Source organism: Oncorhynchus gorbuscha, linkage group LG15 (assembly GCF_021184085.1).
Source record: "Oncorhynchus gorbuscha isolate QuinsamMale2020 ecotype Even-year linkage group LG15, OgorEven_v1.0, whole genome shotgun sequence".
NCBI classification, from domain to species: Eukaryota; Metazoa; Chordata; class Actinopteri; order Salmoniformes; family Salmonidae; genus Oncorhynchus; species Oncorhynchus gorbuscha.
In genome coordinates this window covers 66,391,428-66,460,982 of record NC_060187.1, presented here as the reverse complement: position 1 = coordinate 66,460,982, position 69,555 = coordinate 66,391,428, and the positions used below count along the sequence as shown (strand labels likewise).

Sequence of the window (69,555 nt, the reverse complement as noted above, 5' to 3'; positions counted from 1 at the left end):
CCAATCAAATCAGTGCTGTGTCTCACCGTGGCTTTAATAACAGTCTCACAGAGCCTGGATGTCATTTCACAGTGCCTCAATAAGGGAGAAGACTAAAGACTGTGATAATGATGATGATAATAACTAGATGCATCTTTTAGCCAGCTGCTTTCCAGGAGCAATCCTGCCTCCTGGCCAAATATAATACAGGTACACTGGGAAAGAGGGGAAGGGAGGGGAAGAAGCAAGGCGGGGTGACAAATCACAAAAACAATTCCTGGCCAGGAAATGAGCGTTTAGCCTTGCCAGTCAACCCACTGGAGGAATGGATGCATGTGGATATTCACAGGAGGATGCGATGCGGTTATAGCAGGAGAATATGTGCAAATTTCTCAAACTGTTGTGTTTGTGTAGTTGACTAGATCATTTGATGGATAAGAACTGAGGGATGTTAGTATGACTGATGATTGCAGAATCTCATCTCAAAGAAGAGACACATGGGAACATTTTCCCTGTTTGCATTTCATTTCGAGGACAGTATGCTGTGCATGCCTTTTCAAATGCTTCGCTCAACTCAACATCAATCTAGACAGTGAGTTGGTGGTGACACCAGTGTCAACCAGCCAGACAGTCACCATGGCGCATGCATCTGGTGAACATCACGAGTCACGGCGTCAGCAGCTGGAAATGCCAGGCGCGCATTGGGCAGGGGGTAGATCCCATAGTGGTGGTGTTCAGCAACTGTGTCCCAACCCCTGACACAAGCCTGAGGCAGAACCAACCAACACAGCAGGGATTAGAGGGAGAGAAACGGGTCTCACACGAGTCTCATATGGTTCTGCTCACTGTCGGAATCTATAGCAGAACAACACAAATAGGGCCACAAACCAGGGTTTCCAAACGGCATTGCTGCAGTGTGACACAAATAGTAAAAGCTCCAATACATTTCCTCAATAATTACCCTCAAACAGCCAACAACATCTCCCATCTCCAACATCTGATTGACATGTATTTATTTGCCTGTGTAGTCATGAGGAATGACAGGATGAAAGATGCAGCAAAGCTGTAATTACCGATGATCAGGCATCAGAGGAAAGAGACGCTGGAGTCTCAACTGATCCATCAGGTTTTAGATTTGTGCTTGGCCCTATCTGACGTGATAAATTACCCAACTGGCAAACTCAATCAGAAATCTATTCAATCACAAGCCTGTTACCAGATTCAGATTCACATGAAATTAAAAACGATTGATGTCAGCACACAAAGAATAGCCCGCAATTACAAACATCATTCATTTTTTATAAAATGTTATGTGACGTAGGAGCTCCAGTCCGCTCACACTAGTCGCCACTCAACTCCATCTTAAACTGTGGAGTTGAGTTTAATCGGCTAGTTATACCGTGCATTTGGCGAATTGTAAAATCTCATTAATCAAATGTTCAGGGCAGAGCAATACGACAGCTGTTGCCTCTGTTATCATTAGTTCAGGAATTAACACAGATGTCCCTCCAAGGACAGAGCCATATAAATATAAATCCTTGGTTTCTCTCCTGTTATCCTGCTCTTCTCTACCCTCAGCTCTTCACTCCTTTATCACCTATATCTTCCTCCTTTTTCTTTCCTCTGTTCTCCTTCTTGCTCTCTCATCTTGTTCTTTCCTCTTATCTCCCCTCTTCTAGACTCTCTCTTCTCATTCTCACTCAGGCAGTTCAGCTAACACTGTCCATGGTGCTGAAATCAACTTTGCCGCCCATCTCAATGCACCGCTCCCTAAGCGCATGTGTGTGTGTGAAAGTGCGTGTGTGCGTGTGTGTATGTGTGTGTACTCTCTGTCCGTGTCTGTACTGACGAAAAAACAAGTCAATGGCCATGTCTTCGTGACTATACAGTACTATATTATGCAACATGGGATAATAACACAATTCAATTAATGATAATGACAGTCCATTGAAAGAACACAGTTTACCCTTGTCATAAGGATAGTAAAGACACGACACACTGTGAGCTAAATGTTCGGATTAGGAAAACATTTCATACACATTTTGGTGGGACATAGAAGGTGCTATGACAGCTCATATGTATAACTCTGTATTGGTTGCACAGTAAGCAAGGTCTCACTAAAGGATATATTCTTATATACTTTTCAGTTTAAAGGGACTTCCTGGATAAAGAATCAAATAAATCCAATCAAATACTGTTTAATACAGCAGGAGGTTGAATACAGTGTACTTCAGCTAAGGGATGTGCCTGTTGTCCCTGTTCTCGGGGTTTATGGAAGGTGAACATCGCCTGACAAACCATCAGGAACTCATTATCATCGAAACCCCAAATACGTTTACATAATGTGTCGCTAAACTAGGGCGATCTCATTTAAAGCTGGATTGCATAATACTACCCATTATACTGTCCACCCTAATCTAATGATCTTGTACCTGGGCCGTCTGGATTAGCTCAAATCAAATCAAAACGCAACATGATGTCCAGAGAGGTATCCTTAAATGTCCCCAGAGGGTCAGACTGTTTACCAACTCAGGCCACATACTGGAATAACCTGTACAAGAAAAAGGTGACTGTCTTTGCGATCATGGCCATGTAATCACTCTTATCTCGAAATTGACTAAACCACTTCTCACCTGACCTCTGTCCTCACTGTTCAAACCAATGTGTAGTGAGCATTTAGTCTAACTTTCTTATGGAGTTCAATCCATTCATTTCAAAATGAGTCCACCATGTCAAACAAATACCACTATTTATTCAAGATAGTTGAATGCTTTATTTAATGATGACAGCCTTGGTAATGACATCAGGCTTGGTAATAGGCAGATGGTTTAGTGGCATTATATGACAAATCGTTCTCATTTATGGTGATTTACCTAAAAATAAGGTATATTTGGTATATTTGGCTGCTGGTGCCAGGACCACAATGGAAATAAGTTGCAAACTTGTATGTGATGATCTTAAACGTTGTGTATCCACTTACACAGCTCAGTTGTGTTTTCAAATGGTCAAATAAATGAAACCAAATCAAAATGTGCTGCCTTAGAGCCACCAGATAGGTTTTAGCTAGCTGAGAGCTAGAACTAAAGTAATAACACTGCCCTGTACTGCCCTGTACTGCCCTGTACTGAGGAAATCCAAAGTTGCTTATCCGTCTACGACTAGTTGACCTCCGCTACGACTAGTTGACCTCCGCTACACCTTTGACACAGAGAGAGATGAAATACCAACTACAGGTACCTTTGGCGGAAGGATTCAATCAAATCCCACATTTCATATAAAATCCTTACCTAAGTTTAGGGTGTCTGTGGGTGTGTTTCAATGCTATCTACTTTCTGATCTTTCAGTCCGCCCTAACCTCCTCTCTTCAAAGTTTTTTATCTTGGCACCTCTAAATGATTATCCTTATTGACAGGTCCTGCTTATCAGGCCAAAATATGTCGGCTGGAAGATTAGACCTGTCTTCAACAGCTGATGGTGAGGAAATGTGAAATGATCTACTGGGTATGTCTTAACATGTCAAGGTAGGCATGACAAGGAAGTGTAGGCGAGCAATCTCCGGCGCCAGCTACCCCAACAAAAAGCCTGGGGGGCCTCTGAAATGAGATGTGTGTGTGAAGTTGTTTCAGCATTTCTGCTGCTGGAAAACAATTGACCCTTTGTTGATCCTTCTAGCTCTGACCACACACACATCTACAGTTCCAAAACATTTCCTCCCCCATTCCGCCAGTGTTTTGCCACTGCCACTGCAAGGCCACTGTTCCTCCTGCAGCTAGCCAGTGGTGCAAGCTAATACGACCCCTTTATGACCCCAGTTCATTTCACACATATGCTCTCTGACACGGACTGAGCTCCAATAGGGGGGTTGAAAATACCCTTAATAACCTCTTAGGGTCTTCTATCACCTCTTTTGAAACTTAAATGTGATTACTATCGATCAGATACTTTTACACAGCACCCCCCCCCCCCCCGAGAACAAAATGACAGTCATATTAGTATGATTGACCATGCATCAAAGCGGGTCAGAAGGTCACACTTTCTTACAGTGTGCCCTAGGGCCATTACCTTCTGGTTACAGCCTAGACTGGATGGTTTGACTCAATTGTACAGTAAGAACAGAGAAAGGTATGTCACCTCTTCTCATGTCTATGTTTACAAATAAAACTCAGAATTCATCACAACTGTATCGGTTTCTCGAGTCCAAAAACACATCAGACATATTTATTGACCTTTGTTAGCTTTAAGGGTACAGAAATGTGCTCTACACACACACACTGAATGAGAGGCTGCCAGTGGTAGGAGAGGAAGTGCTTATGTAACCCCTTCCTGTGTACCCGTCCTGTGAATCAGCTACCCCCGGCAAAATCAGTAGGCTGGGTCAGAGAGGTTAACCAATGGGGCACCAAGCTGCTGAGACAGGCACTTTAAAAACAAGAAACACTTTGACAGGATCGGTGAAAGGGGACAGAGGGGAGGTTATGGTTTTCAGTTACTGCACAGCGGAGATTGGGAGCGATTGATTGTGAAAATCAGTTGGAGCGAGGGAGGAGGAAAGAGAAAAAGGGAGAGAGGAGAGGAGGAAGAGGATGTGGACTACAATGAAAGGACAAAGAGGTGGTGACAGAGACATATTACAGGCATTTGTTTCTTCATTAGAGGCCTGTCTTAAGACTGCTGCCTTGGACAGGAATTAGAACAACATTTGTCCACAGCACGACATGAAGGGGGGAGGGAGTTGTAGTGTATAGGAGAAAGCCTCCGCACACTGCTGAATCCTGGAAGGAACAGTACAGTGCCTCATGAGACTGACCTTGAGAATGATGTTAAAGTCACAGCGAATATCAATACATGATAACATATGACCAATATTAACCATTGTAAGGCCCTAGTCTCTGATACAGTAGAAAAGCAAATTGACCATGTCTTTGCTTTGTTGTTTGACCCCGTATTTTAATATTCAGCAAGAGGATTGCATGATAATTCATATGTCAATCATATTCCACACTATGTTTAATTGTAAGTAGATAGAAAGTGGACATAGATATTTTTGTGGATAAGCGTGATAATTGCATGAATAATGACACTGTCAAAATTGATAATTGAATGTTATACTACAGGCCTGTATGTCTCTTTGGTCAGGTTACAACCTTGAAAATAAAACAAATAGACATGATCGTTTCAACCAGCTTTAGTCTTCATTCCTAGAGACAGTATCATCACATGAGAGAATGAGTGTGATGTCTAACAACACACAGAGGATTTGCACCTTTTCCAGGTCATTCTCTGTACCTCCCCAGAACATAACAAATAAACCTATTTTTGGCTACTGTCCCAGAATGCACCTGGCTGATTGACTGACAGGCTCTTTACTGAGGATGTTAACGGAGAAGGCGCTGGTGCATTTATATACATGTAACCTAGCCCGCTCGCTGAAGCCACGCCAGTAACAAATAATTCCTCACGTTGACAGGTTGCCATCTCTCCTCATTTCCGGCAGACTGTGCCGACATATTTGCATTCGGCTCGGATTAAACTGCTGCAAAAATGAGCTCCCAATCAATTTTCCAAAGAAAAACACTGGGGCCCTGTTCACCCATTTCTCCCCCACAGAAGATACTGCCATCCATCTAAAACAGACAAGAGGGTGCACTGGTCCTAGGTGAGATAACACAGGAAACAACCTGAGCAGGAACAGAAAGCCACAGCAAACCGATACAATCGTGCGCAAGCCCGCACACACACACACACACACACACACGTACACACACCAATGACTGTATATAAACGCACGCATGCATACACACACAATCGTGAGTGCGCACACACACATGCGCGCATACACAATCATGCACATAATAGCACACAAAGATGCCTACACACACTTACTCAAAAGCACAGACTCACACACTTTGTGAAGAAAGTCACCCTAACGCACACGCTAACACAATAAATATATGATCGGCGATATAAAGAAAAGATCTATGGTTGTCAAAACAAATCATTAGCCTTGCGACCAACCCCTCCCTAAAAAATACATGAGTCAGCTGCTACGTTTGCATACCCATTGATGCACATTATTGATGGCAAAATGTTCAAGGCATTTCAATGAGGCAGCATTCATTCTTGAGGTTATCAGTAATAGAGAAGGCCAAGAGAGGAGAGAAGCATTAAAGAAACAGTCAAGACAGAACATATATTATATACCGTCAGTCTCAACCAGACCAGCTGCTCAGGAAAGAGCATACATGTGGTCATGTAGTCCCAAAAACTGTTTGAAGTCTGTTTTGTCTGTATTTTCTCCTGTCTGATTTGGCATCTTAATGCCACAATGGATACCATTGATAAAGCACCAGTTTCATGAATGAATGCACCACGCTTTCTCTCTCTCACGGTGAGGGTGGCTCTGTGGGGGTGGTGATATCAGGGCTAGACAGGTGTTATTCATAGGGCTGGCTTTATCCCTAATGCGATAAAGGAGTTTATTTTTGGAGGTCACTCAGTGTCTGGCGCAGTGAGTGGATTTGGGATACGGCCAGAGCTACCTCTAGTGGAGAGAAATCAGAACTAACTTCATTCATTTGGAGTAGGAAAATGTTTGGTATGGGGTTCTTCTGTGCTATTTTTACTGAATGGTTGGATAAGGCTTTTAATACACAATACATTCACTTTGTGAGTGCAAAATGGTAGAGATCTGTTACAGTAACAGCAAGTTAATAAACTGTTCTCTAAAACAATACAGCCTTGCAAATTAAAAAATGAAATTCATATTGAAGTGTAATAATTACAAATACAAATAATTACTGTCTGGAACTAAATGAGTTTATTGTGAAATTGGCTTGATGCTGTGATGTTTAAAACAGTGATAGAAAATAATCAGATACAGTTATAGCCAATATATTTTCTGCTTCCAAGTCCAAAGACAGTATGAATGTGCCCTTGAATAGGGTAGGTACATAACCTGTTGGCACAGACAAATATGTGGCTGGATAAATTAAAAGTGTGCCTTGGAACAGCAGCAGTTGCCAAACATAGCAATTGAAGTCATTAAACACTATTGCTGTGCCCATAATCCTGTTCTATCCTAGTTCAAAATCTCAAAATCTCCCAATGTACATAAAGAAGATGGGCAAAGACTTCTATGCTGTTCCAGGTTGACATGACAGGGACAGCTAACTGTTCCCTTTGTATCATTCAGGTGTTGCTTGACTGAGTGGTTTTATGACGAAGGTGCAGAGGAGACCCCAGTGGTCACTGGTAAAGCGTTGACAGTCATTCAACCTCTCCAGGCCCACCAGGGTGATGCCATCTGGGCTGACCTTTGACCCCTCGCCGGCCTGCCTCAGGAAGATGCGGTCGAAGCGTAGGCGTGCGGGGAAAGGGAGGTCCTTGTTGTCATTGGTGACACAGTCCCAGGTGTACCGGCAGTCTTCCGGCTGGCCCAGGGACTCCCATACGTCACAGATGTTCTCGGGTAGACCGCCCTGGTTCTTCACCTGGAAACACACACAGACACGTTGCAGACATACACACATGATGTACATGTCAAACACATCACTCCCTCTCTCTGTCTCACCTCCCAGTCCCTGAGGTTGGTGTCTCCCCCAAAGATGACGCTGTGGTCCTGGGGCTGCTCCCTCATTGTCTTCCACACCGTCCTCAGCTGGTTCTGGCGTTCCAGGGATTGGGGCTTCATGCTCTCCATGTGGGACGTCATCACACACAATGGATGGCCAAGGAAAGAAACCTGGTCCACGACAGAGAGAGCAGAGAGACACTGAGTAAGGGCAGAATCGTAACTTGAGATCTGCACGTGTAACTTGAATATCTGTGCACATTTTCTAGTACTTAATGAAATTTGATGGAATGAGAGATGACAGGAAAAGATAACGCAAGGTACAGAGAGTGTTCTTACATGGGCCATAAGCAGGTTTCTCCTCATCTCTGTGGTAGGGTAATTCACAATGCTACTCTCCAGAAGTTGAACTCTGGACTTCCTCAGCAGTATGGCAGTGAAATAGCTTCTGTCACTACCTGGGATGAACCATATCAACATAACACAGGAAGGATAACCATAAACACAGTACATAATTACAGTCATATAATCCACAATAGCATTGATGTCATACTGAGAGATTGATTATTTAAAAAAATATTATTAAAGAAATATAATTTTTATAATGTTATTGCGTTACCCGGCAACACATGATACGGCTTCAGAACCTGCTGTAAAACCTGGTAAATTGGTGAAATAACCTCTTGCAGTAGCACAATGTCGGGGTGGTACCTTCAAGAGAGAAAGATCATGAGAAATCAACACAATGCTATTTCACTGCTTAAGATGTTGTTTAATGACTCGTAAACATATCATTCTGTTCTGTGACTTGACCAGGCAGTTAATGAAAAAAAAAGAACATTGTTTTTGATGGAAAACAGAGTTTCATATCTGCAGTTTTAAAAGGGAGGGTAAAAAGAATTTACTCTGTGACAAAAGTAAATAAGAAAATTGTGCCGAAGATGAACCTAGGACAGACTTCATCTCATTAACTGTGAGGACTGTCTCCCTCCTATTGGTCACAGTTCTCTCCACGCAGTGGGGGGTACGGGAATGACACACAAACTTCTCATCCTAAAAACTATATGATGAAATGTGTTGTGTGTTGATGTGACTCACTTGATCAGGTAGTCCAGTAGCCTTGAGAGACGTTCCTTGATATCGTCCAGGTCCAGGCCATCTATGTTCCAGGTCAGAAGGGAAAGTTTGTTTGGATCTCCCTTTTTCTTAGGTTTGTCCTCGTCTGGAGATGACTGTGATGACTGATCTGGATGTTTAGGTAATAACTGTTGTGGAGATGACTGTTGTGGAGATGACTGATCTGGTGATGACTGGTTTGGAGATGACTGATCTGGTGATGACTGGTGTGGAGATGACGGATCTGGATGATCTGGTGATGACTGTTGTGGAGATGACTGATCTGGTGATGACTGTTGTGGAGATCTGGCTGATCTGGTGATGACTGTTGTGGAAATGACTGATCTGGTGATGACTGTTGTGGAGATGACAGATCTGGATGATCTGGTGAAATGACTGTTGTGGAGATGACTCTGGATGATCTGGTGATGACTGTTGTGGAGATGACTGATCTGGTGATGACTGGTGTGGAAATGACGGATCTGGTGATGACAAATGTGGAGATGACAGATCTGGATGATCTGGTGATGACTGTTGTGGAGATGACTGATCTGGTGATGACTGGTTTGGAGATGACTGATCCGGTGATGACTGGTGTGGAGATGACGGATCTGGCTGATCTGGTGAAGACTGTTGTGGAGATGACTGATCTGTGGATAACCGGGTTGGAGGACCCTGATCTGGATGTGGTTGGGCTTCAGTTGGCTGGTCCTTTGACTGGGTTAGGGAGAGATGGTCTAAAGGTGGTTGGGATAGGTTAGGGTGCACTGGATTGGGTTGCTCTGGTTGGGCTTGATTGGGTAGCGCTGAAGGGGGCGTGGCTGGGTTTTGATGCCCTGTAAGTGGTTGGGCAGGGTTACGTTGTGCTGGTTTGGGTGTCTCTGGTTTGGGTTGCTCCGAGATAGGTTGCTCTGGTGTAGGTTTCTCTCGATTAGATTGCCCTAAGGGTGGGTCAGCTTCCACTGATGGGGATTGGGCTGGGCTAGATTCCTCTGATTGTGATTGAACCAGGACAGACTGCAATGGGGCAAATTTGTCCATCTCTCCCTCCTTGTCCTCCATCTTCTTGGCACTCCTCTTTTTCTTTCCACTCTTCTTTCTCCCCTTGGAATTTCCAGGGGCTGTAACCTGTTGGAGGGAGTCACTCGTCTGGTTCTTATTGCCATCTGCTGGCCTGTTTATGTAGGTATCATAAGAGGATCACAAGAGAGGTATTAATCAATTATGAATGGGAAAATAGACTGACTTTACAAAATGCCAGACACCTTTAATAATATGGCCTCTGATTTAGTAGGTGCTTTCTTTAATCCAAAGTGATCGTGTTGGATCCTGTGTTTTACATTATAGCCATTACCATATATATGATTGAATATTATCTGCTGTTGGCTTGTGTGGATGTATGTATGTGTTATGCAACATAGCTGACTTGAAACATTGTTAAAAGTATCAGGGCCATGGGACTTTCTCATGATGGAAAAATACAGAGAAGCATGAAGACAGGAACTGTTCAAATTAGTTGGGAGGGGGGCACATTCAGAGCGGGGTGTTGCGAGAACAATCAGTCTTTTGTTAGATAACAGGAGCCAGGTGCGACATAACGGTATGGAGCATGAGAGCCTGGATGTTCTTCACAAGCAAGTTACATCTAGCAACAGAAGCGCCAAGAGGCGGGGACCCGCCTGAGCGCCTGCAGTAGGCTGAGCAAGTTTAAACCACGCCCAGTCTCTACTGTGATAGGCCAATAGACGGGTTGGAACTGTCTATCACAGTATAAAGAATACTGTTTACATACATCCTGTCAGTTCTCTGTTCTGGCCTGCGTGGTATTACAGTGAGCCCGTATATACGAAAGTTGCATTTGCCATTTATTACTTAGCTAATAAAAAATACATAGTATAAAATCGGTGACTCATTGTTATATTTATCCTGATACCAGATTTGAATTTACGCAACCCTAACAATCGCTAACATGATTCAGTGCTGTGTGTGGCTCGTGAAGGAATCAAACCCACCACATACCAGGTGTTGTCACACCGTGCCCCCGACAGAGCCTATAACCTATCGTAAACATATCTTGCTTGTCACTTACCTTTCCACTGAGTCTTGTTTCTTGTCCCCCATCTCTGTTCACCTTTTCACTTTTACACAACCATGAGAACAAAAACTGCATTCAGCTCCACTTCCTCCCAACTGACAGAGTAGGCCTACAGGTCCTTTCCAAATAAGGTGACGTGTAAGTTAGGCTGCTTACTTAACACTACATGCTATATAGTAATGCAGATTTTCAAATTCAGACTATAAAATAAATATAACTATTTTCATGACAGACCATGGATTGCAGTAGAAGTTCAGACTGGGAAATGTTGGTTTCGATTCTCCGTAAATACGCCCCTTTTCGGGAGAAACCGTGCAGTCACTGGGTGAAACTGAAAGTGTCCAGACAAGGGCCGCACAATAATAATAATAATAGGTGTTATAATTGTTTGTTGTTGTTTCGCTTGTACTTTTTGTATTTATTTATTCAATGGGGGGGGGGGGGGGTCATTTCTGTACCAACTCTGTTGATAGTCCTGTTTGAACATCGAATAAATATATGGATTAAAACAAGTATCAAATTATATAATAATAATAATAATAATAATTGGTATAATGTTGATAATGGCGTATATGTATAATATGCCTATATCCATAAGGTTAGTTATCGTTCAACATGAAATTATTCAGTATACAGTACGAGTCAAAAGTTTGAACACACCTATTAATTTCAGGGGTTTTGTTTATTTGTACTATTTCATACATTGTAGAACAATAGTGAAGACATCAAAACTATGAAATAACACATATGGAATCATGTGGTAACCAAAAAAGAGTTAAACAAATTATTAGCATGGCTACCACAGCATTCTGCGGCCATACGCCATCCCATCTGGTTTGCGCTTAGTGGGACTATCATTTGTTTTTCAACAGGACAATGACCCAAAACACACCTCCAGGCTGTGTAAGGGCTATTTGAACAAGGAGAGTGATGGAGTGCTGCATCAGATTACCTGGCATCTAAAATCACCTGACCTCAACCCGATTGAGATGGTTTGGGATGAGTTGGACCGCAGAGTGAAAGAAAAGCAGCCAACAAGTGATCAGCATATGTGGGAACTCCTTCAAGACTGTTGGAAAAGCATTCCTCGTGAAGCTGGTTGAGAGAATGCAGAGAGTGTGCAAAGATGTCATTAAAGCAAAGGGTGGCTACTTTGAAGAATCTCAACTGTAAAATATATATTTTGATTTGTTTAACACTTTTTTGGTTACTACATAATTCCATGTGTTATTTCATAGTTTTGAAGTCTTCACTATTATTCTACAATGTTGAAAATAGTAAAAAATAAAGAAAAAACATTGAATGAGTAGGTGTGTACGACCTTGCCTCACACAGGAAGCGGCGCAGGTCCTAATCCAGGCACTTGTCATCTCCCGTCTGGATTACTGCAACTCGCTGTTGGCTGGGCTCCCTGCCTGTGCCATTAAACCCCTTCAACTCATCCAGAACGCCGCAGCCCGTCTGGTGTTCAACCTTCCCAAGTTCTCTCACGTCACCCCGCTCCTCCGTTCTCTCCACTGGCTTCCAGTTGAAGCTCGCATCCGCTACAAGACCATTGTGCTTGCCTACGGAGCTGTGAGGGGAACGGCACCTCAGTACCTCCAGGCTCTGATCAGGCCCTACACCCAAACAAGGGCACTGCGTTCATCCACCTCTGGCCTGTTCGCCTCCCTACCACTGAGGAAGTACAGCTCCCGCTCAGCCCTGTCAAAACTGTTCGCTGCTCTGGCTCCCCAATGGTGGAACAAACTCTCTCACGACGCCAGGACAGCGGAGTCAATCACCACCTTCCGGAGACACCTGAAACCCCACCTCTTTAAGGAATACCTAGGATAGGATAAGTAATCCCTCTAACCCCCCCCTTTAAGATTTAGATGCACTATTGTAAAGTGACTGTTCCACTGGATGTCATAAGGTGAATGCACCAATTTGTAAGTCGCTCTGGATAAGAGCGTCTGCTAAATGACTTAAATGTAAAAATGTTAAATGTGTGCCCAATCTTTTGACTGGTACTGTATATTGAAGATATCTCGTCCCCATCCCCTTGCATGGAAGCCAAGCCACCGAGGCCAGGCAGTGATGGTGAGCATCATGACATGAGCATTCTTTCCCCGAATATCAGTGCGCGCTAATTTTGCTCAGCTGCAGATCAAATTGCCTCTCGAGACACACCACCACCCAGCCGGCTGCGCCCAAGAGCTACAAAGGATGTCTACTGGTAACAGCAGCAGGGGAACAGCGGAGAAGGATGGTACAGTAACTGGCGTGAACAAGACAGTGGCATCCGAGCCGGGCGAAGCGTATTTCGACTGCACAGTGTCTGAGCGCCGGGAAATTACACCCCCTAATTTGTCTTTTCGACTGGAACAACGACGTTCACTTCTAACGCTATTTGGATACATTTTTGCACCCTTCATCCTTGGTGAGTGTCTCACGTGTAGCTACATCTTTCGCAAGTGCTGTATGAGCAGTAACAGGTATGAGCAGTAACAGGTATGAGCAGTAACAGGTATGAGCAGTAACAGTGCCGGAGGGCTGCTTTGAATAGTTGAACTGCTCTGGCTTGCTCGGTAGTGTCTATTTCAATTCGATATCCTGTTGTAGTAGGCTACACATTCGAACCATGTTATCCCCTCAACAATCGTTAGTTAGTAGGCTAATGACGTTGCCTTCTATAATAATGTAGCAGACCCCAGTCTAGAAAAAAAACATTGGTTGCGTCAATATCAAAGGCCTCATAAAACCCTTTTTCTCCACTACCTCTCTCGCCGAGGGTAGTCGCTGTCCTTGGTGGTGAAACAGCGTTTTATAATATAGGGGATTGGGAGAAAGTAAAGGAAATCAGCTTGTTCACTTTATTGGATGTAGTGTTTTACTGCGACCACACATTACCAATATGTTAGGGTTACTCATGATTAAGTAATTGATTGTTTCATGAGTTATTTAGAGCCTTCTATGGTGTAAGTATATTCAGTGACTTTCTCAGCATGGTATACAAAAACCCAGATAATGGGATCAATCCTGAGTTAAAATGCAGTGCTTTGTCCTGAGTTCAAATACAGTGACCCTTGATCTTTAACCCTATATTAGAATAACACTTTATCCTAACCACTACCCTTAACAATTAGCTGAAACAACATAAATATGATAATTGTTTACCTACACAGTAAGCGCACAGCAGGGTGACAGCAGTAACAGGTGACCACCAGTAGAATCCATGCAGACAGGAGCTCACCTGCTTCTCTGTCTCATCCTGCACTATGTGGAAGGTTAGGGGCCATCTTTAAAATGACATTCTTGTGACTGTACCTAATGTTAAATGAATATTTGTGCTGTGTGTTCTATGTTGTATTGTAGGATTCATAAAGTTAATAAAAACAGTCATGTTTGGACGGCAGGCAGGCTCAGGGTCAGGCAGAGTGATCAGGCAGGCGGGCTCAGAGTCAGGACAGGCAAGGGTCAAAGCCAGGAGGGTGAGAAAAAGAGAGACTGGGAAAAGCAGGCACTGAGGCAAACCACTGGTTGACTTGACAAACCAGATGAACAGAGAACACAGGTATAAATACACAGGGGATAATGAGGAAGATGGGCGACACCCGGAGGGGGGTGGAGACAATCACAAAGACAGGTGAAACAGATCAGGGCGTGACACCCATGGTGTTAAAAAGACAATGGTTTCACTGAGAGATGCTTTTCCCGGGTTAAAATGAACAATTAGTAACAGGATAATGAACCCAAATGTGCCCTTTAAGTACCTCCAAAAAGCTTATTGATTCATTTTAAGAGTGGCAGTATATTTGGGTGATGTTTACCAGGATCTGCTTGTGCACTCAATATCCCCTTATGAGATCAGCAGAAGAATTACGTTTGCTGTTATTGAGTCCATTTGTTCATTATCGTACACTCGCCACTGTGTTGTGTTCAGTGACACAAAGAAAGCAGCTGATGCCTTTTCCCTCAGTTATCAGATGATATTGTTGAGAGCTAAGATGTGAGTATTACCTAGGCTCACAGTATCAGTGAAGTGATCACTGAATAATTCATGCTAGTTTTCCTCCGTTTAATGGTTCCATCTGGTTTATGCCTTAGTGGAGCATGTTGGAAGGCGACTCTTCCCACTGTGAAACAAGCTCATTGTATTGCTGACTTTTACTACTAAATGTAAGCAAAGTATAAGCAAAAGCTGTTTGACCATATATCTCTGTGCTCTGTACCATAGCTGCAGAGGCGTCACAGTGCTGGCAGGGTGCGACCTACTCAGAGGCTGTGGTCTCCCCGGCCCTGAGGAGCAGCAACATCTTGCGGGTGCCAGACATGTCATCTCTTGCGCAGTGTGCTGGGGCGTGTTGTGATCGGCCTGAATGTAACCTGGCCTGGCTGTTTGAGTGTCGCTGCTACATCCTCAGCTGCCAGCAGAGAGAGAACTGCCAGCCCAGACAGAGACCTGGAGCTGATTCCTATATGGCCTTCGTGCAGAGAGGACCCCCTCAGACCCTGCTGCTCCAGTCTCTGGTCAGGGGGGAGCCCTATCCCAGTCGCTGGAGGCCCCACCCCTCTGGGGACGTGGAGGCACTGAATGACCTAGCCCTGTTAGATGGGCCCCAGATGGATTTTGATGACCCAGGTGGGATGGGTTTGGAATACCCTGAGAGTGAACTTGGCCCTGAGGATAATGGTGGGGATCTTCCAGATTGGCCTGCAGCATTGGAAGGGAGGGATGGTTTCAACCTATCGGAAAGTGAAGGCAGGCTAGTGGGGCTGGGATTTGCAACAGAAGGGGCTGAAAGCAGCCTGCCCAGTCCTTCCACTGGGGCAACTATCAACCAGGGGGCACCCCCCAGTGACCCCACGTCTGGCACTACACCTGAAAACAAGAAAGTAAGTTTCAGATGAAACAATGGGCAGGAATCAAAACGCAACAAAAAATGAGGCCGTATGAGGACCACATGTTTGCCAGGACACGGTGGAAATGATACTGGGTTACATAGATCCAATAAAGTGATTAGATTTAGCTCACAATTAGTGGACAAACTGGACATGAAAAAGCAGTCTGTCTAAATTAAGGCAGATAGTTGGAAATATCTCCTGTAAAACAGCTGGGACATTTTAAATAGGGTTACTTCCCTGAGGTATGATAAACGGTCACCCAGCTGACAGTCTGCATATATGTGTATGTGTGTGTGTGTGTTATTACAGTGACATTTTGCTGACTCAATTGCTCTGTAGTCACATTCACCCAGCGCGCCTGACCTTCACATATCCTTTGAGAATAGGACATACTGTAATCCACATAGCTTCTCTTACTAATGTAGGCTTGTCAGCCATTCCCAGGAGGGGGATTTGGAGGGTGATTTGGAGAGAGGGTTAATTTGGGAATTTGCAATACAGATTCTTTATGAACAAGTCTTGTTTTACTAATACAAATAGTAATGTATTTGCTGTTGTTTTCTTTGTAGGATAGTGAACTACAGAACACATCCATGGCCAGCTCAGGGCCAACATTCACGCCAAAAACCACAGAATGACAGTGTTCACTCCTCCCAACCGAGCCAAATAAAGACTTCCCATCCCACTAAAGCCCCATCTCATCTGTCCAGTACTGTACCCCTGACCACATCCACACAGACAGGTACTGCAATATGTTTCTGTTCATTGGATTTTTTTAAACCTTAATTGGTGATTGTAGGTAGTCTTTCATATTCTTTGTTCCCCCTGTTACATAACCTGTTTCTATCTCATATTTTCTTGTTTTATTCTCAATCGCTTGTCACTGTATAATCTGACAATCCTGTAGAGCAAACGTTGCCCAGGGACACAGTGGAGCTGGTAGCCCCCGTCGGCCCAGAGCCCCAAACTGGTACAGTCACAAACACAATGGTTTTTACAAGCATGAGCTGAAGTTTATTTCCTGGATTAATTAGAAAAGGGCACACAGCAGTCACACATGTCTGACAGTCCTAATGGATGGAATATCTCTTACTTTACAGCGGCGAGAAGGAACCAGACCCCCAAAGCCGTCACCCTCCCAGTAACCCAGGTCGTGTCACTTCCTGCCAGCTCAACCATCATCAACGGCAGCCGTATGTATGAAATAGTTGGCTTTGGATGGTGACTAACCTTACCATAATGTTACTACTTTTAGAGTAGGCCTATTAAAGATAAATATATATCAGATGAATGATCAGTCACAGCTCTGGCGTACCATAAAACAGACTGATATGAATACAAATACTACACACTGACTGTGTGGTTAATGTAAAAGTGTATTTTCAAACTAATAGATGCTGCAAACCTAAACTTAAAAGCAAATATTGTTAGTGTTTGTGTGTGTATGGTGATTGGCTACGTGGCTGGGTGCAAATGCATATGAGTAAATATTAATGACTCTAGACTTCTTCTGGCTGGGAGGGATATTGAAGAAGCGTTTGGATTGGGAGTTCTCCTCGTTCCATCTGGCTGGCTGCTCTCTTCTGTACTTTGTCGATAGACACCTTATCTTACGTACTTGCAGAGCCCCCTTCCATCTGGCTGGCTGTTGACTTCAGTCTGCTGCTTCCGAGGGCGGGTTTCACCTCGTCGCAGCTTGAGGATCACTTTAGGCCTCTGCAGTTTGCTCCATTTCTTTTCCAGGTCCTTTCTTTTTATTTATATATATATTTTCTTCCAATCTTTTCATTTCTTTCTTTGTTATGTTGTTCAGCTGCTTCTCTGTCAGTGGGAAGGAAATGTGGCCAGGCATCTGACAGGCACTGCCTTCCACATGCTGCACAGCACTCTGGGACAGGACTGGACACTGTGAGGCCCGCTGGGATAGCTTAGGACATGACACAGCCATCTGAGATGAGCCTAGACAACCAACCTTTCTCAGGATCATCCTGGTTTCATTGGGGTTGATGGGGTCAACAAGCAGGATGGACTAATATAGGACTTTAGCCTTTTGGGGCTTTGACGGGTGGTGCAGGTCACCAGTAGCACTGTGTGCGGCTTTTCCCTTTGAGCCAAGAGAGGGAGCTGTGACCAGGCTTTTCCCTTTGAGCCAAGAGAGGGAGCTGTGACCAGGCTTTTCCCCTTGAGCCAAGAGAGGGAGCTGTGACCAGGCTTTTCCCCTTGAGCCAAGAGAGGGAGCTGTGACCAGGCTTTTCCCCTTGAGCCAAGAGAGGGAGCTGTGACCAGGCTTTTCCCTTTGAGCCAAGAGAGGGAGCTGTGACCAGGCTTTTCCCTTTGAGCCAAGAGAGGAAGCTGTGACCAGGCTTTTCCCTTTGAGCCAAGAGAGGGAGCTGTGACCAGGCTTTTCCCTTTGGAGACCAGCGATTTGACATGTAGGCCACTGTCACGTTGGACCCAGTGATTCTCCTCTGACTTAGATATATGAAATGTGGGGGAAATGCTGATTTCAGTTTACAAGCTGAATTTAAACTATTTCCATCGTGGCGTGTATATTCTACTTCTAAATGCCATATAAATGAACAATTACTGTATTATTGAAAACAAAATAAACTATCTGTTTCAGATATCATGTAATTGAATAGTTTGCATATAATACTATATAGCTGGGGTGGCAGGTAGCCTAGTGGTTAAGAGTGTTGGGCCAGTAACCGAATCCCAGAGCCGACTAGGTGAAAAATCTGTCGATGTGCCCTTGAGCAAGGCACTTAAGTTGTTCCTGTATTTCGCTCTGGATAAGAGTGTCTGCTAAATTACTCAAATGTAAAGGTAAGACCATATTCATTCAATCGAGAAATGGTTTTTGCATCAGTGTGTTCTTTCTTTTCCAAGTTTGTAACAACCTCAATAAATAATTTGTTTTAGCTGTTGGGTTCATGTATTATCTAAATATTTATCATCATGACAGTCCCCCAAAAATGAGAAATGGATAGGAGAAATGTTCCCCTGTGGATGTTGAGATGCTGCTGGACATGGTGTTGATGAATCAGTAGAGGGGAGTCTTCCTCTTGTCACCAGAGCAGTAGTATCAGACAGATGAATGAACATTGCAGATCAAGGAGTTTAGTCTAATATCAAAATACTGGACTAAGAGCAGTTAGGGCATGCACACTCAAATGCTCCAACATTTATTGATGTGAAACAAAAACAATGTTTCAATCGAGGATGAAGATCTGTTTTGGGTCGAAACAATGTCTTACTGCTGTATTTAAATAACGTTAGCCCGTATGTAAATCTGTTGATGAATTTGAGTCCGCAGGTCCTATCCAATTATTTGACTGTGAATTCTATCAAGCACCCACCTAATGAGATATCATGTGCGTCCGTTTACAGAATAGATTTGGCCTATATTATGACTATCTTGTGTTTGATGGTCCCTCATAGAGATTTCTGATGATGGAGTGATCATCAGCCATCACTGGGAGCAGGTTGGAGGTCCATCCATAGAGCTTGGAGCTTTCTCGGACACACAGATTCTCAACCTATCCAACCTTGCCCCTGGGGAGTACACATTCAGGTATGGATAGGACCTCTGTGGCCTAAACTTAGGGTCCAAATCAATTTAATCCCAGTCAATTCAAGCCTGAAATTCAAATAGTGAAATAAATAAATAAATCAAATAGTTTGGGTATGCTGCTCTACCATGGAACAAAGGTCAGACTGCACTGATAGTTACAGTGCACGGTCTCTATTAATCATAGTTGGTGTTTAACTAACAATAATACAGGACCAAAGGTTTTCTGCCTTTAGATAGTTATATCTTCCCTATAAAAAACCTTAGCTGACATTCTGTTTAAATGTAGCCTCATGGAAACGTGACATAGATACTGTGTAAGCCATTACCATCAATGTTTCCCCACCACCACAATACAAGCTACAAGAGTAGCTGGATTCATCTGGATTTTTTTCCAGGTTGACCATTACAGATTCTGCCGGGTTGTCAGACTCCTCCATGGCTACAGTGAAAGTCATTCAGTCAGTGGAGAATAACCAAATGCCCTACCCCAGCCATGTCACTCTCACCTCCAGCCCTGGCCTTGCTGCTACCCTGGCCCACAGGCAGGATGACCCTACTGCAGCTACCCCCTCTACTAGTGCCTCTGTCACTCAGAAGACAGGTAAATGACATAAGGACAGTACGGTATTAAGATTATAACAGAGTATCAGATATGTTCTACAGCATTGGAATGTCCTCAGACAGTTAACTTCAGGCATTACATTACCTTAGTCCACCTAGTAGTAAACCCAAGGTAAAGCCAAGGGTATCAAAACATGAATAGGACATGTTTCAACAAATGACCTGTTTTGCTCTGTCCCATAGAGAACAAAAGCACCCCCATAGCTGAGGTCAAGGTGTCAAACGGAGCCCCTGTGGCTATAGTGGGTCCTAACAGGCAGCTGACCCTCCCAGTGACCAGCGTCACCTTGGACGGAAGCAGCAGCACTGATGACCACGCCATCACCAGCTACCACTGGCACACCATCAGGTACCAACACTGTTCATATAGGTCAAAGGTTGAGTCCATAAAAGTCTATAAAGATATGAAGAACAAGCTGAAGAGCCTTCTTACAATGTCATTTTCTGTGTTGTTTTGTAGAGGTCCTCCAGGGTCAAGGACACAGGGTGTGGACAAGCCCATAGCCATAGTAACGAGCCTCAGAGCGGGCCGCTATACATTTAGTCTGACTGTGAGTGACCAGGAAGGGCTGAAAGACAGTGCCTTACTCACAGTCAGGGTTCAAGAGGGTAAGAAAACACAGGTTGGCATTTATTGGGATGACTCATGTACTGGAGGCAGCTCTGCAGAGTAGTCCCTAGCTGGCACAGACACAAAGTACTCAAATGTGATTTTAAACCTAACCTTAACCACACTGCTAACCATAATGCCTAACCCAAACAATAATTCATGACAATAAATGTCAACCTGCTAAGAAAACACACAATGCTTCAAACACAGCAAATCTGTTCAAAACAAGATGAGACATCACCCAGGCTGGTTGAACATGATGGTTCATCTACAGCCTGTTGTCCATCCTCCCTCAGCCAGAAGCCTTCCACCTGTAGCACATGCCAGTGGCAGCCACACCCGAGCCCTGCCCAACAACTCCCTGGTACTCAGAGGCTCAATGTCGGATGGTGACCCAGCCACGGTGGACTTCCTCTGGGTCCGGGACAGTCAGAGCCCTGCTGCTGGGGTGAGTGAGAGGAGTCTTGATACTTAGGTATACGGTAAATATAGTTTGAACTTGTAATATGCTGTTAGCTAAACTGGTAGGAAGTAGGAATTACTTTAAGGTAGGAACTACTCTGTCCTGCCGTTCCCCCAGGAGGTGCTGTATGGTTCAGAGCAGCAGGCCTCCGTGTACCTGGCCAACTTGGTGGAGGGGACCTATCTGTTCCAGCTGCGTGTCACAGACACCCAGGGACGCAGCAGCACCGCCACAGCCACCATGGAAGTGCGGCCAGGTAGATGTGTGTGTGTTCTCGGACTGTGTTTCCCCACGGACCATGACGAGCATTGGGAGGAAGAGCTGAACAGCACGTACAGCATATGTGTGTTCTGTCAGAGCAGGAATGTTCTCAGACAGTGTGTGTGTCCACAGACCCTGGTGGTCGTGAGGAGGTGGAGGTGGAGATGTTGGTGGCGCTGGCCCAGGTGAGTGTGTCACAGAAGGACACCGTGCTCAGACAGTTGGCCGCACTGCTCCATGTCCTGGACAATGGCATCCACCTAAGGGGCCTATGGGGACACTCAGATATCAGGTATTGCCCAATGCAGAAAATGCATACAAAGCACCCATCTTACCTTATCATACCATATATCAAAGCCTGTTACAATGTTATAACAACATTATAGACTATATCTGATTATATTACATGAGAGATTAAATTTGACTAGATCTCATCACTTGGTGACTAAGAAAGCTGTCTGTCTTTGTCCTCTGCCGTGGTGTAGGCTGATCCCGTTTGTGTATTGGTGTTCATCCCACACCCCACACAGTGTGCCTGCTCTGCTGCTCGGGCTGTGGGACGTGTGACCCAATCAACATGGAGTGTGTCTGTGACCCCTTTTGGACAGAGAACCTCATTCGCAGGTTCTTTGGCGACGGAGAGAGCAACTGTGGTGAGCTATGATCATTCATCGGTCCTGAGAGGACGACATACTTGTTTGCCCCGTCTGCTGTGAGATACTACATTCACAGTGCCAGTCCTTTCTCTATTCTGTTTGGCAGAGTGGCAGGTTCTCTACTTCATCCTGTCCTTCTTCATGGTCATTGTCTTCATCGTGACAGTCACCTGGACGTGTGTCTACTGTGTCTACTGCTGCAAAAGGTGACCTTTCCTTTCTTGCTCAGACACACAACAATGTCCGATATAGATTTTGTTTCTGATTTTGTTTCTGATTCTGTTTGTTAAAGGCCCAATGCAGTAAAACATGTGATTTACTTTATATATAAATATATATTCACAGTGCCAGTCCTTTCTCTATTCTGTTTGGCAGAGTGGTGGGTTCTCTACTTCATCCTGTCCTTCTTCATGGTTATTGTCTTCATCGCGACAGTCACCTGGACGTGTGTCTACTGTGTGTATATATATATATATATAAGTTTGGACACACCTACTCATTCAAGAGTTTTCTTTATTTTTTTACTATTTCCTACATTGTAGAATAATAGCGAAGACATAAAAACTGTGAAAAAAACACATATGGAATCATGTAGTAACCAAACAAGTGTTAAACAAAGTAGCCATTCTTTGTCTTGATTACAGCTTTGCACACTCTCGGCGTTCTCTCAACCAGCTTCACCTGGATTGCTTTTCCAACAGTCTTGAAGGAGTTCCCACATATGCTGAGCACTTGTTGGCTGCTTTTACTTCACTCTGCTGTCCAACTCATCCCAAACCATCTAAATTTGGTTGAGGTCGGGTGATTGTGGAGGCCAGGTCATCTAATACAGCACTCCATCACTCTCCTTCTTGGTCAAATAGCCCTTACACAGCCTGGGGGTGTGTTGAGTCATTGTCCTGTTGAAAAGCAAATGAAAGTCCCACTAAGTGCAAACCAGATGGAATGGAGTATTGCTGCAGAATGCTGTGGTAGCCATGCTGGTTAGGTGTGCCTTGAATTAGAAATAAACCACAGACGGTATCCCCAGCAAAGCACCCCCACACCATCACACCCCCTCTTCCATGCTTCATGGTTGGAACCACACATGGGGAGATCATCCGTTCACCTACTCTGCACCTCACAAAGACACAGCAGTTAGAACCAAAAATCTCAAATTTGGACTCATCAGACACAAGGACAGATTTCCACCGATCTAATGTCCATTGCTTGTTTTTTTTTATTTGTTTAACCTTTATTTAACCAGGTAGGCCAGTTGAGTACAAGTTTTCATTAACAACTGCGACCTGGTCAAGATAAAGCAAAGCAGTGCGACAAAAACAACACAGAGTTACACAAAAAACGTACAATCTTTAACACAATATAACAATCTATGTACTGTGTGTGCAAATCTAGAAGATTAGGGAGATAAGGCAATAAATAGGCCAGAGGCAAAATAATCACTTAGCATTAGCATTACTTAGGATTATTTAGCATTAACACTGGAGTGATAGATGTGCAGATGATGATGTGCAAGTAGAGATACTGGGGTGCAAAATAGCAAGAAGATAAATAACAATATGGGGATGAGATAGTTGGGTGTGCTATTTACAGATTGGGTGTGTACAGGTACAATGATCAGTAAGCTGCTCTGACAGCTGATGCTTAAAGTTAGAGAGGGAGCAGCATGAGTGAAGGAGGCTTTGTTGCGAAATAGGAAGCCAATTCTAGATTTAATTTTGGATTGGAGATGCTTAATGTAAGTCCGGAAGGAGAGTTTACAGTCTAACCATACACCTAATATGTGTAGCTGTCCACATATTCTAAATCAGAACCATCCTGAGTAGTGATTCTAGTCGGGCGGGCGGGTGCGGGCAGCAATCGGTTGAAGAGCATGCATTTAGTTTTACTAGCATTTAAATGCAGTTGGAGGCCACAGCAGGAGTGTTGTATGGCATTGAAGCTCATTTAGAGTTTTGTGTCCAAAGAAGGGCGAGATGTATACAGAATGGTGTCGTCTGCGTAGAGGTGGATCAGAGAATCACCAGCAGCAAGAGCGACATCATTCATATATACAGAGAAAATAGTTGGCCCGAAAATTGAACCCTGTGATACCCCCATAGACTGCCAGAGGTCCGAACAACAGGCCCTCCGATTTGACACACTGCACTCTATCTGAGAAGTAGTTGGTGAACCAGGCGATGCAGTCATTTGAGAAACCAAGGCTATTGAGTCTGCCGATAAGAATGTGGTGATTGACAGAGTCGAAAGCCTTGGCCAGGTCAATGAAGACGGCTGCACAGTACTGTCTTTTATCGATGGCGGTTATGATATCGTTTAGGACCTTGAGCGTGGCTGAGGTGCACCCATGACCAGCTCGGAAACCAGATTGCATAGTGGAGAAGGTACGGTGGGATTCGAAATTGTCGGTGATCTGTTTGTTAACTTGGCTTTCGAAGATTTTAGAAAGGCAGGGCAGGATGGATATAGGTCTATAGCAGTTTGAGTGTTTCTCCCTTTGAAGAGGGGGATGACCGCGGATACGAAAGAGAGGTTGAACAGGCTAGTAGGGGTTGCAACCATTTTGGTGGATCAATTCAGAGAGGGTCCAGATTGTCTAGCCCAGCTGATTTGTAGGGATCCAGATTTAGCAGTTCTTTCAGAACATCAGCTGTCTGGATTTGGATGGCGGCGGGGGCGGGGGGGGGGGGGATCTTGGGCAAGTTGCTGCAGGGGGTGCAGAGCTGTTGGCCGGGGTAGGGGATCACTGCCTCATTGCCTGCGTCTGTTTGACAAAGCTAGCCTTTGCTTTCTTAACTGACTGTGTATATTGGTTCCTGACTTCCCTGAAAAGTTGCATATCGCAGGGGCTATTCGATGCTAATGCAGAACGCCACAGGTTGCTTTTCTGCTGGTCAAGGGCAGTCAAGTCTGGGGTGAACCAAGGGCTATATCTGTTCTTAGTTCTACATTTTTTTTGAATGGGGCATGCTTATTTAAGGTGGTGAGGAAAGCACTTTTAAAGAGCAACCAGGCATCCTCTACTGACGGGATGAGGTCAATATCCTTCCAGGATACCCGGGCCAGGTCGATTCGAAAGGCCTGGTCGCTGAAGTGTTTTAGTGAGCGTTTGACAGTGATGAGGGGGGGTCGTTTGACCATGGACCCATTACGGACGCAGGCAATGAGGCAGTGATCGCTGAGATCCTGATTGAAGATGGCATAGTTGTATTTAGAGGGCAAGTTGGTCAGGATGATATCTAAGAGGGTGCCCATGGTTATGGATTTAGGGTTGTACTTGGTAGGTTCCTTGATCATTTGCGTGAGATTGAGATAGCTTAGATTGTAAGATGGCCAGGGTGTTAAGCATATCCCAGTTTAGGTCACCTAACAGTACGAACTCTGAAGATAGATGGGGGGCAATCAATTCACATATGGTGTCCAGAGCACAGCCGGGGGCTGAGGGGAGTCTATAACAAGCGGCAACGGTGAGAGACTTGTTTCTGGAAAGGTGGATTTTTAAAAGTAGAAGCTCGAATTGTTTGGGCACAGACCTGGATAGTTTGACAGAACTCTGCAGGCTATCTTTGCAGTAGATTACAACTCCGCCCCCTTTGGTAGTTTGATCTTGTCAGAAAATGTTGTAGTTGGGCATTGAAATTTCAGACACGGCTATGACATCAGGGTTGGCGGAGTGTGCTAAAGCAGTGAATAAAACAAACAATGAGAGAGGTTTTGTCTCTAGAGGCACCAGTTAAGCCAGGTGAGGTAACTGCATGTGTGGGGGGTGGGACGAAAGGGCTATCTAAGGCATATTCGGTAGGGCTGGGGGCTCTACAGTGAAATAAGACAATAATCACTAACCAAAACAGCAATAGACAAGGTATATTGACATTAGAGAGAGGCATGTGTAGCCGAGTGATCATAGGGCCCAATGCGTAGCGATAGGTGAGTCAGGGAGCCGATTCAGTAGTCGCTACTACTCTAGGCGAGCTGGAGACACGGCGATTCAGACAGCTAGCGGGCCGGGGCTAGCAGATGGGCCTTCGGCGATGTCGCAATGGAAGAGCTCATTGAAACCACCTCGGACAATTACATCGGCAGACCAGTCGTGATGGATTGGCGGGTCTCCGTGTTGGCTGTAAAGGGTCCAGGCCAATTGGCATAAGAGGTATTGTAGCTCAAGAATTAGCTGGTGGATCTCTTCGGCAAGCCGGGAGACGGGCCTAGCTCGGGGCTAGCTCAAGTCTAACTGGTGCTTGCTTTGGGACAGAGACGTTAGCCAGGAGTAGCCACTCGGATTGCAGCTAGCTAGCTGCGATGATTCGGTGTAAAGGTTCAGAGCTTGCGGTAGAAATCCGGAGATCTGGTAGAGAAAAAGCAGTCTGATATGCTCTGGGTTGATATCGCACTGTGCACACTGGCAGGTATTGAGCGAGCTGAGGCTGGCTGTTGTCCGAGTTAACGGTGAAGCAGTGGCTAACAGTGGCAGTGGCTTACTGACTACTAGCTAGTAGCTAGTTAGCTGGCTAACTTCTGATGGGGGTTCCGGTTCTAAAGTATAAAAAAAGCAGATCAGTACCACATTGGTGAGGCGGGTTGCAGGAGAGTATATTCAGTCCATAGATGGAAAGTGAGATTAAAATATATGCTAAGTATATACAAGAGAAAACGAGGAAAATGATATATAAAACTCTATTTACACGGGACAAGACAAAACAAACGCCCGACTGCTACACCATCTTAGAAAATCAAGGTGTGTCTAATACCATGTTTCTTGGCCCAAGCAAGTCTCTCTTTCTTATTGGTGTCCTTTAGTAGTGGTTTCTTTGCAGCAGTTCGATTCATGCAGTCTCCTCTGAACAGCTGATGTTGAGAGGTGTCTGTTACTTGAACTCTGTGAAGCATTTATTTGGGCTGCAATTTCTGAGGCTGGTAACTCTAATGAACTTATCCTCTGCAGCAGAGGTAACTCTGGGTCTTCCTTTCCTGTGGTGTTCCTCATGAGAGCCAGTTTCATCAAACCACTTGATGGTTTTTGTGTCTGCACTTGAAGAAACTTTAAAAGTTCTTGAAATGTTCCAGATTGACCTAATGTCTTAAAGTAATGATGAACTCTTTGCTTATTTGAGCTGTTCTTGCCATAATATGGACTTGGTCTTTTACCAAATATGGCTGTCTTCTGTATACCACCCCTACCTTGTCACAACTGATTGCCTCAAATGCATTAAGAAGGAAAGAAATTCCACAAACTAACTTTGAACAAGGCACACCTGTTAATTGAAATGCATTCCAGGTGACTACCTCATGAAGCTGGTTCAGAGAATGCCAAGAGTGTGCAAAGCTGTCATCAAGGCAAAGGGTGGCTGGCTACTTTGAAGAATATCAAATATATTTAGATTTATATTGATATTGAATATTGAGATTTTTGGTTCCAACTGCTGTGTCTTTGTGAGGCGCAGAGTAGGTGAACAGATGATCTCCTCATGTGTGGTTCCCACCGTGAAGCATAGAGGATGTGTGATGGTGTGGGGGTGCTTTGCTGGGGACACTGTCTGTGATTTATTTCTAAATCAAGGCACACTTAACCAGCATGGCTACCACAGAATTCTTCAGCGATACGCCGTCCCATCTGGTTTGCACTTAGTGGGACTATTATTTGTTTTTCAACAGGACAATGACCCAAAACACCTTCAGGCTGTGTAAGGGCTATTTGACCAAGAAGGAGAGTGATGGAGTGCTGCATCAGATGACCTGGCCTCCACAATCACCCGACCTCAACCAAATTGAGATGGTTTGGGATGAGTTGGACCGCAGAGTAAAAGTAAAAGCAGCCAACAAGTGCTCAGCATATGTGAAGCTGGTTGAGGTGAAGCTGGTTGAGAGAATGCAGAGAGTGTGCAAAGCTGTAATCAAGGCAAAGAGTGGCTACTTTGAAGAATCTCAAATTGAAAATATATTTTGATTTGTTTAACACTTTTTTGGTTACTACATGATTCCATGTTTTTTTTCATAGTTTTGATGTCTTCACTATTATTCTACAATGTAGAAAATAGTAAAAAAAAAAAAAACCTGGAATGAGTAGGCGTGTCCAAACTTTTGACTGGTACTGTTATATATACAGTATATCCACACTGAGGTTGGAATAATACTGTGAAATTGTGAAAATTATGATGATGCCATTTTAGTATAAGAGCTGTATGAAAAGACCACATTTTGGTTGGATGGGGTTTCGGCCTGCCTGGTGACATCACCTGATGGTAAATTAGTTAATAGACCAATAAGAAAGAGAGCTCCAAACCTCTCTGCCAATAACAGTGAGTTTTCTCCTCCCCAGTTAGAAAATCTTGCTTGAGAAATGGCTATTAGCTAAGAAACTATTTTTGTATCTTTTAGACTATTTGAATTGAAAACAATCACAGGAAGGTATTTGTTACCCGGAAATTATTTGATATTTAATTTTTTTTAAAGGCTGCATTTGAACTTTAATAGAAATGTGTTTTGTTTAGGAGGAGGCGCACTAAGGTCGGGAAGAAAACCAAGTACACTATACTGGACAACATGGACGAACAGGAGAAAATGGAGCTGAAGCCCAAATACAGTAAGTGTCTTATATTTCATTCAACACATTTCCTGCCATGATCTACCTGGTCTGTCCCCTTCTCAGACATCAAACACAGGAGCACGGAGCACAACTCCAACCTCATGATGTCCGAGTCAGAGCTGGACAGTGACCAGGACACAGTCTTCAGTCGAGACCGACCGGTCCGGAGCAGAAACCGGACCAATGCTCAGGCTTCCCACAACGGGAACACCTACGGATGAGCAGGAACGCACAGAACTGGGGTGGTTATTGTACAACATGAGTGAAACCCACTCTTGGGATTATGGCCGGGGTGCACAGCTCGAGTGCCATAGTGTCTGCTTGTTTTTGGTCTTGTCTTCTATTCAAATACTGGTTTCGACCAGATGTGTACTTTCTATGACAACTCAGCACCAGGGAGATGTGAAAATCCAAGGGCTGTAGGATAGTAGAGTTGGGCATCCCTGGATTCTGGGAACTAACAGTAGCATTAACTTTACATGCATACAGACAGTTTGAATAATTTGACACTAAGGATGAAGGTGCTATTTGTGAGGAGGTTCTGTGGCCTCACATACTTCTACAGATTGGTGAATGTACATACAACTACCCATTATGCATACTAGTCTACCGACTACTACTGACCTTTAACTTTGCCTTGTTATCCAATGTTTTTTTACTGTCATTATTTTGTAGGAAATGGAGACAAGCCCAACCCTGGTTGTGAGCATCTGACGCCTCTCCTGTAAATGTTTTGACAAATTGGATTTGTCAAAATGGCTAGATGGAAAAGTCTAAATTCTTATGTTTAGTACCCAAAGTCCATCTTGTGATGCTACTCGTGAATCATTTAATCAGAATCAAACTCAATTTATCTGTGATCTCTATGAGTGTCTTGGACTTAGACACAATACATCACAGCATTATATTGTATTTGACCTACTGTTTTGAGTTAGCACACTTGTCCTCGAAAACTAGTTGTATAGTTTTGGTATCTTTCTCATTTTAAAGCTTCTTTATGCTAAATAAGCATAATGGGTCTTGTAAATGGGCCCGAAGAAACAGAACCAGCCATTTCATGGGACAAGCCATAAAGGTGCCAAAATGCACTATAAGCCTGTGGCTAACAGAGACCCTATTATATCCAAGTACTTGGTAATGCATCCATTCTTCCTTCCCTTGGCAAGATCTATTATCTAACTTGAACATGGTGGGTAACATGCTTTCAATCAATAATTCCTTTGCGTAATGATGGATTTTTCCCCTCTCATTCACTGTCAGAGAATGTCTGATTACATGAGTGTAGTGCCAAATAATTAGGACACACAGTTTAAGGATTAAGAAGAGGACAGATCAAATTGATAATTAACATTACTATGCAGGACAGGTAGCCATTGATGGAATGGATCAAATACTTGACATTAAACCAACATAAGCATGTCCAATGGTTGCTTTACATTTTTCTTCCCGTAAGGGACTGGGGAGATATTTCCCCAATATGGACAGAAACACTAACAGCCATGTTATATTCATGGCTTTTTCCCATTACACCACCCAATTTTTGGTATTTGCTCTGTTTACAACTACCAATGTTTTTACAGAAAATTAAATGCATCAAATCAATGAACAGTGTTCTGAATTCTGTGTCATTTTCTTTCCTGTCCAAAATGAGTAGTAAGATATAAGGCCTGGTCCTCCAGTACCCTCGACAGCACAAATTGTTATTCCAACGCTGGACAAGCATACCCGATTCAACTTGTCAACTAATCATCAAGCCCTCAATGTGTTGAATGAGGGTTGTCCAGGGCTACAAGTGTGTACTGTTGGGGTTACTGGAGGACCAGGGTTGGGAAACACTGATCGAACGTCAACCAATTGATATTGTTTGACAAACAAAGTAACACAGTCATTTATTTGACATTTTCTGAAGTACTCCATTAATATTTACAATAGTTAGAAATATTTTTTACAATGAGTGTCACAACCAGAACAGAATTGGTAAAATTATTCAAATGGCACTTATTTGACAATGTTTGGCAAGAGACATTACTTCAGTTTCAGAGAACACTACAACATTTACATTGCAGGTTCAGATACAGAACATAGGTGGTACAAACTGTCTGAATATCAAAGGCAGCTCTACTGGATAATATATTGTACGTGGGAAGACTAGTTACCAACGACAATATAACCTGTACTAATGTAGTGGCATGGTCTACAATAGTTTTTAGTAGTTAGGACAGTTAACTAGTTACAGAGGATATTACACAGTACATTTATTTCTAACTGCTTAGCCCAACAAGGCTATTCTTCAACCGTTACCAAAATAGTGTCATTCATAATTTCACCACACTATTATCAAGTGACATATCTAATACAGCTGGGATCTGGATACAGTCAAGCTCCCTTTTCTAGAAAATAGCCAAATTATAAATAATCTTCCTATTAAAAACAGAGTAAGTCCCTTGTGCGTATCAATAATCTCAGTATTTGCAATTGATGTGCTTATTAAATCCACCCAACTCTATGCTAGGCTTCAAGTTCAAGTTATATAGTGCTTCTCATTAAGGGCGCAATCCTACATTGAGAACACACATTTGTTCTTTTTTATCTCAATATTTGATTCAGCCCTAAAGGTCCAAATCATTATGGGATCCCACAGGTTTGGAGACGTCTATTGGGTTATGTCCAAATACTATTGTGGCTTCCGATCCTCTTTTTTTAAGGGGCTACCCTTAAAAAGTTCCAATGCAGTTTTTATCCAATTTGTAAGTCGCTCTGGATAAGAGCGTCTGCTAAATGACTTAAATGTAAATGTTATCTCAACATCAAATAATATCTGGGTAACAAGTACCTTACTGTGATTTCAAACATTTTAATTGAAAACAAAGGAACAAAAATAGCTTCTTAGCAAAGAGCAATTTCTCAAACAAGAATTTTGCTAAGATTGGCTAGGAGTGGCCTGAGTGAGGAGGGGGAAACTGAAAATGAGTGGTTATTGGCAGAGAGGTTTGGAACTCTTTCTTATTGGTCTTTTAACCAATTTACCATCTGGTGATATCACCAGGCAGGCAATAACTTCAGGCGGTCTTTCCAAACAGCTCTTGAACTAAAAAAGGGCATGATCACCTTTTTCACAAAACTGATTCAACCTTTATGTGGAAATATATAAAAAACAGGAAATTCATGTTTTAGACTGCACTAGGTCTTTAACTAACATGGATAACTGGTTTGGGTTGTCACCATATTGCTTTCCCTTCACCAGTTCGTATAGGCCAGTGGTCAGAGAGGATAAGGAGAGGAAACCATGTAGAGCATGGAACATGGATTTCTCAGCAGTGATGAAGGCTCTCAAAGAGGATGAGGATCAGAATCACAATCATTTGTGAAGGAATCATATTTGATGATTGTCAATTGTTGTTGTTTTTTATGTTAAATATGAGTAAGTAGCTGTTACTAGAGCCTAAGAATCCGCCCTTTTCCCAAATTCACCGCTTCCTACTTGGGGAAGTCCAGGAGTTGGGGGGAGGGTGTAGTGTTCCCTCAGGGGGTTAGCCCTCCAAAGCACATGTACTTGACGTCCAGGTACTCCTCGATGCCATACTTGGAGCCCTCACGGCCCAGGCCTGATTGCTTGACCCCGCCGAAGGAGGCCTCTGGGGTGGAGAGGAGACCCTCGTTCACCCCCACCATGCCTACCTCCAGATTCTCCGCCACCCGCCAGATCTGACTGACGTCCTGGGAGAAGAAGTACCCTGGGGGGGGGGGCAGAACATGAAATAGAGTAATAGAATCGGTAAATCAGACAGGCTCTGTCAAATTAAAATAATAATTATAGGTTTGAGGGGTTTTCAGACATGACAGCAAGGTGCATACAATAATGTTTAGCTCACCTGCTAAACCCACATGAGATGCATTGGCAATGGCAAGTGCTTCCTCCTCTGTGCTAAACCTGTCATAAGGAAAAGACAAACAACTTGAGTTAGCTTCCATTTTAGCATCCATCCACTCTTCCATTTTAGCATCCACTCTTCAATTGTGATTGAGTTGTCTGATCTCTCCTAGCTCCACTGACCTGATGACAGGCAGGAGTGGACCGAAGGTTTCCTCTCTGGTACATAGCATGTCTGTGGTGACATCAGCCAGCAGAGTGGGCTGATGGAACGAGCCGTCCAGGCGCTTCCCCCCCCTTAGCACCTTGGCCCCCCGCGACACGGCATCCATTACCTGGTGCTCCACCTGGGAGAGACATAGGATATATTAAGGTTATGTAACATATCAGAATATAAACAACAGCATGCAGATAATAGTTATAGTATAGCTATAATACAAACACCCACTTGACAGAAGGAACCAGGTTACCTTCTCAGAGGCACGGACATTGATGAGAGGTCCCTGGGTGGTGTTTGGGTCAGAGCCGTGGCCCAGACGGAGCTCTGCATCCATGGCCTTCCCCAACTTCTCTATGAAGCAATCGTGGATCCTACTCTGGACCAGGAAGCGGTTGGAGCAGACACATGTCTACGGGGGTCAAAGGGCACATTGAGGGACATGGAGGTTAGGCAACGACTTAAGACACCCCGTTTTAGAATGACACGCAACATTTCGATATGGTGCATTTCAGTTTCCCCCAGTAGACACAAAACAATTTGTTTTACGATATCTTCTATTTCAGTACCTGTCCCGAGTTCCTGAACTTAGAGTTCATGGCTCCCGCCACAGCCTTGTCCACATCCGCACTGTCAAACACAATGAAGGGGGCATGGCCACCCAGCTCCATTGAAACCCTCTTGACGGTGTCGGCGGCGTGCTTCAAGAGAATCTGAGGATGAGCGAGGAGTTATCAGGAAGATCACAGGCCTTTTCATGGAAAAATTATCCACCTACAAGATTTAAGACTAACATGAAATGTATATTGCATTTTCAGGATTGTTTAAGCTAACTCTGAAGCCATTCTAGATCAGTGTCCATACCTTGCCAGTGGCAGTGGATCCAGTGAAGGAGACCTTCCCCACCAGGGGGTCTGTGCAGAGGACCGTCCCAACAGAGGGGGTCTTCTCTCTGGAGCAAGGAACCACGTTAAACACCCCCGCTGGGATCCCGGCCTGACTTGCCAGCTTTACACACACAAAAAGTAAACATATGAATTAGACAAATGAAGTGTCTCACTATTGGGGACCCAGCCACAGTGAGTGTTGTTGTGGAAAAAGAAGCACTGACCTCAGCGAGCGCCAGGGCAGAGAGGGGTGTGTCCTCGGCAGGTTTCACCACGACGGTGCAGCCCGCGGCCAGGGCAGCACCCACTTTCCTGGTGATCATGGCACTGGGGAAGTTCCACTGTGGGGGGGAAGCGTTACAGAATTTCAGCTCTCCAGGACCGAAGTTGGACATCCCTGACATATAATAGATGGATGAAGCATTACAACTCACCGGAGTGATGATTGAGGCCACACCCACAGGTTGTTTGAGCAGAAGGATCCTACGGTCCTTGGCAGCCGAGGGCACAACATCCCCGTAGACACGCCGTGCCTCCTCAGAGAACCATTCCAGGAAGCCGGCAGCGTAAGCAATCTCCCCCAGAGACTCCTTCATGGGCTTGCCCTAAGAGGTGCAGAACACACAAGTGGTTTACTACTCAGAACGAAATACAAATCATTACACGGACAGCAAAACAATACTCACACACTCAAAAGTGATCAGCTTAGCAAGGTCCTCCTTGTTCAATGTCAACAGATCGTACCATTTCCGTAGAAGGACACTTCTTTCCTAAGGATGAAAACAACATTAAAATCAGATCATGGAATCAGTAAGTTGCATGATCCACAAGAATCTGGAGGACCCTGTCTGGTCTTACTAGTGCTCCCTGGAACTAGCAGCTCCTGATAACAGAGATGGAACTTGATGCAACAATGTGTGCTGTGTATTGAAAGTTAATGAGGTGTTGATGGTGAGTGGTGCCTCTGGCTGTTGTCTTTCCACTCACTCAGTCCCTCTCGCACTGAAGCATTGCTTCACATGCATGGCAGCAGAGCATTTATTTGCAAGACGAAAATGGGACAGAGAGAGGGGGGGGGTAAAAAGAAGGGGAGGGGGTGTTTGTTGGCTGCATGGACAGAAAACCAGTACAATGAGGCCATCTTTACCAGATCAAAGACAAAACTGGCATGAACAGGAATCTCCCCAAACTACAGTATAAGATGCTGGAGTCAGACTTTGATATTCTCTCAAGGCTCCTTCCCCGCTTAGTGATGTACGCTTGGTGAAGTATTAATATGGCAGTGAGTGAGTTGGCTTAATAATTGCATAATCACTCACGGACACGACAGTAAGAAAAACAGCCCTGCAACCTGGAGTGGCTACTTTGCGGGCCAAGTAGTTATTTGGCCAGGCTATTATTGAGCATACACTACACTACAGGCCCCAAAACAATGAACCCTGGGGTATAGGCTATGACGCTTGTAGTAGATATGTAATTGCGCACGTTGACTGTCTATTAGGTTAATATATTCTGCCTAACATGCATGTTAGTCACAATAGTTAGGGAAAGCAGCTGTCACACTGATTTCATGCAACTGGGAAATGTGGGGAAAGCGGTGGTAGATGATGGAAAAAAATATCAAGATGTTATTCACAGAATCGCGGATCGTCAACTGTCAAGTCAAAGGTATTTCAGCATAATTAAAGTAGAGGCATACCTTCGCTGTGTGTTGCTTCCATGAGTAGAATGCCTTGTAGGCTGCGTCGACAGCTAGTTTAGCTTCTGCTGGACCGCAGTCGGCGACTTTCGCAATCTCTTCCCCCGTCGCTGGGTCCAGCACTGGGAAGGTAGAGGGAGCATTGATCCATTGCCCGTTCACATAGCCCTGCGTTCGGAGAAGCTGAGCGGAAATATCGAGGCTGTATTGCCTATGCATGACCAATGGTAGGCCGACCTGGCGGGGGAGACACAGACTTCTTAGGAGACAGAAACTACCCATAGCACGAGAATATCTTTGTACACAAGAGGTTTCAAGTGGAATGCTGTCTCGCTCTGTCAGTCAAAGCAAAACTGCTGCAGTGACTTGTGAATTTCAATAAGGTTGTCGTCCGTGGATAGATACGAGTTTGAACCAGTCTTGAAGGCGGTCGCATTAAACACGTGATCATACACATTCACAAAATACATTACTGACTAAACCATAATTCGTGTGTTCCTTCGCTCAAAATATATACATTATAACACAATTGTCATTATCGAAAGCAACCAAATGTGTAGCTGCATGTATTCTTCGTATTGAGTGCAAGGGCTACAATACGTTACAATGCAGAGACGGTATATAAGATACTAGTTTGTTACAGGGTTACATCGTCGGTCTTTCCCATCGCCATTGATGTGTTCAGTTGGCCAATCCACACGCTTGGGTATCTTCTCTTGCGTCCAATAAGAGCACACAAACTATAATCAGCTTCCCTGAAACGTAGGCATCATTAGTACTTAAATCTGTCAACTTTCAGTCACAAGCAAATTTTAAATGCGAAGCTGACTAATCTATAAATCACATTGTATTAACTGCTCAATGGGCTTGATCGACATTTTTTAAAACCTTTATTTAACTAGGCAGGTCAGTTATAAGAACAAATTCTTATTTTCAATGACGGCCTAGGAACAGTGGGTAACTGCCTGTTCAGGGGCAGAACGACAGATTTGCAACCTTTCGGTTACTAGTCCAACTCTCTAACCACTAGACTACCCTGCCGCCCCTCGGCAGACTAACGACTAATTAGCTACAAATCACCTTACGTCGTAAATAATGACTCATTAATAGTCACAATTTCCCAATGATACATTTAAGCAATACGCCCAGGGGGGGGGGGGTATATGGCCAATATACCGCAACTAACAGCTGTTCTTAGGCGCAACGAGTGCCTGGACACAGCCCTTAGCCGAGGTATATTGGCAATATACCACAAACCACTGAGGTGCCTTTTTGCTATTATAAACTGATTACCAACACAATTAGAGCAGTAAAAACAAATGTTGTCATAGCCGTGGTATACGGTCTGATATGCCACAGCTGTCAGTCAATCAGCATTCAAGGATCGAACCACCCAGTTTAATAATACTGTTTTGATCCTCTTGAAAACAGACAATATTTAGTCCCTGCTATCCGGGATCCTCGAGCCATTCCTCAGCCCCATTTTACTTTAAATGTAAAATGGTTACATAGGAACATCCCATGGTTTCCAGATAGTACTGACCAATATTGTTTGTACCTCAGTCAGGCAGTCACAATTTACATGACATTATGGTTTTGATGCGCCAATATCGTGACGGTTTACCGCCTTAGTAATAACAATAGATAGACAAGTGTTCGTTCGAAAATCTGATGTAAATTTATATGCAGAACATTGGAAGACATTCAATGACTTACTTTGTCAAAGGTACATTGCCTAAAAAGATCCAACTCTTCATTGAGCAAGGTACCTACATAAATCAGAATCCTATACTGCATACAGAGACAAATTAAAGACTAAACCAGGATCTCATCAAAAGGGAATGATTAACAAAATGTACACATTTACATATAAAAACATTAAGTCCTATAAATGCAATCAAGGAATATGTTTGAAGACTCGACCATGACAATAAATACTTTTCAAAACTCAATTGAACAGCTTGCCATGCAAAACAATTTCACACAAAATGTCTGGGGAGAATGGAAAAGGAGTGGAATTATTAGTCCAAAATGTTTTGCAATAGAAACCACATACTTACTAAAACCAGAGTTTCTATTGGTCAAATTCCAGTGGGGCCCTCCCCTTTCGGTTCCTAGTGAATACACCCCAGCTTTGTTGCTATAAGGCTGTTATGTGCATCAAAACCAGAGGGAAAGATTTGAAATCCTCCGCAGAAGGCAAAGGCAGTGGATGGCTATAGTGAGGACCCATACTCCATTTTGACTGGTCAATTCAGGAAATACATTTAAAATAAACTGTGTGAATTCATGCATTGCCTGAGGACATGTTTCCATTTATAGTGACCAACCTTGAATCTCTAAAAACACTGTTCGTTTAGCCTAACACCCTTTGCTTGGGATCAGTAGAAAACTGTAAAGTTAAAGTGTATTAACAAAAGCACAGATTATTAACAAGCAATGACTCAAATGCATAAGCCTTAAGTAGCATGTTTACATATGACCTAAGAGAAGTGTGCAGTCAAATTGGAAATGACATAATACAGAAACATAAAAACATTAGGATTGAAATAAAAACAAACACAACGAAGTAAAACTTGGGGTTTGAGCAGTTCTAAGAAGGTAGGCACATTCTTTTGATTATCCTTCTCCAGCATTGGAACATTCACAGTTATTTGTCACAAGGACTGTTTATGTCCTTTTCCCATGTTCTCTAGGAAATCAGCTGCAAAGAACAAAACAGATGGTTATACAAAGAAATCCATCTGCCAACAGATAAAACATAATTGAAAAGCATTCACACACCTTTTTTTTTTTTGGGGGGTTGGGGGGGGTAATGACATTGACAGACTTGAGTAGTCTATAAGGCAAGCACAGTGCTGCTATTCCAGAACACCAAGGGAGGACAAGTAACTCACCGTTTTTACTGTCTGCTTGACATAGTCCCTTCTGCTGGTCAGGTCATACTCTGGGTATGTGTCATACACCTGGGACAGAGAAGTTGTTGCGTTAGAGACTTTTACAGGTAAACCAGCCAACATTGTGATATCAAATCAGATATTTGAGAAGCAAACATACTTTCTGGCAGATCTTCTTCATGGTCATCTCCTCCAGGTTGGCGTCTTTCAGCAGCCTCTTCACCGTCTCCTTCAGCTGCTCGTCTGTCGGAGGCTTCTTGATCATCTTGATCAACGGCTCATCGTCGTCCGAGCTGTCGAGTGCTGCTATGTAGGAAACCAAGCAGAGAAAAACATAATAAGCATTAGGCTACAGGTTGCCAATGACACATGAAACACGCTATAAAGGTAAATCTACATATTCTTACCATTGCCCTTGTTGGCAGTGTTTTTCTGTTTGTTACTGCTGCTGTCTGCTTTTTTAGTCTTAGCCAGTGCTGCCCTCTTAGCTGCTGGTTTCTTTTTTGGCTGAGGACAAGTCAATACATGAGTTAATTCCATTAGTTTAAGATAAAGACAAATGGGTAAAAACCCTATCCAGATATTATAGACATGACCTGTTACATAATTACATACAAATATGAACACAAACCCAAACGGTTGACTTTTGTATTGACAAGACTTGCTGTGAGTTTAGCAAATCCAGAATCAGAGACAGATTGACAGAAGAATCTCACTTTCTCAACTTCACTCTCACTGTCTTTCTCATCTTCATCATCCTTGTCTGAATCAGACTCAGACTGGTCGGAGTCTTTTGTTTTCTTTTTGGCAGGAGCAGCCTTCTTTGCTGGTTGCGCACGCTTCTTGGCAGGTGTTCTCTTACCCTTGGCTGCTGGATTTGACTTGGGATCCTGATTGGTAGGAGAGAAGGGACTTTGTGGTTAATCTGTGAGTGACAGAACAGGTTGACCATTCCCTTTTGCAGTTCTAGAATATTTATATAGTGGCACTAGTATTGTCCAAGACCAAATAGGGGAAAATACACATTTCCAATGGACAATACCTATCAGTTTACATTACAACATTTCAGTTCTCCTCACCTCATCGTCGTAGTCTTCAGAATCGTCGGTATCTTCATCGGTCGTCACCTTTTCCCGCTTTCCCGATTTCTCACTCTTCTTTTCAGCGTCTGACTCGTCTTGTTCTACTGTGACTCCTTGCTCGTCGTCGTCATCGTCATCATCATCATCCTCATCACTGCTAGAATCAGTAACGATGGCTTTGGACTTGCTCTCTGCTTTGACCTTCCGGGGGCTGCTGGATATACTCTTTGCCTTAGCCTTGGTCTTGCTCTTAGAGTCTTTGGTTGAGATATTCTTCTTAGACTTCTTCTTCCTCTTTGAGATCACAGGCTGCAGATAGGAAGGATTTTGTATTCTGTTTGACAAGACAAACTCAAGAAATGTGTATCTAGCTAAAGAGCAGTCACGACATGAAAACTGTTAGTTTTTTTAATTTTTTAATAAAGTAGACCTTTAACTCACCTTTCCTGATATTCTGGGACTCATGAGGAAAGTCATGATCCTGTCGATGAGGACTGACTGGTTTCCACCCTTCTCCAGGTCCAACACTTTACAGATGGTCCTCAACCTTACGCATGTTATCCTGAATCCGAGCACACAAATAATCATTAGTTTGCTTGTTTATTGTGCAATAGAGTATGTTTGACCCACAACAATAGTTCAGATAAATGTTTAAACATGTTGCTTCATTAAAGCCGTTAGATGCAGTTTATCATAGCACACTGCGCTTTATTACGGGCGACAATCATAGTACTCATCAGTGCATTCTCTACCAGAAAGTTGATTGGCCCTCTGATGTCAAGTTAGGTAGGTCGATACATTGCTATTTTCATTTATAAACCAAAAGTCCACTGTACCAAACATAATTACTCAACTTTAGACAAGTTACCTGACCCTGTCTCAGGGATGGTTAACTCTGGAAATTCCTTTGGTCTCTACTGAGTTGGGTAAATCAGCTTTTAGTTATTGCACCTTGTGGAACAATCTTCAAAATGTTCTAAAATTGGATGTGTTGGTGCCTCTAGTGCAATTCAGAAAGCTGATTGAGGTCCTTTTTACAGATGAATGTTCATTTCTAATGACCGTGTTTCTGTCTGCTTGCATTTATAGGTTGTCATTTGTATTTTCTGTCATTTATTTAATTCAGGACTCATCTCTAAAAGAGACCGTGGTCTCAATATGACTCCCTGATAAAGGTAAAAAATATACACAGTACCAGTCAAAAGTTTGGACACCTACTCATTCAAGGATTTTTCTTTATTTTCACTATTTTCTACATTGTAGAATAGTAGTAAAGACATCAAAACTATGAAATAACACATATGGAATCATGTAGTAACCAAAAAAGTTCAAATCAATCAAAATATATTTATTCAAAGTAGCCACACTTTGCCAAGAGTGTGCAAAGCTGTCAAGGCATTCTCTCAACCAGCTTCACCTGGAATGTATTTTCAACAGTCTTGAAGGAGTTCCCACATATGCTGAGCACTTGTTGGCTACTTCCCTTCACTCTGTGGTCCCAACTCATCCCAAACCATCTTAAATTGGGTTGAGGTCAAGTGATTGTGGAGGCCAGGTCATCTGATCCAGCACTCTCCTCCTTGGTCAAATAACCTTTACACAGCCTGGAGGTCATTGTCCTGTTAAAGAACAATTGATAGTGCCACTAAGCCCAAACCAGATGGGATGGCGTATCGCTGCAGAATGCTGTGGTAGCTATCCTGGTTAAGTGTGCCTTGAATCACAGACAGTGCCACCAGCAGAGCACCCTCACACCTCCATGCTTCAAGGTGGGAACCACACATGCAGAGATTATCCGTTCACCTACTCTGAGTCTCACAAAGACATAGCGGTTGGAGCCAAAAATCTCAAATTTGGACTCATCAGACCAAAGGACAGATTTCCACTGGTCTAATGTCCATTGCTTGTGTTTCTTGGCCCAAGTAAGTCTCTTCTTATTAGTGTCCTTTAGTAGTGGGTTCTTTGCAGCAATTGGACCATGAAGGCCTGATTCACACAGTCTCCTCTGAACAGTTGATGAGGTGTGTCTGCTACTTGAAGTCTGTGAAGCATTTATTTGGACTAAATTTCTCAGGTATAGTTAACTCTAATGAACTTATCCTCTGCAGCAGAGGTAACTGGGACTTACTTTCCTGTGGCGGTCCTCATGAGAGTTTCATGATAGCGCTTGATGGTTTTTGCAACTGCACTGTTGACTGTTGATTCTCTTTGCTTATTTGAGCTGTTCTTGCCATAATATGGACTTGGTCTTTTACCAAATAGGGCTATCTTCTGTATGCCAACCCTACCTTGTCACAACACAAATGATTAGCTCAAACACATTAAAGAAATTCCACAAATTACCTTTTAACAAGGCACACCTGTTCATTGAAATGCATTCCAGATGACTACCTCATGAAGCTGGTTGAGAGAAAGCCAAGAGTGTGCAAAGCTGTCATCAAGGCAAAGGGTGGCTACTTTGAAGAATCTCAAATATATTTTGATTTGTTTAACACTTTTTTGGTTACTACATGATTGGATGTGTTATTTTATAGTTGATGTATTCGCCATTACAAAATAGTAAAAAAACATTTTTTTTTTTAAACTAACTGCACACCCCCCTCTCCTTCTTACTTCATCATCCTCTCCTTCTTCTTTATATAGGGTTCACTGTCAACCTCGAACGGAAAGCCATTGAACAGCCGCATATTTTTCCTCATTGTGGCAATCTGAGGAAAGAACCATCAATAATGACACAACCGACTAACAACTCTAGAGTTGCTTTACCCACACAGGGGTGTCCATTGTGACATTACTCAGCCTTTAAAAAAAGTGTAAGATACACTTACCTTACCTGGCATATCAAAGAGTATTGTATGAAGAGGTTTCAGATCTGGAACCTTCAGCTTTCCGAGGTGGTGGTTCACTCTCGCAATGTCTCCTAATTTATCTCCGCCACCTGAGAGGGAGTGAAAATATTAGGGTTGTACTGTTAAATAATGAGCTTACTACTGAGGGCAAAATGGTGGTGGGAGCATTATATGGGATCCCAGCAGGGCTGGTACATGATACAATTGCATCCCAATAGACTACGAGACTGATGAGAACGTATTTACAGACTTCATTCTGTCTCATGTCAACAAAACTTTGGAAAAGTTCTCTGTGCACATCTATAGCCTTTGGTGATAGGCATGTCTGAGGATGCTCAATCTTACCATTTTCAACTTTCAGCACCTTCGCAGGTTTCGCAACCTGGAAATCAAGTCTTTGCACCATCTTTTTCTCTCTCTTCCCTTCAACTATTTGAGATAGAGCTGCAAGAAGAACATAACAGGTCAAATATAATTCAGTGATGCTGGCTGTAGCAAACCAGGCCTCTGTGCATGCAATAATTAACAAGTCGGACCCATGCAAAGCTGAGGAAGGTAGAGGGATGATAACTAGCTAGATACCTGTACTGAACTATAAATTAATAGTGTAGGTCTATATTGAGCAAAACGGGTTCATAAATATTATTGACTTATCATACTTATGTCTCTACTCATTTCATTCCGTGGTTTTGGGGCCTTTTCTGGTGAGTCCGCCAGGTCTTCAACCTTTGGTTCCTTCTCTACCTCATCCGACAGGGGACAAACCTTTTCATCCATTGCTTCAGTCATGTCAGTGCACTTTAACATCTGCTGCCCTGTTTTGGGAAGAATGTAGTTCCATCAGTTTAGCCAGATATCCCTGGAGAAGCACCTGACTAGTCCCTCCTTTTTACGCGAATAACATAACTAAAAACATTAAGCTAACGTTAGCTAGTCAACAACTTTCCATCGGACTTGACAATGTCATGTCTGAGAACATTGTTAGATATTAACATCTGAACTAAGGGTTAGCAAGCACAAACAATACAACAAAAACTAACGTTAGCTAGTTAAAATTACAATCAATCACAATTTGCCCACCACCAGATAATTGTCATTATAAGTATACATAGCTAGCCAGCTAAAACATTAAATTCCATTCTATCTTGTGGTGTTTAACTTTTTGCAGTGTGGCGCCCGGAGACATAATTTGGCGCGCAGGTTTGTTTTGAACAGAGCGTTAGCTAGCTAGCCAACTATACGCCATGTATCAAAGTTTACCACCACACAGACTGAAAATTAGCTAGCTATCTAGATATTTACTAACCCGTTGTATTAACAATGACGGTGTTAGATAGAAACATATCAACGAGATAGTTAGCTAGTAAAGTCAATACGTTCCCGCTGATGCTGCCTTACTTGGCTAGCTACCGCGGTTAGCTCAGTCTTCTTGTCAACGAAGCAGCCATCCAGTTCTTTTTAGTTACTGAATGCGTCTAACTGCTGACATTTGTTTTATCGCTACAATGATACTTAATATGATCATTCTGGCTCATTGGAAATCTATAGCCAACTATTACAGTATGCCAATATACTCAATACTTTACCTTGTCACCAAAACAGAATTGGATTATGTTCCAAATGGCGGGGTTGTTGCAATGTGGGCGTCAATGGGCAATCATTTAGATGACGTACAACACAACATTAGAAATTAGTCGACCATAACTAAACTAAACCACACAATATTAGAAATGAGCCAATTAGAACTAATCTAACATCCAAAGTCCGTAATTCCCTGGTTTTATTGGTCGATTGGATAATACACTCAATGAGGGGATTTGATTATCTGGCCTGAGTTACCCCGGTGGTAGGAGTTTGTAGTGGGTGAAGGGTGATTGCATTCGTTTTGAACTGAGCTGCCTCCGGGCGTCAACAGGGTGCCCCGTCAAAGTCCGCAGTGAAGTCGGCTCAAAATGCGCGTTCAAAAGAACTGGTTACTCGGAGCGAAAAAATGCACTCCAACTGGGAAAAATCAATTTGAATGGTCAGCCAACTCGGAGTTCCAACTCGGGAACTCAGACCTCTTTCAAGAGCTCAGACTTTCCGATTTGAATATCACTGACGTCATGATTTGACCATGTATTTTTCCGAGTTCACAGTTGTTTTGAACCGGCCATAAGCACATGGAGTAATGAGTATATTGTTGTTTTTTTACATGCAAAAGTGATTGTTTTTGATAAAAAAACGCTTTATCTGCCTTCCCACTGAAGGCTAGTTCGGTCACTAGTTTGAAAATTCGAATACATATTTTATGGAAAATATATGTGTTTATGTTTCTGGACGATGCATCATGCTACCTTGTTGACAACATGATCTATTGGCGCAGATTACTGTTCGAGTTGAAACTGGCGCTCCTCCCTCACGGCTTTTGCCCGTTCGCGTCACGGGCCATTGACCGTTGCTACGCGGCTCAGGATAATAGAACTCCCTCAAGAGTTAACATTTTGACACGTCAATTCATCAGTTAACTACACTGTACAGTACTTCGTGCTGCTACCACCTTTACCCTGTTGAGCAGGCAAAATAGCGGGGGCCAGGCAAGGGATTCACCTGGTAAAGGTAAGCCTTAAACTTGATGACACGACTTGCATTTGGGCTATTTCACAATATTAGTGCTTTTTCAGAATGGGATGTCTTCTATCCCACACTAGACTGACTATTTTAGGTCGACTTGATGGTCAGTAATAATAAGCTGAGTGTATTAATCAAAGGCCAGGTTGCTTTCTTGGGTTAAAATATAGGTTTATGTATGTCACTGGAAATAACATATTTCACCTTTTTAAATAAAATTCTCCATCTTTGATGCACTGTACACTCTTTATGGCTTGTATGCTACACTCGTTATGGTTAGCAAAAAGCAGGTACCATCAAAATAAATCTCTGACCAGGAGTAAAATGACAATCTCCATCAAAGTTGACAGGCTCGACCCAGACAACCATTCTGCCATTGCTAATGCTATAAATGCCACGTTTTCATCTGTAACCACATCATTACCTACACTAAACCTGTCAGACCTAACTGCATTTTTGTCAGCTATGCCACTCCCCACTGTTGAACCATGGGAAATGCACAGGAAACAACTCTCTGTTTCGACCAGAAAAGCCCCAGGTCCTGACCTCATCAGTGGCAGACTCATCAGGGAAGTCGCTGTTGCAATATCCACCCACCTGACTGACTTCTTCAATACCTCCCTGTGTGAAGGAGTGTGTCCACATCAATGGAAGGAGACAATAGTCCTGCTGCTGAAGAGTAATCCACAGGGAATTGACCAGCTACGGCCCATCTCACTCACGCCCCTTCTGTGTGAAGGTTTTGTTGCTGAATGGGCAACACAGGATATTCAAAAGAACATCTCCAAACAACAGTTTGGCTGCCTCAAGGGACCCTCAACCACCCACTGCCTGTACAGAACAGCAGACACTAGAGGCACCTCCAGCACATGGGTCCTGACGGACTACAGCAAGGCCTTTGCTCTTGTGGATCACGCAATTGCAATGAAACACCTTTTGCAATTATCTGTCCGACCACAGATCATGCCATGAATTTGAAACATCCATTCCTGCCGTAGCCAGGGCAGCCGGCCTCCCCCAGGGCACACGGCTTGGTCCAATTCTTTTTCGTGGCTCACGTCAATGGCGCAGGTAAGGGTGCTCTCGAGCGACTAGATGTTCTTTACCATTCGGCCATCACTGCACATCACTGCACTCTATACTCCTCTGTAAACTGGTCATCTCTGTATACCTGTCACAAGACTCACTGGTTGATGCTTATTTATAAAACCCTCTTAGAGGCCTCACTCCCCCCTATCTGAGATATAATCTATTGCCAGTCACATTCTGTCCCCGAAGCACACACATCTCTTCATTCAAAGATTCAATCATGGACACTCTTACTGACAGTTGTGGCTGCTTTGCGTGATGTATTATTGTCTCTACCTTCTTGCCCTTTGTGCTGTTGTCTGTGCCCAATAATGTTTGTACCATGTTTTGTGTTGCTACCATGTTGTTGTCATGTTGTGTTGCTACCATGTTGTGTTGTCATGTGTTGCTGCCTTGTTATGTTGTCATAGGTCTCTCTATGTAGTGTTGTCTCTTGTCGTGATATGTGTTTTGTCCTGTGTGTGTGTGTATTTTTTTTAAATCCCAGCCCCTGTCCCCGCAGAAGGCCTTTTTGGTAGGCCGTCATTGTAAATAAGAATTTGTTCTTAACTGACTTGCCTAGTTAAATAAAGGTTGCATAAATAAAATAAATATCAGAGGGTACCCTATCCAACTCCTGGGCCTTTGTGGATGACCTGAACCTCATAGAATCAAGACACCTTCCTCCATTATACATCTCCGGCCACACACTTGAGGTTGTGTCCAGCACCAAAGTGCTTGGTGTTACACTTCCAAGCCAACCTAAAATGGGACATACACATCTCCGACATTACCACAAAAGGGAACCGAAGGCTCTTCATGAAGAACCATCATCACCACTTCAACCTGGAGTCCGGTCAAACCCATCTCTGCAGATCCTTTGCCCAGAAGCTTGCAAAATCCCAGGATTACAACAAATGGCTACCTCAGAAGAAAGGTCAATTCAGTGGCAGATCTACCCGATCCAAACTCAAACTTAACCTTCCCCCTACTCAGATTGACAGATATTACAACATCCCTATGCCTTTGTGAGACTGCTTAGTGCTGCTTAACTGTAATATTGTACTGTATACTGCATATCATATATTTTTATTTATTTACTTACTTACTTACTTACTTGCCTACGTATGCTGCAATTCAGCTTTTAGCTGACAATGTGTACAATTCAAAAATTATCCTTAAATATAATGTAATATATAACCATAAATTATTATTTTGATGTCCCTGAAGGAGAACCTTTTCTGGTTCCTAGACCTTTCTACCTGGAACCAAAAAGGGTTCTCCTAAGGGGATACCACTGGTCAAATAATCCTTAATAGTTTTAGGTAGGTAGCCCCTATTTTACAAAAGTGGTAGGCTCTCTTGGATTCATTTTCCAATGTCTTCCATGCAGGACCCCAGGCAAGAAGAGAATGGTTGCATTCGGGAAGATACTCCCAGTAGTTGGTGAGTTTGGAGCATTTCAAAATCGCCTGTTGTTGGCAATATCGATACCCAACATATTCATGGCCTTTCACATGTTCAGCCAAGTTTTCACAGGTATGAATTTTCCTCACCACTGCAACACCGACTGGATACTCGCCCGTGGACCCAAATTGACCTATGACCAACAGAAAAATCTCACACTTCCAATGAATGATGTCGGGGAATATGAGAGCTGTCGTATGTTCACACCGGTGGACATGGACTTGGAAACAATTCAAGAGCAAGGAATCAACAGCACCATATATTGTACAGATGGGTGGGTTTATGACACACCCCAAGGAAACCCCACTCTGGTGACAGAGGTAGGGATGAGGTCAATAATTGCATTACCCCAGCCCAACTCCTATTGAACCCTATGCACTGCCTGTTGAGAAGTTCAGTTTTGTGCAGAAAGCCCAAGTTAGTTTAGTTCTGTTTATGCTATTTGATTTGGCAGCTTGACAATCGTTTTCATAATGTTCCTAATTTTCTCCTAAACGCTTAGACATCAATCACTATGTTCTGTGTTTTAAATCTGTGTCCCTTGAAGGCACTTGTTGTATATAAAATTGAACTCTGAAGTTTACATACACTTAGGTTGGAGTCATTAAAAGTCATTTTTTTCAACCACTCCACAAATTTTTTGTTCACAAACTATAGTTTTGGCAAGTCTGTTAGGACATCTACTATGTGCATGACACAAGACATTATTCCAACAATTGTTTACAGACAGATTATTTCACTTATAATTCACTGTATCACAATTCCAGTGGGTGAGAAGTTTACATACACTAAGTTGACTGTGCCTTTAAACAGCTTGGAAGATTCCAGAAAATTATGTCATGGCTTTAGAAGCTTCATATAAAAGCCAGACTACAGTTTGCAACTACACATGGGGACAAATATCTTACTTTTTGGAGAAATGTCCTCTGGTCTGATGAAACGAAAATAGAACTGTTTGGCCATAATGACCATCGTTATGTTTGGAAGAAAAAGGGGGAGGCTTGGAAGCCGCAGAACCCCATCCCAACCGTGAAGCACAGGGGTGGCAGCATCATGTTGTGGGGGTGCTTTGCTGCATTGCTGCAGGAGGGACTGGTGCACTTCACAAAATGGATGGCATCATGGGGTAGGAAAATTATGTGGATATATTGAAGCAACATCTCAAGACATCAGTCAGGAAGTTAAAGCTTGGTCACAAATGGGTCTTCCAAATGGACAATGACCCCAAGCATACTTCCAATGTTGAGGAAAAATGGCTTAAGGACAACAAAGTCAAGGTATTGGAGTGGCCATCACGAAGCCCTGACCTCAATCCTATAGAAAATGTGTGGACAGAACTGAAAAAGCATGTGTGAGCAAGGAGGCCTACAAATCTGACTCTGTTACACCAGCTCTGTCAGGAGGAATGGGCCAAAATTCACCCAACTTATTGTGGGAAGCTTGTGGAAGGCTACCTGAAATGTTTGACCCAAGTTAAACAATTTAAAGGCAATGCTACCAAATACTAATTGAGTGTATGTAAACTTCTGACCCACTGGGAATGTGATGGAAAAAATAAAAGCTGAAATAAATAATTCTCTCTACTATTATTTTGACATTTCACATTCTTAAAATAAAGTGGTGATCCTAAATGGTCTAAGACAGGGAATTTGTACTAGGATTAAATGTCAAGAATTGTGGAAAAACTGAGTTTAAATGTATTTGGCTAAGGTGTATGTAAACTTCCGACTTCAACTGTATATCAGACTTATACCTTAGTTATGTAAGAATGGCCTTGACTTGTTCATGAAGTCAATGCTTAGGTTTTGTTTTCAACCTTTATTCACTTTTCTATCCACAGATACAGTGCATTCCAAAAGTTTTCAGACCCCTTGACCTTTTTCCACATGGTGACATTACAGCCTTATTCTAAAATTGATCAAATCAGATAATTCCTCATCAATCTACACACAATACCTGGTAATGACAAAGCGAAAACAGTTTTGTTTTTATTTTTATTTTTTAAATATTTTTTTAAAAACAGATACCTTATTTACATAAATATTCAGACCCTTTGCTATGAGACTCAAAATCGAGCTCAAATGCATCCTGTTTCCATTGATCATCCTTGTGATGTTTCTCCCAACTTGATTAGAGTCCACCTGTGGTAAATTCAATTGATTGGACATGATTTGAAAAGGCACACAGCGGTCTATATAAGGTCCCACAGTTGACAGTGCATGTCAGAGCAAAAACCAAGTCATGAGGTCGAAGGAATTGTCCTTAGAGCGCCGAGACAGGATTGTGTCGAGGCACAGATCTGGGGAAGGTTACCAAAAAATGTCTGCAGCATTGAAGGTTCCTAAGAACACAGTGGCCTCCATCATTCCTAAATGGAAGACGTTTGGAACCACCAAGACTCTTCCTAGAGCTGGCAGCCCGGCCAAACTGAGCAATTGAGGGAGATGGGCCTTGGTCTGGGATGTGACCAAGAACCCGATGGTCACTCTGACAGAGCTCTAGAGTTCCTCTGTGGAGATGGTTGTCCTTCTGGAAGGTTCTCCTATCTCTCCTAAAGGACAACCATCTCTGCAGCACTCCAACAATCAGGCCTTTATGGTAGAGTGACCAGATGGAAGCCACTCTTCAGTAAAAGGTATGACAGCTTGCTTGGAGTTTGCCAAAAGGCACCTAAAGACTCTCAGACCATGAGAAACAAGATTCTCTAGTCTGATGAAACCAAGATTGAACTCTTTGACTTGAATGCCAAGTGTCACATCTGGAGGAAACCTGGCACCATCCTGACGGTGAAGCATGGTGGTGTTAGCATCCTGTTTTGGGGATGTTTTTCAGCGGCAGGGACTGCAAGACTGGTCAGGATCAAGGGAAGATGAACAGAGCAAAGTACAGAGAGATCATTGATGAAAACCTGCTCCGGGGCGCTCAGGACCTCATACTGGGGTGAAGGTTCACCTTCCAACAGGACAACGACCCTAAGCACACAGCCAAGACAACGCAGGAGTGGCTTTGGGACAAGTCTCTGAATTGCCTTGAGTGGTCTCAGTCAGAGCCCGGACTTGAACCTGATCTAACATCTCTGGAGAGACCTGAAAATAGCTTTGCAGTGATGCTCCCCAACCTGACAGAGCTTGAGAGGATCTGCAGAGAAGAACGGGAGTAAATACAGGTGTGCCAAGCTTGTAGCGTCATCCCCACGAAGACTCGAGGCTGTAATCGCTGCCTAAGGTGCTTCAACAAAGTACTGAGTAACGGGTCTGAATACCTATGTAGATGTGATATTTCAGTTGTATTTTTATAAAAACCTGTTTCGCTTTGTCATTATGGGGTATTGTGTGCAGATTGATGAGGGGGAAAAAACTATTTAATCCATTTTAGAATAAGGCTGTAACGTAACAAAATGTGGAAAATGTCAAAGGGTCTGAATACTTTCGGAATGCCCTGTATCTGATATATTGTGAGATTAGGCATGTATGTTGCTTTTAATATGAAAAGAAGCCATCTATTTCCTTATCATCAAAGGCAACTAAATTCTCTCCTCTTTCCTTTCCTTCTCATCAGTTTAACCTGGTGTGTGACAACAAAGGTGTGAGTGAGGCATCACAGTCCATCTACATGACCGGCCTCCTAATAGGGTCCCTGGTGTTTGGACCTATGGCAGACAGGTAAAACACACAACCTACTTTTTAAATTGTCACAAGTTTAGTGAAGAGGTCACCCCAAAAATGTGAAATACCCCCGCAGGTTTGGTCGTCGCTTCGCCATCCTCGTTTCCCTGCTCTTCCAATTGCTGTTTGGAGTGGCCGCTGCCTTCTCCCCCAACATCTATGTCTACATTAGCCTTCGGTTCGTGGTCGGCATGACAATATCAGGCATCGCCATGAACACATTTGTGCTAGGTGGGGCAATACTCCCAGGTTGTCTCTTAACACATAAACTCCCATCTCTAATCTCAATTAGCCAAAATATAACACCTTGTACTGTCTACAATCATCAAACAGTGTTTGACTATTGGGTGAGCTGACAGCCCCAAACTATTGTAGTGTGTGATAGTTATTTTCCTATTTGGAAGGGGCTGAGTGGACCAGTACATCTAAGCGGGCCCTCTTCACCATCCTCTCACAATGTTTCTATGCCGTGGGGCTGATGTTGCTGCCGTGGATCGCCTACGGGGTCCGCAACTGGAGGGCTCTGCAGCTGGTGCTTTCCAGCCCCGTCCTCCTACTGGCTGTCTACTTCTGGTGAGCCTGAATTTCATACCTTATGGTGAGCCTGACCTTCATACCTTATGGTGAGCCTGACCTTCATACCTTATGGTGAGCCTGACCTTCATACCTTATGGTGAGCCTGACCTTCATACCTTATGGTGAGCCTGACCTTCATACCTTATGGTGAGCCTGACCTTCATACCTTATGGTGAGCCTGACCTTCATACCTTATGGTGAGCCTGACCTTCATACCTTATGGTGAGCCTGACCTTCATACATTATGGTGAGCCTGACCTTCGTACCTTATGGTGAGCCTGACCTTCGTACCTTCTGGTGAGCCTGACCTTCGTACCTTCTGGTGAGCCTGACCTTCGTACCTTCTGGTGAGCCTGACCTTCGTACCTTCTGGTGAGCCTGACCTTCGTACCTTCTGGTGAGCCTGACCTTCGTACCTTCTGGTGAGCCTGACCTTCGTACCTTCTGGTGAGCCTGATCTTCATACCTTATGGTGGCTTGTGTGTGGGCAGTGGGTGGAGGGAAGGAACGATTACATTTCCCCCAGATACTCATGTAAGGTTTGATTTTTATGTGGATGAGTTTGTCCTCTCATCAAAGCAAAGGCTTTTTTATGTCTTTGGAATGGATATTTGGATGACCACACATTTTTGGGGGATTTATAGACCAATATTGTGTGGGTGTGTACGTGCTAGGATTCTCCCAGAGTCGGCCCGTTGGCTACTAACTCAAGGCAGGCAGAATGAGGCCAGACAGGAGCTCCAGAGGGCAGCTGCGGTCAACAGGAGAGAGGTCCCCCAGTCATTACTCAACATGGTGATTTAACCATCCTTACTGGAATACATTTCATTTGGGGATACAGAATGTAAACATGTAAATATACATATATATATATATATATATATATATATATATATATATATGAAGTTGCATTTGTGGTGTAGATTATTTAGTTGCATCTTCTTCTAGCTGGAGGCTGAGAACACGTCTACAACGGGCAGTATGATGGACCTCTTCAAGATATCCAACCTGAGGAAACGTGCTCTCACCATGAGCTTCATCTGGTTCGTGTGACCAATGATGTAGCTAAATACAAACTCAACATCTGTTATGATCAATATTCAAAATACTGTTTAAATGCATTCATTCAGAACAATTGTAGTGCATTCCAGCATGGAGTGCATTTCTTCATGCCCCATCTTGTTTATACAAGCTGTTTTTCCCACTCTCCCTTGGGGCAGGTTTGTGACCAGCCTGGTCTACTTCGGTGTGAGTCTTAACGTGGGACAATTTGGCCTGGACATCTACCTGACCCAGTTCATCTTTGGCCTGGCAGAGATTCTTTCTCGCCTGGGCTGCTACACCCTCCTGGAGCGCCTGGGCAGGAGGCCCTGTCAGGCAGGCACTCTCTTCTTTGGTGGAGCAGCTTGTCTCCTAATTCTTGCTATTCCTGAAGGTGACTACCGAAGGCTGTTTCCAGTTATGCAAATGCTCAACCATCTACCCTATCTGTGTTTATACTGTGTAGCATTCAAATTTTTATCTTCGTCCAATTTCCCTGAACTTGGTGTAGTTGGCGTTATATTCTGAAACATACCTGTTGGTGGTACTTATTTCTGTCTTATTTTGACCCTTAGACCTTCCAGTATTGGTGACGGTCATTGCAGTGACTGGAAAGTTTGCTATAGCAGCCTCCACTATTGTCTATGTATATACTGCTGAACTCTATCCTACCGTTGTAAGGTTAGTTACGTTCCCAATGTATACTGTTTATTAGAGCAGAATAATATCCTCATTCTTCATACTGTGTATACATGTCAAAATGGCATCCACTTTTGGATACATTTATTGCAATGTCCTTCTTCATGTCGACCTTGCAGACAGAATGGTGTGGGTCTGAACTCCATGTGTGCCCGTGCGGCGGGCATCCTGGTCCCTCTGATGCATCTGCTAGGGGTGTACCACCAGGCCCTGCCCATGCTCATCTGTGGCCTCCTGCCCTTCATCGGCGGGGGGCTGTGTTTTCTACTGCCAGAGACCCTCAACACTGAGCTCCAAGACTACATAGACCCACTCGTGGAGAAGACAATGTGGGTAACCCCTCTGTGTTACACATTTTAGCTGTCTATATTTGAATTGTGAAGTATGTGAATTGAAGCAAGCACCATACTCATTGATTTGTACTTGTTGATCTTAGAACATCAGAGAGCGGGACTATTGAAAACGGACTCCATGAGGAGGAGAAACCAACTGAATTGAGGAGCTCAAAATTCTGATCACTGTCTGGTCCATACTCTCTGGAGGTGTGAGTTAGTTATTACTCTAAAATATCTCTTGTTCTTTGTAAATGATACCACCCTTTTGGGACTAATTATTTGTTTAAATGAATGAATAATACAAAATGATTGATGTTGTGTATAAAATATGGACCCATCACAATATGAATCTTGGTGATCAGGGGTGCCATATGGGGGGGGTGGATGATTCTAAGGGCCTGTGACTGAGGGGCCCTAAAAAATTATTAGAACATTAGGTTAAAAAAAATCAATATTAAATTATTAACCTATAGTCATTAATATAATATTTGATTTACAATGTACTAATAAAACTTGTGGTTTCTTTTTATTTTCTTGTTTTTGGCAAAAAGTAAACATCCAGAGATGTTTTAGCCGACATCAATACAGGCAAACTTTAGCAAGCTATTCATACTAAATCACTTGCCCCTGCCTGGTGCCAGGCCCAACAGATGCAGCTTCAGGCCCAGCAGCCCTGTCTCCCCATTCCCATACCCCTGAACCAGCCCTACTCCCAACCCAACCTCCCAAAGGAGGTGGGCAGCATTGTGTTGAATGACATGTCAATTGGCATAATTGCATGTACTGCAATGCATTGAGGACAGGAAAATGTATCTGACACAGAGGCAGCCAATATCAGAGCCTTAAAGGAAGAGATGCAGGCTCTTAGAGATGGATGGGAGTCTCTCCTGTCTGAGGCAACACTGATTGCTACGCAAATGGATGTTGCACCTCAATTTAGCAAGGAACACAGCTGCCAGAGGAAAGGGAAGAGATTCCATGATGAGACCTCTCAAGAGGAGACAGCTCAGGACAGTGCAACAACGGTGTTTCGGAACACAGTGTTTTTTTTTACTGCTATGGACACCATCATAAGTGACTTTGACACTAGGTTCCACACCAATGAAACAATTGTAGAATCATTTTCTGCTGTTCTGAAAGTTGGGCAGATTAGTGAGGATAAAGTCCCTTCTGTGTGCCAACCACTGATCATGAGGTATTCCAGAGGTCTTACACCTGAGTTTCAACATGAAGTAAGACACCTGAACACTGTATATTCTGCCACTTTCCCTCCTAACTTGTCCCCTCTTGGTCTCCTGAATGCAATTTGGAAGATGCAGCTGCAAAGCATTGTTGAAGTGTGCATTGCTTTACCTATATTTTGCACACTGCCTATGACTGTTGCTGGTGGTGAGAGAGCTTTCAGTAAGCTAAAACTGCTCAACTATTTGAGGTCCATTATGTCCCAGGACAGGCTTTGCAGTCTTGCCATGCTGTCCATTGAAAGTCTGTTAGCTAGAAAGCTGGACTTCAAGACTTGATCAGTGACTTTGCTATTAAGAAGGCCCGGCGCTGGGCTCTTGGTGAGTAAGGCTGAGCAAGAGCCAGTGATAACTGTTAAATGGCATGGATATTGGATCACTACACACATGATGCCCATAGGCTGAGAACCAGACAGAACCGGATGTATCTCAAAGTAATGGCTGGATTGCCATAAAATATGTTGTGCACAATCAAGACCCCAAGTGAAAGAAACTTATTGATTTGGTGACCACTTGACCTTTCCTCTAGCGCCACCATCAGGCCTTTTCATTTCCGTTGTATTTTCCATTTTCAGTTTCCACTTTTACAGCAGCTTATTTTCCAGTTGGTATGTAATACTTAGTTCAAAAATCTGCTGCCGATTTTATTATTTTGTTTGTTATATCATTCTATAGATGATAATGTTAATGTATTGTAGTTGCATAGGATAATGTATATTTAAGTTATTTATTTGAAGTTATTCATTAATGTTAAGAGAATTTTCCATTCAAGAATTGTACCATTAAAATTTCATTTAGACTGTAAAAGATGGCCTTTAGTACATTTCTTATAGAGGGTATCAGTCTTTGAACAAATATTGAATTCCACTGCATGCAGAATGTTGCATGCATGTCTGCAATGTGTTATATTTTCACAGCTCACTGTCAGTATATATCGTACAGTAAATATTGGACTACAAGATAGTTGCAAGCCTGCAAAAAGGTAGAGTTATTTAAAGCTTTGAATGGCTTCGATTGGGTTCTGAAGGTGTGTGGTGACAGCAATTGCACAGGGTTGGTGTGGCCTGTGGTGATGGGGCCCAAAATCCCTGGCAGCGCCCCTGTTGGTGATACCTCTCATGAACAGCAGATGGTGCCAAGTAACTTTTCAATGGGAGAAACGGTACAGAGTTTACAGTGCCTCTGGAAACTGCCCTCAAATTGCTTAGGTAATTGTTAGTGGGACTGCAGATAAATTAAAAAGTCTCAATAGCACAATGGTATACTATTGATATAAACTCAGCAAAAAAAGTTTATTTTCAGCAAACTTAACATGTGTAAATATTTGTATAAACATAACAACAATTCGACAGCTGTCTGGTCCAGCGACGGTGGGTTTGTGCCCATAGGCAACGTTGTTACCGGTGATGTCTGGTGAGGACCTGCCTTACAACAGGCCAACAAGCCCTCAGTCCATCCTCTCTCAGCCTATTGCGGACAGTCTGGGCACTGATGGAGGGATTGTGCGTTCCTGGTGTAACTCGGGCAGTTGTTGTTGCCATCCTGTACCTGTGCCGCAGGTGTGATGTTCGGCTGTACCGAACCTGTGCAGGTGTTGTTACACGTGGTCTGCCACTGCAAGGACGATCAGCTGTCCGTCCTGTCTTCCTGTAGTGCTGTCTTAGGCGTCTCACAGTATGAACATTGTAATTTATTGCCATGGGTACATCTGCAGTCCTCATGCCTCCTTGCAGCATGCCTAAGGCACGTTCACACAGATGAGCAGGGACCCTGGGCATCTTTCTTTTGGTGTTTTTCAGAGGCAGTAGAAAGGCCTCTAGTGTCCTAAGTTTTCTTAACTGTGACCTTAATTGCCTACCGTCTGAAAGCTGTTAGTGTCTTAACGACCGTTCCACAGGTGCATGTTAATGAATTGGTTATGGTTCATTGAACAAGCATGGGAAACAGTGTTTAAACCCTTTACAATGAAGTTATTTAGATTTTTACGAATTATCTTTGAAAGACAGGGTCCTGAAAAGGGGATGTTTCATTGCTGGGTTTATTAACTCTGTAGCCATATGAACTTGAAACCATTATTTTTGGTAGACACTGAACAGATAAACCTGGATCCTGATGTCCTGCATGTCACTTAGGGCCCATTATATCCTGTTTTATACATTTTCGTTCCATGCACACGGGTGAACAATGTGAGAAGCGCCACCTATATATGGACAGTAATTGCATGTCTGGAGAGTTGTGGAGGTGCAGTCACAGCAGACAAAACCTGTCGCAACTCTTTTTATAATGCTTCCATAATTGTCATGGGAAGTGAAGAAAAGACCCCAGGGCTTTCTGGGGTCAACGGAAGGTGAACTGTGACAAGTAGAGACGAAATGGGAATTCATGAACCTACCTTTGAAAATAGTGTCCTGGATCTGTACAAATAGATGTGGATATTTTAATCAGCAAAATCCTACAAAAATTACTTTGACGTTTCTCCTCTTCCTTGGCTTCCTCTCATAAAAACAAGGAAGGAAAATAAATATCATTAAAGAACTGAAATGGCAGGGGAAATTTTAATTGAGGGCCCCTGGCTCTGTCTGATTCAAAGCAAATGATTGGGGGACTTTTGCAAATGCATATGAGCTGATGTTAACAATGGTGCATGTAGATGAGCCCCTTTTCAGAGACACATGTTTGAATGGACAAAAAATGTGTTGCAGTTATAAAACCTTTTGAGATGGGTCACATTTTTTCTGATTGTGAAATTGTTTAAAATGGCATTTCTCTGGAAATATCAATCTGCATAACGTAATATCATTAATGATAAGCAAGCGTTCAAAACGCTTGCTCATGAAATATGAAACGCTCATGAAATATTTATTTTAATGGTTTTTAATATGAATAGGCTAAATTGGATTTTTAAAGATCCATCATAAGACATTTGCATGCGCTATATTCAGAAAAACAGTTCGCTCCTGACGCCACTCATTGCGTGTGCTCGTTGCTACTCAACATTTTGAAAAAGCACCGCGAGCTAAAAGGTTTAGAACAATCCGGAATCATTGGTTCCTCCATACCATAGCATTAACCATAACCCTTACCTAACCATAACCTTAAACCATTTTTGTATTTCAACTTTAAAGGGATAGGGACGTCCAAAGGATCCACAATAACAAAGACAGAGCCAAGATGGTCGAGTGCGCGGTGCGCATCTGAGGTCATAGAACTGTCTGAAACGCACGGAGTTTTGTCATGTTTTCTTCGAGTAACTGGCGCTCTTTTTCACTTCTGCTCGCAAGAAGATAAGAATCATAACCAACACTAGTGTCAAAACGCATAACTGGCTGTTTTACGCAGAGTATAAAAAAGAACTTGGCTAATGGAGAGAATGGAAATCTCAACCATCCCTTTTATCAAGATGAAAACTCTCGATATATAGCCAGGTAAGACCAATCTTTTTCCCCTTGTTAAGTTGTTAAATTGGCTAAATTATATTAGTCGGGCTAGTTTCGTGACTACTACTGTAGTTTGGTGGTCCTCTTGATACAGTACCTAATTTCTCTGACAACAAATAACTATTTAATGCTAAACGTATTAATACTTTATTTCAATGTAATAAATAATTGACAGCAACTTATATTGCATATTTATTCATGATTTATATAATAACAAGAATATCTACAGCTTGTCATTAGAAACACATGTGGTGTTCTGTTATTACATAATACAAACTGCTCACCCATTAGGCTTACAAAATGTAGGTAGTTATTTTATTTGCAAGTGAAATTAAAAACACGAGTACATTTCGTTTTCATTATGATGTTAAGCCAGTAATATGTTGTTGTAGTTATTGTACAATAGGATGCCATTTTACAATGTTATTGTCTAGACACCCCCATTTATCCTGCCTTTTCTGTCATGTATTTTTTTTAAACTAGGCAAGTCAGTTAATAAGAAGAAATTCTTATTTACAATGACGGCCAACACCGGCCAAACTCAGACGACGCTGGGCCAATTGTGCGCCGCCCTATGGCACCAATCACGGCCATTTATGATACAGTTTGCTCATCAAATATCTTCTGCAATGACCACATTCGTTAACGTGATTGCCTGCACGAAAATCCAATTTACTCGTGATTCTGGCGTCTTATTTTATTTTCTCATTATATGTGTATTTGCTCACACAGCCACATAGAGACATTAGAAACACGTAGAGTTAACATAATCAGAATATCTCCATACTCCGTAACTTGTTTGGTAAGATCAGACGTTTTTGATTTAAATTGCAATTGACAGTTTGCCCTGTAACGTCTGCTTCCAACTCACACTCTCAAACACGTAGATCCCCTGAATGCAGCTCACTCTCCACATCACAATCACCTGAATTCTAATCACCTGTATGTCATTATCATACACTATTTAGTTCAGTTCTTTGCACCCCATCACTGTGAGGTATTGTTTGTTTTGTGACACGCTCTGTTTTTCCCGTGATTTACTCCTCCCGTGTATGATCGTTTTTGCCTGCCTCACTAACGACGACTTTTGCATATTCCCTGCCTGTACCTTAGCCTGTCGGATTTCCTGTTATCAACCTATTGCCTGATCTCCCGGATACTAGCCTTTTCCCTGCCTGTACTGTTGCCTTGTTGGACCCCCTGTGTATGACCTTCTGCCTGCCCCTGGACCCAGCTACCTGCCTCCTCCTGTGGTCCTTTGCAATAAACACCTGCTGCGCCCTGCACTTGAAACCAGCTCTCTGTCTCCCCTGGTGTTCATTACATAACCCTTTTGGATTTGTTACAATATCAATTGATATAGCATAGGTATTGTCTTCCTCCTTTCACTTAAATTGGAGGAAAATCATCATCACCTTCACCACTTTTACACACAGAGCATGTTTTCACTATATGGTCGTTCCTTTCGGTCATGACAGGTGAGCACATTCTACAGTGTCTGTGTTCTTGCCAACAGATCAACTGCTCTGATATCCATTTTTCAAGATTTATCTTTTAAATATGTGCGACTTAATTACCACCATGAGGATGTTAGATAGCAGATAGACTTAACAAAGGGAATGAATGATTACGGGAATAGGAATATTAGTTGTATTAATTAGGTAGGCCAGCTAAAATATTTAAATCTCCACAAAGAGCTTTGAATAACTAGGACACGGTTAGAGGCTCTTTCCCCGTCTTTCCCTCTCTCTCGCTCCCCTCTCTTTCTCTCGCGTTCTCTCTCCCCCTCTCACTCATTTGATGTCTGACACGATGTTCTTGGTAGGAGCAGCCAATGAAATGTGGATTCCTTCATTCAGGGAGCAGAAGGAGTTTAACTGAGAATTAGGGATAACTAATGGCTGCTTCTAGCCAAGCTGTAAAATGTATTCCCTTGCCACAAGGCTAATAGGCTACACAGGGGATGGAACACGCAGGGACAGAGTAGAGAATTCCTCTTGGAATTATTATGAAGATTCTGACTTACATGTTAACTGTTCTCTAGGTGGTCTTAATTGGCTTTGGTGCCAATCACTCTTTTGAACCTGAACAACTGTTGACCTCAGTGTTTTACCTTTTCCTTGATACCCAACTGCACTCCAGGTGCCCTTCAGGTTTTCCCCTCCACCCCAGGCAGGCCTGTAACCGCCATGATGAGCAGCTCCTCCAGCCCAGCTGAATTCTACAAGGACAGCACCTCCCTCCTGTCCATAGACTCCAGTCTCTTCTACAGCGAGCCCCCTCCTGTCTGTGGCGACCCACTGGATGTCTTCACCATCAATGTGGGTGGAAGCCGCTACGTTCTCTCCCAGGAGCTGCTGGCATCTCACCCAGAAACCCGGCTGGGCAAGCTGGCCCTGTCCAAACGGGACTCTGCCCTAGAGCTCTGCGACGACACTGACTTCCTGGAGAATGAGTTCTTCTTCGACCGCAACTCACAGACCTTCCAGTATGTGATAAACTTCTACCGCACAGGCCACCTGCATGTCAGGGAGGAGCTTTGCGTGCTCTCCTTCCTCCAGGAGATTGAGTACTGGGGCATCGACGAGCTCTGCATCGATCCCTGCTGCCGGGGACGCTACTACCGCCGCAAGGAGCTCAAGGAGAGCCTGGACATGCGGAACGATGCTGAGGCTGACGAAAGCCAGGACGAAGACTTCAACGACGCCGCATGCCCAGATCTCCGCCGGCGCCTGTGGGACCTGCTGGAGAAGCCAGAGTCTTCACGAGCGGCACGCGCCTTCGGCACGCTGTCAATCATCTTCGTGGCGGTATCCATTGTCAACATTGTGCTCATCTCGCTGGACCTGGGGGATGTGGATGGGAACGGCATCGGTGACGAGAGTGGGGGCAGTGACGGGGGTACACCTGTCTTCGTGGATGCACTGGAATATGTGTGCGTGGTGTGGTTCACTGGCGAGCTGGTGCTACGCTTCATCTGCGTACGCGACAAGTGCCGCTTCACCCGTAGCGTTCCCAATGTGATCGACCTGCTAGCCATCCTGCCCTTCTATGTGACTCTGGCAGTTGAGATTCTGCACGGTGGCTCTACAGAGCTGGAGAACATGGGACGCGTGGTGCAGTTGCTCAGGCTCATGAGGTCCCTGCGCATGCTCAAACTGGGACGCCACTCCACAGGTAATGTAGTCATCTATCTATACATACTATCAAGGTAAGACCCAAGTGCAGACTATGTGAAGTAACAATGTTTGACAACAGGGGCAGGCAAACAACAGGTCAAGGCATACCTGGGGTGGATAATCCAGAGTAGGAGCAAAGGTACAGGATGGCAGGCAGAGTCAGGGTCAGGCAGAGTGGTCAGGCGGGCAGGTACAGGGTCAGGTGGGCAGGTACAGGGTCAGGACAGGCAAGGGTCAAAATCCACGAGGGCGAGAAAAAGAGAGGCTGAGAAAAGACAGGAGCTGACAGGACGAGCGCTGGTAAACTTGACAAACTAGACGAACTGGCAACAGACAAACAGAAAACACAGGTATAAGTACACAGGGGATAATGGGGAATATGGGCGACACCTGGAGGGGGGTGGAGTCAAGCACAAGGACAGGTGAAACCGATCAGGGCGTGACACATACAGTATAATTATTTGTAGTAGTCACCTGGAATGCATTTCAATTAACAGGTGTGCATTGTTCAAAGTTAATTTGTAGAATTTCTTACCTTCTTAATGCGTTTGAGCCAATCAGTTGTGTTGGGACAAGGTAGGGGTGGTATACAGAAGGTATCCCAATTTGGTAAAAGACCAAGTCGAAATGGCAAGAACAGCTCAAATAGGCAAATAAAATGACAGTCAGTCAATCATTACTTTAGGACATGAAGATCAGTCAATCTGGAAAATTTCAAGAACTCAAGTGCAGTCGCAAAAAAACATCATGCCCTATGATGGAGAACCACCACAGGAAAAGGAAGACCCAGAGTTACCTCTGCTGCAGAGGATAAGTTCATTAGAGTTACCAGCCTCAGAAATTGCAGCCCAAATAAATGCTTCACAGAGAACTAAATAGCAAGAGTGAGAAAGGGAACGATGACAGGCTAGGAGAAGGAGAAAAAAATATTCATTCATATTTCACAAATTTCCTCAGGGGATTGAGAAAGGGGGGCCTGACAGGTGAATGTTCCTGAGTCCAGTTGTGTGTGTCTGTGTAAATGTGCATCCGTGCGCATGAATGGCTTGGATGTTGCGGATTTTGGCGAGGGATTGTGACATATTCCCTCTAGTATGCTACTTCAACAAATTGGTAAGTATAGCATCAGGAAAAGAAAGAGAGAAAAATAGATTTCTCCCTCTGGGTGATGGCAATTAATAAAACAGATGCTTTTAGGGGAAAAGTGTGGATTTACAGGGCATGTTCTCCACTTTGTCTACATGCTGGTACATCTTGATATCCTTGAGGAGTCTATGACATTTGCTCAGTTTAAGTCCCATGATCTGTCTAAAGTGACTTTAGTCAAACTATAAAAGCAGGAGTGTTCTTGGCATGTGTGTGACAATATGTCTGTAACAATATCCTGAACAAAGCTGCATCCCGATAACTGTATCATTTTTCAAACAAAGATAAGTTTGCTCTACAGACCGCTAGAGGAAAAAAACTACAGCCTCCTTTTTATACTTATCTCCTATTTGAATATAATATCACTCTTTCCTCTGCTCCTGAAGCTCTCTGGACACAGCACTCAGGGTGTCTTTCTAATCTGATTAGATAAAGGGAAAAAAAGATCAGGCAAAAGCAATATGAAAACAGATACCTGAAGCTCAGAGAGATGGTAAAACTGGCGTTGTCCTTGAGACTGTGTTATTATTATGAACCCTCCTTGTTTGTGCTCTTGGAAAGCACCCATATAATCTAATAAAGGACCCAGCTAGCACACAACGTTCTGAGAACCATATGTTTCTTAGAGCTTGGTGAGAGCGTGGTTGTCCTATGGTTGTTTTGCATACAACCTTCCCACATACTTCTTGGAATGGTGCAGGATAGTTGCTTGACTTTGTAACATTCTCAGCACATTTAAGGAACTTGACAAGTAAAATTGCTTCAACAAAACGTGTCCTAAATGTTCAAACATGGTTACATTTCATTTAAATTTTGGTAATGTTCTAAGAATGCTCTCCAACTCGTTTGAAATTGGGAATGTTCTCAAATAGTTCAGAGAATGTTAAGAAATGTCAGAACTTCAGCATAACGTTTCCTTTAGGTTTTCTCATGGTTCTATTTAAAGTCATATTCTCACATTGTTTCCCGAGAACGTTAAGATACAACGTTCTTCAGTGAGAATTTCAGTAGTTCAGCATAATGTTTCCTATAGGTTTCCTCATGATTCTATTTAGTCATGTTCTCAAATTGTTCTGAGAACATTATGAAAACTTCCATAAAACCACAAGAAAACTTCAGTAATGTTCAGAGAACATTTTAGGAATGTGAATGAAAAATATATACATTCTGTTCTCAGCATCAACAAAACTCACTATCATCCATCTTGTTAAGTGTTCCTTTAAAATGTTTGAATAGACTATAATAAACAGCTTTGTATGAGCAGTGGCACAATGGACTAATTCCATGGATAGAGAACAGATGAGCATAGGTATGAATCTTACTGACGTTGTGCAATAAAAATGTTTTTTATTTGTTTAATGATTAATGCCTAAGCAGATAAATGTCCATGTGTCCTATCTGTGCTTGGAGTTCAACATCGTTAATCCAAACTAAGCTTGCAGTGTTAAGGCTTACTGAAACATGTTCTCAGAACATGATTTAATTACCTTCAAATAACCTATAAATAGTCAAACGTTCTCAGAACCTACCTAAAAATGTACCCAGAACAGGCAAAATGTTCACTTCTGTTCTCAGAACCTACCTAAAAATGTACCCAGAACAGGCAAAATGTTCACTTCTGTTCTCAGAACGTTTAATAAACGTTCAGTTTTACCGCTCAGGAAACTTACGGCTTCATTTCCAGAACCAATGGAAACCAAAAACGGGCTATCCCACAACTTCCAAAGAACCAAATGTGCTAGCTAGGTCTCATTTTGATCCCATATAGTTTCACAATAGTGTTTCAGTTGATCAAATCAAATGTTATTGGTCACATACACATGGTTAGCAGATGTTAATGCAAGTGTAGCAAAATGCTTGTGCTTCTAGTTCCGACAGTGTAGTAATATCTAACAAGTAATCTAACAATTTCACAACAACAACCTTATACACACAAATGTAAAGGGATGAATAGAATATTTACATATACATTTATGGATGAGCGATGTTGTGTGGCATAGGCAAGATGCAGTAGATGGTATAGAATAAAGTATATACATGAGATGAGTAATGTAGGATAAGTAAACATAATTAAAGTGGCGTCATTTAAAGTGACTAGTGATTACCATTAAAGTACTTGGTAAACTTCACCCAATATCTATATTCTACTTGAGGAGCTTTGAGAGCTTTTCAAGCAATCTCAGCGTGTGAATAGTCCTACCACCTGCTCAATCTCAGCGTGTGAATAGTCCTACCACCTGCTCAATCTCAGCGTGTGAATAGTCCTACCACCTGCTCAATCTCAGCGTGTGAATAGTCCTACCACCTGCTCAATCTCAGCGTGTGAATAGTCCTACCACCTGCTCAATCTCAGCGTGTGAATAGTCCTACCACCTGCTCAATCTCAGCGTGTGAATAGTCCTACCACCTGCTCAATCTCAGCGTGTGAATAGTCCTACCACCTGCTCAATCTCAGCGTGTGAATAGTCCTACCACCTGCTCAATCTCAGCCTGTGAATAGTCCTACCACCTGCTCAATCTCAGCGTGTGAATAGTCCTACCACCTGCTCAATCTCAGCCTGTGAATAGTCCTACCGCCTGCTCAATCTCAGCCTGTGAATAGTCCTACCGCCTGCTCAATCTCAGCGTGTGAATAGTCCTACCGCCTGCTCAATCTCAGCGTGTGAATAGTCCTACCACCTGCTCAATCTCAGCGTGTGAATAGTCCTACCACCTGCTCAATCTCAGCGTGTGAATAGTCCTACCACCTGCTCAATCTCAGCGTGTGAATAGTCCTACCACCTGCTCATTCTCAGTGTGTGAATAGTCCTACCACCTGCTCAATCTCAGTGTGAATAGTTCTACCACCTGCTCAATCTCAGCGCGTGAATAGTCCTACCACCTGCTCAATCTCAGTGTGAATAGTCCTACCACCTGCTCAATCTCAGTGTGAATATTCCTACCATCTGCTCAATCTCAGTGTGAATAGTCCTACCACCTGCTCAATCTCAGTGTGAATAGTCCTACCACCTGCTCAATCTCAGCGTGTGAATAGTCCTACCACCTGCTCAATCTCAGCCTGTGAATAGTCCTACCGCCTGCTCAATCTCAGCCTGTGAATAGTCCTACCGCCTGCTCAATCTCAGCGTGTGAATAGTCCTACCACCTGCTCAATCTCAGCGTGTGAATAGTCCTACCACCTGCTCAATCTCAGCGTGTGAATAGTCCTACCACCTGCTCAATCTCAGCATGTGAATAGTCCTACCACCTGCTCAATCTCAGCGTGTGAATAGTCCTACCACCTGCTCAATCTCAGCGTGTGAATAGTCCTACCACCTGCTCAATCTCAGCATGTGAGTAGTCCTACCACCTGCTCAATCTCAGCGTTGGAATAGTCCTACCACCTGCTTAATCTCAACGTGTGAATAGTCCTACCACCTGCTTAATCTCAGCGTGTGAATAGTCCTACCACCTGCTCAATCTCAGTGTGAATAGTCCTACCACCTGCTCAATCTCAGCGTGTGAATAGTCCTACCACCTGCTCAATCTCAGCGTGTGAATAGTCCTACCACCTGCTCAATCTCAGTGTGAATAGTCCTACCACCTGCTCAATCTCAGTGTGAATAGTCCTACCACCTGCTCAATCTCAGCATGTGAATAGTCCTACCATCTGCTTAATCTCAGCGTGTGAATAGTCCTACCACCTGCCCAATCTCAGCGTGTGAATAGTCCTACCACCTGCTCAATCTCAGCGTGTGAATAGTCCTACCACCTGCTCATTCTCAGTGTGTGAATAGTCCTACCACCTGCTCAATCTCAGTGTGAATAGTCCTACCACCTGCTCATTCTCAGCGTGTGAATAGTCCTACCACCTGCTCAATCTCAGTGTGTGAATAGTCCTACCACCTGCTCAATCTCAGTGTGAATAGTCCTACCACCTGCTCAATCTCAGCGTGTGAATAGTCCTACCACCTGCTTAATCTCAGCGTGTGAATAGTCCAACCACCTGCTCAATCTCAGCGTGTGAATAGTTCTACCACCTGCTCAATCTCAGCGTGTGAATAGTTCTACCACCTGATTAATCTCAGCGTGTGAATAGTTCTACCACCTGCTCAATCTCAGCGCGTGAATAGTCCTACCACCTGCTCAATCTCAGTGTGAATAGTCCTACCACCTGCTCAATCTCAGTGTGAATATTCCTACCATCTGCTCAATCTCAGTGTGAATAGTCCTACCACCTGCTCAATCTCAGTGTGAATAGTCCTACCACCTGCTCAATCTCAGCATGTGAATAGTCCTACCACCTGCTCAATCTCAGCGTGTGAATAGTCCTACCACCTGCTCAATCTCAGTGTGAATAGTCCTACCACCTGCTCAATCTCAGCCTGTGAATAGTTCTACCAACCGCTTAATCTCAGCGTGTGAATAGTCCTACCACCTGCTCAATCTCAGCGTGTGAATAGTTCTACCACCTGCTCAGTTGTGTATATTTACAGTTTTTGCACTTGTTTTAACTGCCAGCTTGCTGTTAAACTTTCCCCACTAAACTCAGTCATTGAGTTTCGCACATCAACACTTGTTGTTGTTTACATTAGCTGTTTGTGGAATACAGTGTATAAATTGGATAGATGCACTACAGTACCTTCATGTTAGGCAAGTGAGTATTAAGACTGATTTAAGAGTTAATTATTCAGGTAAATTATTTTGCATACCATCAAAAGTGTACACTTTCAGCATGGTCTTCCTACAGATGGCATCATTTTAATGCGTCAGTGCAGACAGCCGTCGGACTATCTAACGTTAGACAATGCACTTTCAGGTGTACGACCTGAAGAAGTAATCTGTCATTTAATCTCCTTTTCAAGATGTAAAATTAACCCCAGCCCCCGCTGTATCCCTGTATCTCCCAGGCCTCAAGTCCCTGGGCCTGACCATTGCCCAGTGCTACGAGGAGGTGGGTCTCCTGCTCCTCTTCCTCTCCGTGGGCATCTCCATCTTCGCCATGGTGGAGTTTGCCCTGGAGCATGACATCCCCGGTACCTCCTTCAGCAGCGTGCCGTGTGCCTGGTGGTGGGCCACCACCTCCATGACCACCGTGGGCTACGGAGACATCCGCCCAGACACCACCCTGGGCAAGGTGCTGGCCTTTCTCTGCATCTTGTCTGGAATCCTCATCTTGGCACTGCCCATTGCTATCATCAACGACCGCTTCTCTGCCTGCTACTTCACTCTCAAGATGAAGGAGGCGGCGCTGCGGCACGGGGAGGCGCTCAAGAGGCTGGCGCGGGGTTCGCTGGGTGACTCTGAGGTGGGTGGGGCAGCAAGGGGAGGAGGGGTGAACCTGAGAGATGTTTACGCCAGGAGTGTGACGGAGATGCTGAAGCTGCAGGGGAGGGAGAGGGCCAGCACACGGAGTAGTGGAGGGGGTGAGCTCTGGTGGTAGTGTGGAAGACGGACCACAAGGGCAGCTGTGGAGAAAAAGCTATGGAAAAAGTTAAGTCAATTGGGTTAAAGAAGGAATCTGCAGTTGGGGGAAACAACACTATTGGCTGCTCCACCACTGTTGTTTTTGTTGCTGAGCAGAGGAGCATCGCGAATCGTGGTAAATATTTTAATCGGTTCATACTGTGCTCTTTTATCGCACGTGCAATGATGTCAGAGGGGGAAAAACATTGGAAGCGGACGTGGTTGTTTCACCATTAAGGATTCCAGCTTTAGGAATACCATCAGAATATGACAACAGTGTGTACAATGTATAGGACATATCTAAAGGATGATGGAGGGACAATTACTTAAATGTCACCTGAAAGATTTGCCACAACTTTCATGTCTAACCTTTTTCGGTGTTGTGTTCTCTGACACAACTGTTGCATGTTCTGTCTCCTCTGTATGACACATCACCATCATCATTTATCACTCCAGTGTTAATCTGCAAAATTGTAATTATTCGCCTACCTCCTCATGCCTTTTGCACACAATGTATACAGACTATTTTTTTCTACTGTGTTATTGACTTGTTTATTGTTTACTCCATGTGTAACTGTGTTGTTGTCTGTTCACACTGCTATGCTTTATCTTGGCCAGGTCGCAGTTGTAAATGAGAACTTGTTCTCAACTAGCCTACCTGGTTGAATAAAGGTGAAATAAAAAATAAAAAAATGTAAGTGTCACATAGACGGGATGTACAGTATAGACTGAATTATAGACTGAATTATAGACTGAATTATATTGTGTTTGATATTTCAAAACTTCTCTCCACTGAAAGATGCAGTATGTTGTGGTGTATAGAAAAACATGATTTCATTGGAGAACAATAAACAGATTGGACTTCTTCTTCACCCCGGTCTCTTTTACCTGCGGGGTCACTGTGAAATACCTTAAGGGCGCTGGGAGGAGGAGTCTCCGAGTCAAGTCTGTATGCAGAGCACACACAAATATCCTGAACTGGTTAAAGTCATTCCACAGGGTAGGTTTAACAGAGCAAATGAAATGTGGCCATACTTTATCAATCATTTAACATCAGTTATACTATTGAGGCCTGTATAGCATTTTGGAGGGCATCAAACGCTATTGTTTGAACTAAATATAGGCAAATATAGGCTGAGGGTTTCAAGCTGTGATTGATTTCAAATGGAATTTTGATAATAATATAATTACAATATATGTTGGATTCAGGTCTGTGGAGATCTTCACAATTGCTGTAATAATCTGTGCAGAATCTCAAAAAGCTCTGACCACTTGCACCATGTATTTAAATCATCTCAATTGCAATCCAGGTCATTTGGTTGTGTTAGTATATGAAGTACAGTGATAACACGTTAAGTTGTTGTATAAATGAATAAACAAACTATCTTGTATTCTCATTTGAACGTTGTTGTGCTTTTAAATGGTTGAAAGCACAGTGATAACACATTTTGGTGACAACAAAACCAAAAATCTGACATTTGATTTTCCATTGGAATTTGGTTGTGCTTTTAGAAGGAGTGAAAGCCATGTAAGGGAATCATTGTGATATGTATATATATATATATATATACCACATATTTATATATATACCACATTAGGGATTCAACAAACTTTTGGTTATATTTCTGAGTGGGTGAAAATGGGTTGTTATCTCATTGATCAACGTATCAACCAAATATTACGGAATTAAGTGGTGTGCCCAGTGGGAAGAGACTGTTCCATCTCCATA

General features: G+C 43.3%; 7 protein-coding genes across 11 annotated transcripts; 4 read left to right on the top strand and 3 right to left on the bottom strand.

The window, feature by feature from the left end:
* Window positions 1-6,773: 6,773 nt before the first annotated feature.
* LOC123997307 (tyrosyl-DNA phosphodiesterase 2) lies at window positions 6,774-8,994 on the bottom strand (the record flags this gene model as incomplete). Its single annotated transcript, XM_046301451.1, has 5 exons — window positions 6,774-7,469; window positions 7,550-7,720; window positions 7,889-8,007; window positions 8,169-8,260; window positions 8,648-8,994. Coding segments are annotated over 5 exons (1,035 nt in total), but the record flags the coding sequence as incomplete, so codon positions are not given.
* A 5,352-nt stretch (window positions 8,995-14,346) lies between these two features.
* On the top strand, window positions 14,347-16,505 carry LOC123997802 (dyslexia-associated protein KIAA0319-like). The gene has a single exon (XM_046302368.1). It carries the CDS (start codon window positions 15,075-15,077, stop codon window positions 15,651-15,653), a length of 579 nt encoding a protein of 192 aa, XP_046158324.1. The 5' UTR covers window positions 14,347-15,074; the 3' UTR covers window positions 15,654-16,505.
* A 134-nt stretch (window positions 16,506-16,639) lies between these two features.
* Window positions 16,640-30,023, top strand: LOC123997306 (dyslexia-associated protein KIAA0319-like). Its single transcript, XM_046301450.1, has 12 exons — window positions 16,640-16,840; window positions 19,089-19,221; window positions 19,617-19,822; window positions 20,026-20,191; window positions 20,303-20,451; window positions 20,749-20,900; window positions 21,033-21,171; window positions 21,309-21,473; window positions 21,707-21,829; window positions 21,939-22,038; window positions 28,321-28,412; window positions 28,479-30,023. The coding sequence occupies exons 1-12, from the start codon at window positions 16,705-16,707 to the stop codon at window positions 28,634-28,636; spliced, it is 1,719 nt and encodes a 572-aa protein (XP_046157406.1). The 5' UTR covers window positions 16,640-16,704; the 3' UTR covers window positions 28,637-30,023.
* A 255-nt stretch (window positions 30,024-30,278) lies between these two features.
* aldh5a1 (aldehyde dehydrogenase 5 family, member A1 (succinate-semialdehyde dehydrogenase)) lies at window positions 30,279-35,740 on the bottom strand. Its single transcript, XM_046302364.1, has 10 exons — window positions 35,090-35,740; window positions 34,077-34,160; window positions 33,825-33,995; window positions 33,615-33,731; window positions 33,368-33,511; window positions 33,073-33,216; window positions 32,757-32,915; window positions 32,470-32,633; window positions 32,288-32,346; window positions 30,279-32,149 (listed from the first exon to the last, which is right to left on the bottom strand). Exons 1-10 carry the CDS (start codon window positions 35,369-35,371, stop codon window positions 31,938-31,940), a joined length of 1,536 nt encoding a protein of 511 aa, XP_046158320.1. The 5' UTR covers window positions 35,372-35,740; the 3' UTR covers window positions 30,279-31,937.
* A 1,004-nt stretch (window positions 35,741-36,744) lies between these two features.
* On the bottom strand, window positions 36,745-43,707 carry LOC123997801 (protein DEK-like). 3 transcript variants are annotated; one of them, XM_046302367.1, is made up of 12 exons: window positions 43,504-43,707; window positions 42,577-42,732; window positions 42,263-42,361; window positions 41,897-42,006; window positions 41,682-41,776; window positions 39,510-39,630; window positions 39,066-39,377; window positions 38,703-38,876; window positions 38,394-38,493; window positions 38,147-38,289; window positions 37,987-38,055; window positions 36,745-37,793 (listed from the first exon to the last, which is right to left on the bottom strand). In XM_046302367.1, the coding sequence occupies exons 2-12, from the start codon at window positions 42,722-42,724 to the stop codon at window positions 37,782-37,784; spliced, it is 1,383 nt and encodes a 460-aa protein (XP_046158323.1). In that variant the 5' UTR covers window positions 42,725-42,732; window positions 43,504-43,707; the 3' UTR covers window positions 36,745-37,781. The 3 variants fall into 3 exon arrangements, with proteins under 3 accessions (XP_046158323.1, XP_046158321.1, XP_046158322.1); XM_046302365.1 differs by having other exon boundaries at window positions 38,147-38,292; window positions 43,504-43,705; XM_046302366.1 differs by lacking the exon at window positions 43,504-43,707 and adding an exon at window positions 43,316-43,459 and having other exon boundaries at window positions 38,147-38,292.
* LOC123997799 (solute carrier family 22 member 13-like) lies at window positions 43,562-55,412 on the top strand. 3 transcript variants are annotated; one of them, XM_046302362.1, is made up of 12 exons: window positions 43,563-44,515; window positions 46,989-47,382; window positions 50,621-50,724; window positions 50,804-50,958; window positions 51,132-51,300; window positions 51,978-52,098; window positions 52,252-52,346; window positions 52,524-52,738; window positions 52,920-53,025; window positions 53,163-53,372; window positions 53,480-53,585; window positions 53,930-55,412. In XM_046302362.1, the coding sequence occupies exons 2-11, from the start codon at window positions 47,008-47,010 to the stop codon at window positions 53,556-53,558; spliced, it is 1,629 nt and encodes a 542-aa protein (XP_046158318.1). In that variant the 5' UTR covers window positions 43,563-44,515; window positions 46,989-47,007; the 3' UTR covers window positions 53,559-53,585; window positions 53,930-55,412. The 3 variants fall into 3 exon arrangements, with proteins under 3 accessions (XP_046158317.1, XP_046158318.1, XP_046158319.1); XM_046302363.1 differs by having other exon boundaries at window positions 43,564-44,515; window positions 46,989-47,041; window positions 47,121-47,382; window positions 53,480-55,412; XM_046302361.1 differs by having other exon boundaries at window positions 43,562-44,515; window positions 53,480-55,412.
* Window positions 55,413-57,801: 2,389 nt separating this feature from the next.
* On the top strand, window positions 57,802-68,249 carry LOC123998100 (potassium voltage-gated channel subfamily V member 1-like). Its single transcript, XM_046303012.1, has 3 exons — window positions 57,802-58,044; window positions 60,199-61,233; window positions 67,271-68,249. Exons 2-3 carry the CDS (start codon window positions 60,246-60,248, stop codon window positions 67,801-67,803), a joined length of 1,521 nt encoding a protein of 506 aa, XP_046158968.1. The 5' UTR covers window positions 57,802-58,044; window positions 60,199-60,245; the 3' UTR covers window positions 67,804-68,249.
* Window positions 68,250-69,555: the final 1,306 nt, after the last annotated feature.

Excerpts from the sequence above, each read along its gene's own strand:
- aldh5a1 (XM_046302364.1), bottom strand. The coding sequence starts at position 35,371 with ATGGGTAGTTTCTGTCTCCTAAGAAGTCTGTGTCTCCCCCGCCAGGTC. Across the intron at positions 33,732-33,824 it reads TGGCCTCAATCATCACTCCG|TGGAACTTCCCCAGTGCCAT; the intron begins GTGAGTTGTAAT and ends TCCCCCCCACAG. Across the intron at positions 32,634-32,756 it reads ATGTCCGTGCCTCTGAGAAG|GTGGAGCACCAGGTAATGGA; the intron begins GTAACCTGGTTC and ends TGTCTCTCCCAG.
- LOC123997799 (XM_046302361.1), top strand. The coding sequence starts at position 47,008 with ATGGTTGCATTCGGGAAGATACTCCCAGTAGTTGGTGAGTTTGGAGCA. Across the intron at positions 47,383-50,620 it reads ACCCCACTCTGGTGACAGAG|TTTAACCTGGTGTGTGACAA; the intron begins GTAGGGATGAGG and ends CCTTCTCATCAG. Across the intron at positions 50,725-50,803 it reads TTTGGACCTATGGCAGACAG|GTTTGGTCGTCGCTTCGCCA; the intron begins GTAAAACACACA and ends ATACCCCCGCAG.
- LOC123997801 (XM_046302365.1), bottom strand. The coding sequence starts at position 42,724 with ATGTTAAAGTGCACTGACATGACTGAAGCAATGGATGAAAAGGTTTGT. Across the intron at positions 38,877-39,065 it reads CTGAAGACTACGACGATGAG|GATCCCAAGTCAAATCCAGC; the intron begins GTGAGGAGAACT and ends CCTACCAATCAG. Across the intron at positions 38,056-38,146 it reads TGAAGAAGATCTGCCAGAAA|GTGTATGACACATACCCAGA; the intron begins GTATGTTTGCTT and ends TCTCTGTCCCAG.
- LOC123997306 (XM_046301450.1), top strand. The coding sequence starts at position 16,705 with ATGTCTGACAGTCCTAATGGATGGAATATCTCTTACTTTACAGCGGCG. Across the intron at positions 19,823-20,025 it reads CTCTGTCACTCAGAAGACAG|AGAACAAAAGCACCCCCATA; the intron begins GTAAATGACATA and ends TCTGTCCCATAG. Across the intron at positions 21,172-21,308 it reads CACCATGGAAGTGCGGCCAG|ACCCTGGTGGTCGTGAGGAG; the intron begins GTAGATGTGTGT and ends GTGTGTCCACAG.
- LOC123998100 (XM_046303012.1), top strand. The coding sequence starts at position 60,246 with ATGATGAGCAGCTCCTCCAGCCCAGCTGAATTCTACAAGGACAGCACC. Across the intron at positions 61,234-67,270 it reads ACTGGGACGCCACTCCACAG|GCCTCAAGTCCCTGGGCCTG; the intron begins GTAATGTAGTCA and ends TGTATCTCCCAG.
- LOC123997802 (XM_046302368.1), top strand. The coding sequence starts at position 15,075 with ATGTCATCTCTTGCGCAGTGTGCTGGGGCGTGTTGTGATCGGCCTGAA.